Source organism: Chenopodium quinoa, unplaced genomic scaffold (assembly GCF_001683475.1).
Source record: "Chenopodium quinoa cultivar QQ74 unplaced genomic scaffold, ASM168347v1, whole genome shotgun sequence".
NCBI lineage: Eukaryota > Viridiplantae > Streptophyta > Magnoliopsida > Caryophyllales > Amaranthaceae > Chenopodium > Chenopodium quinoa.
The window spans coordinates 3,342,539-3,414,627 of NW_018744858.1; the positions used below are offsets into that span (position 1 = coordinate 3,342,539).

Genomic DNA, 72,089 nt, shown 5'->3' on the forward strand with positions numbered 1-72,089 from the left:
AACCGGTAACCACCGCTTGATACCTCTACTACTCAGTTACTTGGTCACTCCTTAAAAATTTAGTATGAAACTAAAAAGGTGTTCATACAGCACCTGTTCACACTAGATTAAATATGGCGGGGAACAGTCGGCCTAGACGGCCTAAAGTCTCTAGCCTAAAAGCATGACAAGTAGGAAACCACTTTCCTACTTGGTTAATTTTACAAATGACAGGACCGCCTGCCTAAAGGGGATCCATTCTTTAAAATGTTTCGAATACCGATTGGATAAATGGCCGACTGATCGTCTAGCCTGGAAACAGACAACCAATCGTCCAGGGGCATAGGCGGCGTGACTAACTATCCGTACCTGTCTGCAACTATCGGCCATGTAAAACAGTCGGTATAGTGTACAATTGGATATCAGAATATTCAATACTTAAACAAATTTGGAGCAAAACAAAAATATTCATTAAAAAGAAGCCGGTCATTAAAGACCGGCAAAATATTCAGAGCCCCGGCCCCCTAGCCGGGTAAATACAAACAAACGGCACGCAGGCCGGGGAAAGAAGACATAAAGCTTATGAAGGGGGCAGATCTTCAATATTAGCAGCTGCCGCCTAGTCAGCACTCTTTTTGCTGAACTCGGCTTCAGCTGCATCCTTCTTTGATGTATTACCCGGATCTCCCGGACCAGCTCTTTCTTTTCTTGCTCGGCCTTTTCCGAGAGCTCCTGAGTAAGACTCTTCTCCTGGGTCACCAGGCATACCTTTACGCTCGCCAAGGATTTCTCCAAGGTTTCGTATGAGGACATCTTTTGGCGAAGAGGTCTCAGCTCGGCCTTGAGGTTGTTGATGGTCGCCTCCACCTCGCTATTCCTCTTCTGGGCCGCCTCCAACTGAGCCCGGATAGCGGCGGTAGCCTGCGCCTGATAATAAAGAATATCAATGGTCAGAACTTCATTTTGGGCAATTTGAAACATTGCCTTATCACAGTCAGAGGCGGCCATAGCTTTTGCAGCCTTTACCTCTTTGTTCTTCCGGTCAAGCAGCTTGCGAAGGCCGTTCACTCGGAGCAGGGCCTAAGTAAAAAGGGGAACAAGCGTCAGTTTCCAAACAAAAAAGAAAACAGGCGTCCTGGAATTCAAATACTCAAAAATATGCTAAGTATACCTCAGCAAGGACCCCTGCCATCCCGTCTAGGTCAAGGGTGCCGACACCCCTGACCGCCTCCCTTTTAGCTTGAGGAACGACTTTGATCATAGACTTGGCCACTTCGACCAAGTCAGTCTCCTGAGGGCCGGCTGCATCAAGCATAAACAAACGGATTAGACCTAGTAAAGGAGGGAGCAAGTCTAAAATTTACAAGGACAATTTCATACTTCTAGGTGGCCCAGCTGGAGTTTTAGAAGAAGTGGCCGGCTGTTTCTCAGCCGCCACATGTTTCCTGGCAGAACCAGGAGAGCTCGCAACAGTTGTCCTCCGGGCCTTGGGGTCTGGCTGTTGGGAAGAAGAAGCTCTTGGAGCGCCCGTCTAAAAAAGAAGAAAAGAGTCAGTATATGCATAAACACAACTCCAAAAAGAGGGTGAAAGGTTCGAAGCCCACCAAGGGTGCCCCCTTGTTGGGGGAGTCGGTTGAAGACTGTTGCATGATGGAGGCCCGCAACATGGCCGCCGCAGTCTTGGAGGCGGTAATTTTGCTCATGGCGTCCGCTGCAAAAACAAATAGCAAAGTTAATAAAAGTCATAACAAGAAATGCATGGAACAACAGAGTATTCGACAGGCCAGCTACCTCTTGAGCACTGACTGCTGAGGCCACAGGCGGCCAAAAAGTACTCGTCGTAGAGCCATTTGAAGCTCGGGACGCAGTGCAGGGGTACTTGCTCTCGTACCCCTGAAGTAGAGTTCACCTTCGACTCTACTTTAAAGAGTCCTTTATCTAGGATCTCTTTCTTAGCCTTGGGGGGAACAGGCGGCATGCTGCGGCCGCCTGCAAGAAGGGGCGGATTCCTGTTCCACCTGTTGAAGCGCTTGTTCAGCTCTGTGTCTGAACTCTCAATGATAAGGAAGGTGCTCCGCCAGTCCTTCCATTTGTTTGCTTTACCTCTCGTCATGAGGTAGCCCCTGTGGCTCGTCAATTGATACCAGCCGGTACCGCCTGCCTTAGGGGTCTGGCTGAGGTAGTTCATGTGGGCGAAAGCCTCGAAGTTCGGCTCCACCCCGTGAAGTTCGCACCCGGCCACATAGCCGAGTACGTTGACCCAGGAGTTCGGGGCTAACTGCCATAACCCCAACTCATACCCATCCAAGATCCGCTGAACAGCCGGATGTAGTGGGAAGCGCAGCTCAGCCTTGATGGCCGCCTCGTAGCAGCCAAAGCAGGCGTCATCATAACTGGTACCAGCCGGCCAGACGACTGTGTCTTCTAAATCCGGCACGAACACTAAAAAGCCGGGGCCCATTGTGTGGTTTGCGATAAAGCTCTCCACTTTCTCTTGCATGGCCGTGATCCGGCCCCGAGGTACCGTGCAGTAGTAGGGGGTATTTTGCTCTCGGTGAGAGGCGGATGGCTCCGCCCAATCGTCCCCCTTCTCAACTGCGTGAGAAAGCCTCGCCTCTTGTAGGCGACTGTTTTTCTCTTCTGTGTCCAGAGAAGCATGGCCAGAAGAGCTAGAATCGGAATCGTCCTCTGATGAGTCCGAAGAGGACGACTTCTCCCCTCTCCTGGAGGGGCCCGCCTCCTCTCCTTTAAAAGGAGCAGGAGAGAATGTAGAATTGTCAACTGTAAAGTGGGAAGGGGTCACTTTGACTCCTCCCTCAGAACTGCCGGCTTTCAAGCCGCTTTGTTTCACTTCCACATCTGGCGCCTGGTCAGATGTTTCACTAATCGGCACCCTGTGGGAGGAGCCGTCTGAGTTTGAGATCCTGGCAGTCTTTTTTGTTCTGGCCATCATGCTCTGCATAGACACAGATACAGTCGGACATTGTATAAAGGGCAAAGATGGGTCCAGAAAAGGGCAGGCGGCACTCCTAGTCCTAGATTCAGCCGTCCCCGGTGACCGGCTGATCACTAACCTAGGTCGTGTCGTGTGCTTCCGTGGTGCCATTTCAAAAAAGAATAAAGTAAAGAGAAAATTAAGAGTAAGAGAACCGACGGTTACCTGAACGAGTGACGATTGATGAAGTTCTGAAAATCCTTTGCAGTCGGCTTGTCAGAGCAGGCAGTAGGCAGAAAGGGTCCAAAATGTCAGAGCAAGTTCAGGGGTCCGAATGTTCTCTCACAAAGTTTTCAAGTGTGAAAATGACCGAAGTCAACACTCCTTTATATAGGCGAAGTGAGAAGGCGAAGGGTCACTTCCAGAATTCAAAATTTTGGCGGGAGAATCTCTCGGCCTCTCGCCGAGTGACACCTGTAGCAGGCCGTCGCCTGTTACAGGGCGATACCTGTCACAGGTAACACGTGACCAGTCACGTGCCACCTGTGAGGGGCAAATGATTAGGGGATTTTGCTCCCACCAATCGGAATGCGCCACGTGGGCCAATCAGGTCCTGCCAAGTGTCCCCCAGTTGGACATCTCAGGGCTTGCCACGTGGCACACGCTTATTCGTCCACCCTGGACTTATTATGTCATGACACGTGGCATACTCCATGCCTAATGGAGAAGCCGGTCACCTAGGCCCAACTTCCGAGGGAAGCCCAATCAGCCCAAGGTTAACCTAAATCTAGTTTGGCACGTTTCCCGAGGTTATAAATACCTCCCTTAATCCTCATTAAGGGAGATGACGCGAACAACGCAGATTACACACATTAAACACTCTCACCTAGAGAGACCCAATCACTTTAATTTCCGCATTAATTACTCCTTAATCAAGTACTAACTTGACCGTCGGAGGCGGATCTCCAACCATCCGGAGCATCCGTTTGTTTTGCAGGTACAGGCGTTCGGTTCCAGTCTCGGAATTGTAACTCTCCCGCAGGACATCAGAAAACCCCGAAACAACATACATCTGAAAACATATACATTATTTTGAAACAACAGTAATATGTAATGAAACAAATAATATTTAATATGAAACAATGAAACATCAGGTATATTAATTGTTATGTTTTTTTTTTTTCATCTTCAAGAGCAGAGGACGACGAAGGCCCTTGATTTTCTTCACCAGAATTCGTGTTTATGGCAGTTAACCTGTCGAGGACTTTACCTTGTCCAAATCCTCTCTTCATCTCGACCTTCATTCGTTCTTGTATCATCTGCTTGTTCCAAACGGATATTAGGGGTATTGTCCTTCGTGGTTGAGCTGTGCCACGCTTCAGTCTATCAAAGTACATAACCTGTTTAAGCCGGTATGGAAAACTGTTGGTTTAAATTTTGAAACAACAGGCATATAAAATGAAACAACATACATCGTAAATATATTGTGAAACAGAACATACATTTGAAATCACATATTTTGAATATATGTTACATATTTAACAGATGGTGTTTCATTTTATAATAAATGTGTTTTCAAATGTATGTTCTGTTTCACAATAAAATGAAACACCATCTGTTAAATATGTAACAACATATATTCAAAATGAAACAACAATTAATGAGATGAAAGATTTATTACATGAATAGCAGGCGTCCAATATGAAACATCAGATTTACTATACAATAGGCATATAAAATGAAACAACGTACGTGTGAAATCATATACATTATTTGGATAATGGACTATAAATTATATATAATGTACTATATGAAACAACAGTAATATGTAATGAAACAAATGACATATAATGTGAAACAACATAAGTAAACAATGAAACATCAGGTATATGTATGTTGTTTCATTTTATATGCCAACTGTTTCATATTTTAAACCAACATTTTTCCATATTTTAAACAGGTTATGTACTTTGACAGAAGATATCAAAGTACAAATACTACCAGTTGGTTTAACATATGTAACAACAAATAAACAATATGAAACAGTTGATTTTAAATATGAATATGTAACAACAGACGTTTAATATGAAACTGCAGATTTATTATATGAAACATTATATATTTAACATGAAACAACTTATATAAAATATGAAACAGCTAATACTAAAGCAAGTACTCAAATTAACAGTGTAACAGTAACGATTATTTTAGTAACATTGTAATTATTCAGTGAAACAGTTTATTAAGATTATGAAACAATATAATTACTATCAAGAATGGCAGAGGTGCTGTGAAGTATGCAGCTCCTTCCTTCCATTCTGCTACGGAGTTTATCAGATTCTCAAAGGTTTATGTACACCAGTCGTAAGTCTTAATTTGTGAGACATTCTCACAGCAATACAAAAATTTAAAATTTAATGTTGAACGAGATGCAGATCGTACACAACAATTTATGGCAGCCACAATGAAATTCCAGATGAATTAATTGGTTACGTCTTCATCTTTTTGGGTCTCAATCAGCTGTATTAATGAGGTAATGGTTGGACTTCCATCAACAAATTGATCTCTCAATTTTTGCAGGAAAACCTGCGATTCGTCATCCTCTTCAATCCACTTATTGTCTTTATTTTCTCTCCCGCCAATTCGAAGACCAAATGCAGCATGGACGTCTTCCGGGAGGACTTCTATCTCCTCTCTATTTGGCAATTAAATAGAGGCTCTGTCGGGGTTGAAGCTTGTCACAAGCTCGTGACAAAAACTGTTTTTGTTAGAATCCAGGTCCAATAGTAGAAAGGACCCAAAGCCTACATCCCATATAGCTTGCTTGTGAGCTTCCGGAAGTCCTATAATAACGTGTTTCATGAATTTGGCTGGTTGAATACGTTGTCTAAATACCACTTGTTCCTCCTCATCGCTGTCTACTTGCACATGTCTGATTTTTTTTCCCTTCGCATACTGTACATTTGCTGAAGGTTCCTTCCTTTTTTTTTGGCATGGGTACCACTTTTTCCTTATCAGCGCCCCTAATATAAAATATGAAACAAAATAGTTTTAATGCATGAAACAATTTAATTAGTATATGAAACAATTTAATTAGTATATGAAACAATACATGTATTTTATGGAACATAATTAGTATAAAATGAAACAGAATTGTTATTATTTCGGAAAATTAATGGAAAACTGAAATAATTTATATATTATATGAAACATTTATATGAAAAACTGAAACAATTTACATATTTTATGAATCATCATTAAAGAACAATTCAACTACATTTTAACATAACGTTGACAACATAATTCCATGTAACATTAGATTTTTTAATTGAATCAGTGACAAGTCTTTTTGAAACAATAACAACAACTTATGGTACAAGTCAAAATTATTTTTATAATACAATAAAATTTGAAACATTACTTTGTAGATTGTGTTTCTATTGTTGGTGGTTGTATGTTTTCCGTCGCTTGTACGGCTGCGACGGGGACGGCGGCCTCATCCACAGGGTTTTCCACCACTTCTTCCTCCAACTCTCTTTGCACTCTTTCGCTGTTCAAAAGAAAAAAAAATTAAAATTTCCAACAAATATTATGGTTTATATGAGAACATTGAAACATCTACCAAACAAAACGGAGCCATAGTTATGACTATGTAACAATAAATATGAGAAATGAAACAGCAGTCATTGATATAAGGTATGTAAGAAATGAAATAGTATATCATTAGTATATGAAACAATGCACATATTATATGGAAAATAAATATAATAAAATGAAACATAAGGTATGTTTTTTTGAAACATAATGTATAAGATATCACTACCCCTAGTTCATAAAGAACCCAACTATATGAAACAAGCAATATAATATATGAAACATTAATATGAAAAATCGAAACATCTTACAAACAAAACGAAACCACAGTTATGACTATGAAAAAAAACATTGACACATCTAACAAACCAAACGAAACCACAGTTATGACTATGTAACAATAAATATGAGAAATGAAACAGCAGTCATTGATATAAGGTATGTAAGAAATGAAATAGTATATCATTAGTATATGAAACAATGCACATATTTTTTGGAACATAAATATAATTAAATGAAACATAAGGTATGATTTTTTGAAACATAATGTATAACATATCACTACACCTAGTTCATAGGGAACCCAACTATATGAAACAAGCAATATAATATATGAAACATTAATATGAAACAATTGAAACATCTAACAAACAAAACGAACCCATATCACTATATCTAGTTCATAAAGAACCCAACTATATGAAACAAGCAATATAATATATGAAACATTAATATGAAAAATCGAAACATCTTATAAACAAAACGAAACCATATCACTACATCTAGTTCATAAAGAACCAAACTATATGAAACAAGCAATATAATATATGAAACATTAATTTGAAAAATTAAAACACTTTATATATTTTATGAAACATCATTAAATTACAATTAAACTACATTTTAACAACACAATTCAATATGACATTAGTTTTTTTAATTTTGAAACAATAACAACAACTTATGGAACAAATCAAAATTACTCTTATAATTCAATAGATAACAACGTTCAGAAACAATGGTTCATTTTTTCGTTACAATAATTCCAAATACAGAAACAATATAACAATATTATGGAACAAAAATTATTTTCAATAATTTTAAATCCCTAGTAGCAGTAATTTCAAAAATACCAAAACACAATCTATATAATTTTTGAAACCCTAAGTATAATTCGCGTGACATTAACAATAAAATTGGCAACATTACTTTGTCAAATGAGTTTCCGTCGTTGGTGGTTGTAGGTTTTCCGTCGCTTGTACGGCTGCGACGGGAATGGCGGCCTCCTCCGTAGGGTTTTCCGCCTCCACTCCATCCAACTCTCTTCGCAATCTTTCTCTGTTGAAAACCAAACATTTTTAAAATTTCAACAAATAAGTGTTTACATTATCTTATTTTCATCATAATTTACTGAATTATAAAAAACTTACTGAAATTTCTTGAAACTCTCCTTGCTTCGGTAGTCCTTTTTCTGCGTTTGTTCTTTCATTTTTCTAACAAAATTGAAAATGGGTATTTTTGGGTAGTTTTTGGGGTTTTATAGAACAATGTAGCAGTTACTTCCGTTTTTTTTCCAATGGAAGTTATGGACGCGAACACAATTGAAGTAAGATAATTGGTTTTTGAAATGATGTAAATTTGTAAGAATTATCGTTGTGTAAGGGAAGCAAATCAACCGTCAGTTTTGATTAGACATTAGGATGGCAGTTTTAAATTTTCGAGGGAAAAGTGATCATTGTCTCAATAAATGCACAATGGGTATACCTGTGCATATGTCTAATCTCAGCAGTTAGTTTCATAATTTTTAATGGCATAAGATTGGTTCTCATTTTAACTTGGTTCTCATATAAGGCTGGTTCTCACATGATCCCTCCCCTATGTGTGTGTGTGTGTGTGTGTGTGTATATATATATATATATATATATGTATGTATGTATATATATATGTTTTATGCTATAAGTACCATATTGGTTTCGTTGATTGTGTTTCGTGTGTGTAAATTTCACTCAAAGCTCTCAAAGATAGTGCGTGTAAATTTCTTCATTTGTCACTACTTTTGCTCGATAGTTGAATATGGTTTTGATGGTACATTTGTGCATCCAATCTAGAAGATCAGAGTATATTTGTATATGTTTTCTTGTAGATAATTGGATGCTTCGAGTTTCAAGGGGTCAAGCTAGTTTGCCATGCATCTTTAATTATATCTTACTTATATATGCTTGCTTATATATAATTGCAATTATAGATGCATGTTTAGGATTTCAAATGTTGAATGATTAATTTAGGTCACTTAAATACATAGAAACGCTAAGTGATCAAAGATATTTTAGGTCGTTGAAACTAAAACGCCCTAATCAAACACAAATTTATAAACCTAAACCTAAGCACTAAACACAAGTATAGTGGTAAGTCAAGGGTCGATCCTAGGGAGAAGCTAAAACACCATGTTCACTACCAACAATTAAGCTATCTCGGGAAAAGAAACAACTTATCTAAAGATACTAAAATAAAGAACAATTTGAACTAGAATCAAGGTAATTAAAGCACTAAGGGGAATGGGTAGATGTAGGCTTCACTTGAACACACATAGACATGTATTTATTTTTAATTTTTCTAGGTTTTTTTATGTTTGATGGTCATGGATTTGAATGTTTGACCTTTATTAGAGTCCTTCATCGTCTTACTCATTCAGGTTTGTTATCATGTGTGATTTTTTTTTCCTGATTTAATTTTCTATGTTCTAAACCCTACTCCTTATGTTTTAAATATCATGTAGTGATTTTATAGGGATATATCATGTGTGATGATTTTTATGTTCTAAACTATGCAAATGTTGTATGATTTCTATGTTCTAAACTATGAAATTATCTAATTAAGGGAGTTAAATGGTGATTACTCTGTTGGTGTTGACTTTGTTACACATGTTTCACTCATTTAAGAAGAATCATTAACAAAAAGTATATATTGTTATATTCTAATTTTCTTATTGGGGAATTATGATGATGGAGGTGTAGGCATGTGGAAGCTTGAGGGAAATTATCATAATTGACATATTAATTGGAGCCTACATAGTTGACTATGGCTTTGAATCGTCAATTGCGTTTCTTAGATGGTTTGGTATACATATTGTATTTAAAATTTCTGAAATTGAAGGTTTTGGTTCATCATTTTGTTCACAGAGGCTTAAGTCTGCAAGCATTTGTATATCCATGATATAAAAAGCATGGTGAGGAGGTTTTTACCAGGTAACTAGAGTGATATGCTAACACAATTTTGAATTTCCAAATATATATATATATATATATATATATATATATATATATATATATATATATTAGTACCCCCCTATTAGAGTGGCTTCATTCCCCGATCAGCCATGACTTGGTTCAAAATTTCTTCTAATATAGTTCTGGCTAGATAGATATGCAGGAAATGTCTTATGGATGCAAGGATGTAACAGTGAAACCGCCACTATATGGAGTTACTACATGAATTTGAAGTGTGGACATTAGATGGTTATCTAGGTAATAATTTCTGAGGAAACATAAGATGATTTGCGGATTTTATCACTACTCTTTAATGCCACCACTATGGTCTATGGTCTTATAGTTGAAAGATCTGCACAGAATTGGTAAATGTTTCATAAGACCAGAGTGTACCCTTTTAGTGCTAATTTGCTAAATATCTGCAGTGATACCCTCTGTATCTTAGGTGTGATTATAGCTTCTTCCTCTTAGATGAGTGCAGCCAAATGATGCAAGTATATCAACTTTAGGTTATTAAACTTGAATCACTTGGTCAATAGGAGATCTATATTGCAATTTTGTTTATGCTCTCAGAACTTTGCAGGACTTAGCAAAATTCTTTCCTCATCCCTCTAAGAGAGTGTTTGATTGGATGTAAAATGTTTTCTAAGAAAATGAATTTTTCAATTTGCTCATATTCCTTGGTTTGGTTTTGGGTGAAAAAGGTTTTCCTAGTGGTGGGAAGTAAATAGCTCAAGGGTGGATAACATTTTCCTTTTTAAAGGTAGGGAAGCCACATTTTCATCCCTCTTATTTTCTTTTTTCTTTCCTCCCATCTATCCTCACAATTCCACTCCCATTGTCCTTTTCTTTTTGACTTTTCTTGTAAGGATTAAGGAAACAAATAAAAGAAAATATATTTACAAATGTGTTTTTTCTTGATATTTTTCTTTATTCATGAAAAATCATTGCATTGTAGATGTTCATCATTGAGAATTTTTTATCACAGTACAACTTAGGTAAGACACAAATTAATTAGTGCTTTTCAACTACTTTCTAAAGTTTGCAATAAGCTAGAGCCTGTCAAAAGTATTACTCATAGATCCTGTGGATTGCTAAGGAATTAGAGAATATAGACAGTTCTCGGATCATTTTCTATGGTCCTATTACTCCCAATCTCTTATACTATTAAGTAACCTCTATTTGATTATTTCATGCTGAACAATGCATTTTGTGCTTCTCTGAAGTCCACGCAGAGAGTGAATAATCTCTGTTCGCTGGTTCAATCTATCTTAAATTCTGTTACTTTTATTCTGCATTTTAAAATTTAGATTTGCTGTTATCTGAAAGTAGTCTGGAATTTTGGATAACTGTAAAAACATAGCCATTTGAATAGGACGAGTAGAGGTGTTGATTTACCTTGGCCATCAAGAATGTACATTAACAAATAACGACCAAAGGAGATTTTGAACTACTGTCCTATTTATTTGGATATATTTGTTGATCTAAGTCTCACTGACGATGGGCACAAGTCCATGTCTAGCTAAAGTTGTATATACATTAACCTACTAGCTCAATAGGTAGAGCATTGTGCAAATGCACAAAAGATGTGGGTTCAAATCCCACGCAGGTTTATTTGTGTAATGTGAAGACGAGCATTATATGGTGAGAGTTCACTTGTAAAAAAATTTCTATAGTTATTAATCATTTCAAGCCAATTTTCTGCTCATAAATCTAGTGCTAATTTAATTTGTTTGATTGCATTTTTTTTTAAAAAAAAAAAACATTTGAAGTTTTTTTAGTTATTTATATAGATAACCTATGTAGGAATTGAACCTACATCCTCTATGCATTTGCATAGTGCTCTTCCAATTGAGCTAATAGGTTTTATCATATGTTCTAAATAATATTTGCATATGTTCTAAAATTTATTGCTTAAGCTCTAAATTTTTCAATCTAAGCTCTAAATATATGTATATTCTAAACTATTTTCCTATGTTCTACATTTTATTGTTTATGTTCTAAATTTTTCTGTCCATGTTCTAAACATATGTCCTATGTTCAAATTTTTTGTCTATGTTTTAGATTTATTTCCTATGTTCTAAACCTATGTTCTAAATTTTTTCCGTATGCTCTAAATTTATCCTATGTTCTAAATTTTTTCTACCTATTTTCTAATTTTTTTTTCCGTACGTTCTAAATTTTTTTATCTATGTTCTAAACTTTATCCTATGTTCTAAAATTTTTTCACCTTATGTTCTAAATTTTTTCACCCTATGTTCTAAATTACTTTCTCGTGTTCTAAATTTTTAGTTTATGTTCTAAACTTATTTTCTATGCTCTTATTTTTTTTCTCAATATTCTAAATTTTTTCTATATGTTCTAAATTACTTTTCTAGTCTATATTCTAAATTTTTTTTCCTATGTTCAAAAAACACGTGTTCTAATTTTTTTTTCTTCTAATGTTCTAGATAGTTTTCCTATGTTCTAAATTTTTTCACCCTATGTTCTTAATTTTTCTATCTATGTCTAAATTTTTTTCATATGTTCCAATTTTTTTTTCCTATGATCTAATTTTTTTTCCCAATGTTCTAATTTCCTATGTTCTAAATTTTTACTATGTTGCAAATCATTTTCTTATGTTCCAAATTTTTCCTATGTTCTAAAGTTGTTCGTATATTCTACACCTGTGTTCTAAAGTTTTTTCTACCTATGTTCTAAAGTTTTTTTTTCCTATATTCTAAATTTTTTCTACCTATGTTCTAAAGTTTTTTTTTTCATATGTTCTAAATGTTCTTTTACCTATATTCTAATCTTTTGCCTATGTTCTAAATTTAGTCTACTTATGTTCTAAAGTTTTTTTTTTCCTATGTTCTAAATTTTTTTTTCCTATGTTCTAAATTTAGTCTACTTATGCTCTAAAGTTTCTTTTTCCTATGTTCTAAATTTTTTCAACCTATGTTCTAATTATTTCCTATGTTCTAAATTTTTCTACCTATGTTCTAAAGTTTATTTTTTCCTATGTTCTAAATATTCTTTTACCTATGTTCTAAATTCTTTTGCCTATGTTCTAAATTCAGTCTACTTATATTCTAAATTTTTTTTTTCCCTATATTCTAAGTTTTTACTACCTATGTTCTAACGTGTTTTTTTTTATTTTCTAAATATTCTTTTACCTATGTTCTAAACTTTTTTTCCCTATGTTCTAAATTTAGTCTACTTACGTTCTAAACTTTTTTTTTTCCTATGTTCTAAATCTTTTCAACCTATGTTCTAATTTTTTCCTATGTTCTAAATTGTTTCTACCTATGTTCTAAAGTTTTTTTTCCTATGTTCTAAATATTCTTTTACCTATGTTCTAAATTCTTTTGCCTATGTTCTAAATTCAGTCTACTTATGTTCTAAAGTTTTTTTTTCCTATGTTCTAAAGTGTTTTTTTATATAGTTAATTATAAATATAGCCTATCTAGGATTCGAACCTACATCATCTATGCATTTACATAATGCTCTACCACTTGAGCTAATAGGTTTTTTATATAGATCAACGCCCTCCCATAGAAGTAGAGGAAAACAATCACATGTAGAAACTCAAATGCGACAATTTTGCATAAAGAAGATCTATGGACACCCCATTGAACTTAAATCTCATCACCGGGACAAAAGCATCAGGCACAGGGTGTAACTCTGTAACCTCAGGCATATCAGAAAGCATCTTGTGGAGTTCTCCAAAGAAATCTTCCTATATCCAGTAAAATTTAAGAAGTAAAGGGGCACTGAAGTAGGAAAAAATAATGGGAAAAGTATAGAAGCAGACAAAAGTTATATCTTACCTCTCGCGTAGCATGTCTAGGGCCAACACATAGGTTATCTATATCAGCCCAGGACTATGCACCTAGTTACAACAACCAAAAAAGAAAAATAAAGAAAAAGAAGAAGAAGAAATCTCAGCAAAGTTGGCACTACTACAGTAAGTGCTTGGAATAAAGAAAGGTAAATTAATAAGTAATTTCCAAGAAACACAAGCTACTAAACACTAGTGTGAAAGAGATCATAAAGTATAGTTTCCTTACATTTCCAAATCACTATTTTCATCTTCAGCTAACCTGGAGCGTAGACAAAATGGAATTTGTTTGGGGTAAAAATACCCCCAACAAATGAACCTATGCTAATGCGACACGTGTCCCTAAGCTCAGCGCTCAACGAGCCAATCAGGGCATGACACGTGTCATCAACTTAGATTAAATAACCTAAGAGGCACCTGTCCCAAGAATCGATAAATACTGATAATTTACATCAATAAAAAGGGGGATGGAAGGGGAATACACATTCAAACACAAATCAGAGAGTGAAACACTCAGATATGGAGGCTGTCTCAGACAGCCAGATGATCACTCCTCTCCTAAGGGGAGCCTGATCCCATTTACTTTCCGCACTTTACTCCTAATACACGTTCTAACTTGATCGTCGGAGGCGGAACTCCCACCCTCGGGAGTCTCCGTTGTTTTGCAAGTACAGGCAGCCGGAGGTCAGTCTTGGTGTTGTAACTCTCCCGCAGGACATCCAAAAAACCCTGAAACATTTGGCGCCGTCTGTGGGGAGAGTACTACTAAGATGGCTTCACGGCAGTCTGTACCGCCTGCTAATAAGAAACGCATACGTTCGAGGTCAAAGGCCGAGTGCCTCCTCCCTATCCTAAATGTCTGAGTTGGCTTTAACGTCGACCTACCCAGATAGCTTTTAGAATACCTCAATAGGGTATTCACATTCTAACCGAGAGGGTCAGTCAGGCAGCATGTCCGTCTATACCGACTCTCAGATTATCCACTCGGCTCCGTATGTGCCTCAGCAGCCATACATGTCGTATGGACAACCATGGATGCAGCCAGCCCTTTTTAGGGGTCAGGCGGCAAAAATTTCCATTAGGACTGGTAGCCCCGTCTACTAAATCTTGAGGAACAGCCTTCCGTGCTCTTCAAGGAAATAACCTTTTGCGGACGATATTATATTATCGTCTTGTTACGAAGGAGTAAGGCGGCCAAGTACTACAGGCGTCGTGAGGCCAACTGTCAAGCACAGGAGGCGTCATGAGGCCGAATGTCAAGTGCTACAGGCGTCATATGGCCGAATGCCAAGAGTCAGACGGTCAAGCTTCGCATGCTAGCCACACGTCACTTTGACCGACTAGGTGGCAAAGCTCCATGTGAACAAGTAACCCAACCAACGCATCCGGCACTACAACCATGCATTATCCAAGCCAAGTTAAAGCCATGCATCCGGCACGAAGAGGTCCGGCTGTGAGTGCATTAGATGCTGCTACTCTATGCTATTTTCAACGGGGTCAGCCGACAATCAGTCCAGATGTGCGTATCCAAGTCAAGCCAAGCTTCAGCCATCTCTATTCAACGCAACCGGCATTATTGTCGGCTGAGTGTATATGGGTTGAGCAGCGTGCGATTAGCATTATCGGCCATGAATGTTGCGGTTTTTTAAGCTCTTATTATAAAAGGGGTCAGCCGGCATATATGTGGTCGGGTTTCCATGAATACAACACCGAGGCCGGCTATGGTGCAACCTATCAAGTCAAGTCTCGATTTTAAATCACAAGCGGCATGACTAAAGACAACTACCTAGGTGAAAGCCGCATGAGTGTTGTTCAAGCTAAGCACTATGATGCCGAGTATACATGAGGCAAATGAAGGATGATCCCAGCCTAGCAATACACGGTCAAAATATACGTTCAATCCGCATTATAGAGAACCTCCTGTTGAGTTTAAAAATTTTCCCAACCCCGCAAACGCAACCGGCATAACCACGCAAGGGAGAGGCGGCCTTTGAAGCCGGTTATGGGTACTTGAGTCCTTTGATAAGAGGCACCTTTCTTGGCTCTTAAGCTGGCGGCAGGCGATAACAATGCCAGCCGGCACTTGGTGGCAGCAGCCGGCAAAGACGCATGAACCTTCTGCTTTTCAAGCCCGAACCTTGAATGCGAGAGCTGAGAGCTTGTATACAATTGGTTCTCATGCGTAAGCAGGGGCTCGATTTGAGAATATGGAGCCGACCAAATGCCTTGACTGAATCAAAGTGTCATCCGACATCACCTTTGCCAAGCTTTTCTTGAATCAGCATACACAGGCGGCTCTAATGCCGAGTGAAATGGCAGGGTGTTCATAGGGGCTGCTTGGTACCCGTTGTCTTCAAGCAACAAGAGACGAGCGGTGTTATGCACCCAATTGGCCTCTCAAGTCAGCCGACATTTGGTTTCTACGGTTGAGAGTGCGTGAGCTACTACTGTTCTTTATGTTGTCAAGGGGACAGCCGGCATTTAGCGGCTGGATGACCGTGAGTTTACAACGGAAGTCAACTGTGTATGCAGGTCAAACGGAAATGTTAAAAATCGACTGATGGGTCTTGGTCTTGTTTAAACAAACCGAGCAGCCATTGCCAAAACTCTCCATAGCTGAGAAAAAAAGTTTGGCGTATTGTTTAGTCACACTAACGGCTTGAAATGCCGACTCCTCATCTGGCTATGGGTGTATGTGACTCCTCATCCGGCAGTGGGGGTATGTAAATGCCATGCCAGATTTAACCACTCATTCGGCATGGCTAATTCGGCTGTGTTTATACGGGTTGAGCAGGGAGCAACCGGCATTACCGTCCATGAGTGTGACGGTCTTTATGTGGTGGTTATCAAGGGGTTCATCCGGTGTTTCATGGCCAGATGTCCAGCAATCAAGAAAAATGTTCGTGATTGTAAGCAAACGGCAAATATGATGACTCAAATAAGCCGCCTGTGAATCAAGCAAAATCAAGGAAGCCGGCTGCGAGTGTCTATGTTATGCGTCTAGCATGTTACTCATCGAGCATCCAGCAACCCTTTAATCACCAAGCACCAGCTAGCTAATAACCGAGCGGTCGGCTGTGGGTGCATCCTTGCTAAGCCGGCCGTGTGTATGTTGTTACAATTGAAACCGGTTGTACGTGGTGCGACGCTATCAAGAAAAGCCTTGTGATTGTAATTACAACAAGAGATATCATACACTAGGCGGTATACCAAGTGTGTGGCTAGATAGCCTTGCCGCACGTGGAAATTAAAGATTGTTGAATGTCGGACGATTGTTCTTTGCAAGCGGCATCTAGGTATGTCGACTATATAGGACTTGACGCTTTGCCGAATGTGTATGGCTTGAGTCTTGCCGCATGTATACGGTTGAATGCAAGCTCATGAAAAGACATGGTTAATGACCGAGTGTGGGGCTGGACGCCTTTTATGTATTGGTAGAGTTTGAAGTCTGCCGCATATATATTGTAAGAAGTCTTTCCTCATGCATGTGGGTTGCTTCCATAAGTTCATCATTATTACAATTCAAAAATAAAATAAAAAAAAAAAACCAGCAGGCATCTCAACAAATGGTCGTCTGTCACCATTTGAAGAGCTTATTCTCACGAATCAAGCAGGAGGCATCTCAATGTTGTCCAGCATATTGACAAAAATCATTTATCAAAAGGTACCATTCTAAATAACTCAGTATAATCTTTGTGTGCTTCCTTATCGTTATTGATTAATTTTCAACAGTATGACGGTCTAAGAATGTCCGCATCCTACTTGATTTTTTAAAAGCATTTAATATTGGTTTAAGTCTGATAACTTGTTATTTTGTATGATTTTAGAGTGATTTTGAGACTTATAATTGTAAGAAATCAATGCCTTAGTTCACTAATTACTCTATTTTTATGCATTTTTTGTGTATCATATGCTTCACGGGTTTGCTAGTGTTTTGGTGCATATTTAGGTATAAATATGGCACTTTAAAGCTTTTGGACAAAGAAGAAAAGAAGTTTTGGATAAGAAGAGGAAATAAGGGAGCTATAGAATAATGAAAGAAGCAAGGAAAAGTGTCCAAGAGTGAAATAAGAGCATTTGGAAGGGTTTTGGAAGGATTTTTTCCTTAAGGTCAACTTCAAATGACCATAACTTTTTTTCTACTCAATTTTTTGAAGTAATTCAAATTGGAGATTAAAGTTCATCTCAAGAGCTTACCAAAGACTATTTACATGCCTTATTCCAATGAGTAATGAAGAAGTTATGACCTTTCGAAACAAAGTTGTTTCGCCAGAAAAAGCTGCACGTCCGTGCCAATTGATGCACGACCGTGCCGATTGATGCACGTCCGTGCAAGGTCAAGCAGTAGCTAATGTTCTCATTTTAACAGGTCTGCACATCCGTGCAAACTTTGGCACATCCGTGCCGACCTGTAGACGGGACGATTCTTGGTTTCTCCGTCCTTTTACTTGAGGTTTATATAATATCCCTTTAACTTCATTTGTAGGGGGGGATCTTCTTAGTTTAGTTTTAGCTTAATTTAGGGTTTTTAGAGAGAGAAACTCTCATTTTCTAGAGAGAGAAAGTGAGAAAAGCTTGTTGAAAGCTTGGAATATGAAGAATTGAAGGAAGGAGACTTGAAGATTTGGATACTCCTTGCAATATCAATGAGAATTTCTTACTCTCTCTCTCCTATTTTGTTATTCTATTTACTTTTTTTTGTACCTTTTCATCCTTAATTACTTGTTTATGTTAGATTAGTGTTTGATTTTATGTTCTTAGTTGTTAATTCCTTTAGTTTAGCAATTTATTATGATTTGTGAGTAGTTCTTTTACCTGGGATGGTTGAAACCATTGATGAATTCACAAATACTTGATTGTATGTGTTGATTTAGCTAATGTGGGATGTTAATTAGTTGAGCTTAAGTGGTTTCATTGTTAGTTCTTGTAAGTGGCCATTGCTAGAACTATTTATGTAAGCTTTCTCAACGAAGGATCGAGAGATGAACTTGAGTTAGCTCCCTTATACTTAATTGACTTAAAATGCCATGAGAATAGGAATTTCTAGTCAAGGGAATGTTTATGTCATCGTGATTATGCTTTACCACTTTTTTTTATGTTTTGTAACCACGAGAGTAGGTTATATTCATGACTAAAGTAATCCCTCTAGCTTGAGAGAGTAGTTGGGTGCCTTAGATGACTTCCCCTACTTTATCCCCAAATTGCTATGTCTTGTATGTTAAATTGTAGTTTGTGAATGACTTAATTGGTGGATACCTTCCCAAGATCCTTTTTATTATTGTTTGTAGTTTTTCTTCATAACTCATAACCCAAAAAGACTTGACTTAGCTTATCACAAATCGATATTTGTTAATGCTCCCCTTAGTCCTTTTGGGATCGACCCTTACTTGCCCTTTCTACCCATTAGAGAGACCAAGTTAGGTTTTTATCTTTGGTAGGCTCAACAACGGCCTATCAAAGTCTCCCTCAAGGGCAGCATACCGACCGGAAAAGGTCTAAAAAGTATGTTGAAATAGCTTAAGTAGAAGCACCGCTTATGCAATGTCCAGGCGGCAAAATCTAAATCAACCATCTGCTCCAAAATAAGTAGATATACGCTAAGTCTAAAAAATTAGCGGCTATGTGTTGTTCCTTTTAGAACAACCAATTGAGGCCAATGGCCGGAATGATCAAATTGAAGCTAATGGCCGAAATGATCAAATTGAGGCCAATGGCCGGAATGATCAAATTGAGGCCAATGGCCGAATGATCTTAATAAATAAACAATTCGTCTGCTCCAACATGAGAAGGCGTCCGGTGACGCCCATTTGGGTGAATTCGTCGCAGAGAGCATCTCCCATTCAGGTGGCACATTGCTTTATAAACTTAAAACAAGTGGCCCTACCGACTGTCAAAAAAGGCAAGCTCGCAGCCGTTTGAATTGATCAAATGAGACTAAGATAACAAAACTGCCGGCTGTTAAATACCAGTGGTACCTAGTTACTATCTTGGTCAGATGCCGCCTGCTGTTGCTCAAAGGCAATACCGTCGGCTAAATTTCAGGATATAAGCTAAGTCCAAAAACTTAGCGGCTAAGTGTTGTTCCTTTTAGAACAACACTATGAGGCCAATGACCGGATTATATTTAAAACCGTCTGCTCCAAACATGAGCAAACATAAGCTAAGTCCAAAAACTTAGCAGCTAAGTGTTGTTCCCATAAAGGACAACCTAAAGAGGCCAATGGACGGATAATATTGAGCGCTTACCCCCTACTCGATAGTCGATAGTCCGCCTGATCTGGGGCTATTAACATAATGGGGCTAAAAGCAATAAGGGTCGACATCTGTCTAGTTCAGCGGCAATCATTATTATGATTGATTAACTTTGAAAATATCATACCGTTCAAGGTATCAAAATTTTCCAAGTTAATCAAGTCCCTCTTTTATTGAACTAGACAAATGCCAACCAAAGAGGCTTAAAGGGTCTCATATTCGAAAGGAACAATCCCTCTTAAAAGAGAGATTACTCCTTCTGAGGGGCTAATGTTTGGGGTAAAAATACCCTCGGCAAATGTACCTATGCTAATGCAACACGTGTCCCTAAGCTCAGCGCTCAACGAGCCAATCAGGGCATGACACGTGTCATTCAACTTAGGTTAAATAACCTAAGAGGCACCTGTCCCAAGACTCGATAAATACTAATCATTTACATCGGTAAAAAGGGGGATGGAAGGGGAATACACATTCAATCCACATAAATCAGAGAGTGAAACACTCAGATATGGAGTTTGTCTCAGACAGCCAGATGATCACTCCTCTCCTAAGGGGAGCCTGATCCCATTTACTTTCCGCACTTTACTCCTCATACACGTTCTAACTTGAGGGTCGGAGGCGGAACTCCCACCCTCGGGAGTCTCCGTTGTTTAGCAGGTACAGGCAGCCGGAGGTCAGTCTTGGTGTTGTAACTCTACCGCAAGACATCCAAAAAACCACGAAACAGAATTGTAGGAATTTGGGAGGATGATATATAGAATATTACTCCTAAGAAGCAAAAATTAAAATTTTCTTTAAACATGTGTTTTCCTATTTTAAAACACAGTTTCAGTCTCTTTCCCAAGGTTATTAATCACCAAATAATCATCCACCATAAAGAATCAGCCTAGTATGTCTTCAACAATCAACATCTGTATACTCAGTACATGCTTAGAAAGAGCCCATAAATATTACTTACACATCTCAAAACAGTCACAAGCTATAATTGCAAGCTTAAAAGAAATGATTACTTTCAAAAAAAGAAAATCACCCACCAACAGCCACAATTCATGCAATAGAGCTAGGTTTACCACCCCTGCAACACGCACCAGCCCACTTCCACCAATCCACGCACCCCAAAACAACAATCAAACCACTGCCAGACCACCATTTCAGTCCACCAGAGCACCACCGTACCAATAAAAAAAACAATAAATAATTAATCGGTTATTTCATGAAATGCCACTGAGCAATTGCAAATTTCACCAAATGCCATTCGACTTTTCAAAATTCACCAAATGCCACCAAGTTTTAACAAAATTCACCAAATGCCATTTTCGTTAGTTGACCGTCAATGCCCGTTAGTTGACCCCACCACTTGCCACGTGTCACCTTCTGATTGGTCCGTTTTAAAAAAAAAATTATTTTTTAAAAAAAAATTAAAAAATAACAAAAATAAAAATTAAAAACTTTTAAAAATAGTAAAAAAAAATAAAAAAAATAAAAAAAAATAAAAAAAAAATTAAGAGGTGGCAGCCACCACCTTCTCCCTAACTGCCCACCCCAAAACCCTAGCCACCACAACCCCTGCCGCGCGGGGCTAGCATCGGAAGGTGCGCTGGCCTCCGGCGACCCTTCCCCTTCCCCTCCCCTACCCCGTCGCGACCCCCTAACCCGCAAAACCCCACCCCCCTTCCTCCACCATCCCGAAACCCCACCCCCCTTCCTCCACCACCCCGAAACCCCACCCCCTTCTTTTCCCTCTCCGATTTCCGGCACCCCAAAACCCATCCCCTTCCCTAACAACTTCGTGATTGGTGCGAGATTGGTGGAGGAGTTTGTGGCCATTGATGCGAATGGTGCGAGATTGGTGGAGGAGATCTCGGTGGCGATTTGGGGTCGAGGCTGGCTGTGTGGGTGGTTTTGGGGTCGGCGGTGGATCAGCTGAGGTGCTAAAGGGCCAGCCGGCCGATTTTTGTTGGTTACGAAGGTGGCCGGCCGTTTTCCGGCAATATAAGGGGAGGGTCAGGGTTTCGGGGTGGTGGCTGGGGTGATTCAATGGTTTCTGTTTTTTTTTTTTTAATTTTTTAATTTTTTTTGGTTTTTTTTTTTTGTTTTTTTTTTAAAACGGACCAATCAGAAAGTGACACGTGGCAAGTGGTGGGGTCCACTAACGGTCAACTAACGGCTGTCAGTCATTAATGGCACTCGGTGAATTTTGTTAAAACTCGGTGGCATTTGGTGAATTTTGAAAAGTCGGATGGCATTTGGTAAATTTCGCAATTGCTTAGTGGCATTTGGTGAAATAGCCGAATAATTAATAGTATTGCAGAAATTACCTAATATCGCTGAAATTCGAACACTAAATCTTTGAAATTCGAACACTAAAATCGAACCATAAGTCCGCTGAAAATTGCAGCCCTAAAATTGCAAAAATCAAACTCATGCGAAATTCATTAAAATCAAATCTGAAAAATCGAACTAATGCAAAATTCATGAAAATCAAAAAAAAAAATTGCAAACTTCAAATCACAAAAACGCAAAACATAAAATCGCAAAAATCATGCTAATTTTATGAAAATTTGAACAAAATCGAAAAAAAAAATACATACCTAATTTGAAAATCTTTCAAATTGCAATTTCTATGGAGATTTTTGGGGGTTTAAGGAGAGAGAAAGTGATAAACACGGAGAGAGAGAAAGTTAGAGGAGAGAGAAAATTTTGGACGATTGGTAAAGGTTTTGAGGGAGGATATGTGTTTTAATCTTAACCGTCCAAAGTAACTTAATCCTACGGCTGAGATTGGTTCCTATATAAATAAGGTTCTTATATAAGGAGGGGTTCTTACCGGATCCCTCCCCTCCTTATATAAGAACCCTAGTTATATAGGAACCAATCTCAGCCGTAGGATTAAATTATAATGAGAACTACGACCAAGTTATAATGAGAACTAGGCGAATAATAGGAACTCATCACAACCGTCAGATTAAAAGGAAACAGACGGATCAGATCATTTAATATTTAGAATTCTGAATCGTACATGCGATTAGCTTTACACTTTCTCTCTCCTCCGATCAATCTCTCTCCTCCATTGATGCTAGTGCTTTGAGTTCTCCATTAGAGCAGTTTTCGAGCATTCTCTTCTCCATTAAAGCAGCTTCCGTGCTCTTTGTACTCCATTGAAGCAGTAAGATGTTTTTTTCTTTTCTTTTTTTTTAAATCAACGAGTTTCAATAAAATTATTTGTATGTGGTTTTTCGTGAATTTTGTTGTTAGTATGGTTAATTTAGGGTTCTTAATAGTGAAATTCCGGATTACCTACTAATTGTTGTTATGTCGTCCATGGTGTTGTATGTTTTGATGATAAATTTTTGAGTGCACACTAACTGTTTGACAAAATGCTTCAATGAATTCTATTATTTAATCAATTTGAAATGTAGAAAGAAACCAAGTAAAAGTAAATTGAAAGACTAAAATTATGATTTATAATATATATGAGCAATCAGAATTAAAGGGAGTGTAGATGGTTGGGAATTCATTGAGCCAACACTTCGGGAGCTAGAATCTAAGATGAGAGAAGTTAGTTTTGCCTAATTTAATTTTTTTTTTCCTGTAATCAACATTAATTGATTGTGGTTGAATTGGCAGCTCAAATGGATGGATGTAACATTGTAGCCAATTGTCAAAATTGCTAAACAGAATATTTTCTCTTTAAACAAAACAATTTTCTTCTATTGTTTCCTCTTTTCATTTTTTTGAATGCTACTTGTATAATTTTGGCCGATTAAAATGCATTAAAAGTAAACTAAAATTGTTTAAATGCAAATTAAATGTGAAATAATTTCTTGGAAGAGAGTGGGATGTTATCTTAATGCTTTTTATGGAGGCGGATGTCAGGACTTTTCTTTACAAAACATAATTTTCTTTGGCCCTATTCCTAGTGAGCTTAGATATATAACTAAGAATAATATAAGATGGCTCTACTTATACATTACTTGTCTTGGCAAGATTCCTCATGAGCTCGATTTTCTACCTAAATAGCAGGTTCATATAATAGGGGACAACTTGCTTAGTGGGGATGTCCCCAAATGTATTGGCAACTTGACTGAACTGAAAAGTTCTTAGGCATTGATTATTGGTTGTTGAATAGAAGTGTCCCATTTGAGATAGATAAGCTAAAGAAATAGGAGTCTCTTGATTTGCAACAGAGCGCTCTTACGAATCCAATTCCAAGAGAGATTATTAGTGAATGTGAAAAGCCAACTATTTTATGCAACCTCCAACAATATGCTCTAAGGAGATGTAACTGCATCAGTTTTTTCCAGCAATATTTTTTCTGGTACTCTTCCTACAGAGTTGGGAAGTTTGCAAGAATTGAATTATTTGAATCTGCTCGAAAATAGATTAAGTGATGCCATCCCCTCATAACTTAAGTCTTCTGCAAAAGCTAAACTTATCAAGAAATAACCACGCATGATCTCTCGAGCTCTTAACTTGAAAATAAAAGAACCATGAAGATCTTGTCCTCTTGGATAATAACTTTGATGGTGATATTCAAGGGCTCTTCTACATGAATGATTCAATGTTGCAGATCTTTTCTCTTTCAAGAAATGTTTTCTCAAAATCTAAAGTGAAAAAAGACTTATAAACCTATTAGCTCAAGTGGTAGAGCACTATGCAAATGCATAGAGGTGTAGGTTCGAATCCTACATAGGTTATCTCTAAAAGTAAATATAACACACCTTAAAGTTATTCAAATTACCTCAAAAGTAAATATAAATAACTAAAAGGTAATCAAAATATGTCAATATCGGCAATATGACAGCGGTACAAATGCAGTTTTTTTGAAGACGGATATGCAACTTATGTTCTAGTGCATTGATTTGAAAAGGTTTAATTCACAACAAGATCATAATTAGAGTCCACTGAATGTAGCTCTGACAGGGGGTAGTTGATGGTTGTGTTGTTGTTGTACAAGTGTAGCCATTTGTGGTACATGGGCAGGTTATGTTCAAAGAAAAATTATATTGCTCATACTAAGCATGTAGTGTGAAGTGTGATGAAGTTAATTGATTTTATTTAAACGCGTCAATCACATAAAGATTACATTGCAACGATTGTCGTTATTCTTATTTATTCCAAATTCGTGAAAAGAACAATATATAAACAAGATTCGCCTTGACTTAAGTGATAAAACAACAATTAATTATTCAATTCTAGTCTTTAATTAACACAATAATACTATGTGAAATTAATTAATTAATTAAAGTTTATTCAAAGTGATCAATCAACAATAATTAATCAATTAAAGTTATTTAAACAAGAAAAGAATAGTGATTTATCTAAGTGCTTAGGAAACTAACTATCCTCCTTTGTTTGCTAGATATTTGTTTAGGATGTTTATGGACCTTCCTTCTTCTTCGTACCTCCAAGGCTTTAATGGAATCAATTAGGGTTGGAGAGTATTTGAGAAGAGAGGAGAAAAGTAGTATGATAGTAGGAGGGTTTGAGAGATTAGGGATTTCAAAATGCTAGGGTTTTAATTCTGATTTTTCTATTCTCCGTAGGTCTAAGCGAAGACCCCTATTTATAGGCATAGGACGGGCAACTCTCAGAGTCGCGCTGGAGCGCCGAGCACAACTCTAAGACTTGCACGCGGCAGGCGCGCGCAACTTTGAGAGTTGCGCGCGGTGTGGTTTGCCTTATACAAAAACGTGTTTTCTAAACTTCCATAACTTTTGATTGTGAAGTCGGAATTAAGGCAAATAAGATATCATTGGAAAGCTCTGAATGTCTATATTCCAATGTCGTTAGAATTAGATTAAAATATGTTATGGATCAAAAGATATGGCCATTTGAGTGTAAGAGTCTCGTTTTTAGGGCCCGGTTTAGTATTTTGATGATAACTTCTTCGTTTTAACTTGGAATTGAGCTTATAATATACTTTTGGAAATATACTTTAAATTCCTATCCAACTTTATAGGTCTTGAAAGGAAATTGGGTGGTTAAATGTTCTGGTTGGCTCGGATTTCAACAATGTAAGATCCATTAGATCCAATCATTGCATTTGACGCATTTAGGTCCGTTATTAATTAAGGTTAAACATGTATGAACACGTTTTAGGCCTAATTAGTAATTGGACTAGGATCTAAGATAATTTGGTCTTAAATACGGGTTTTAACTTACTTCATAATGCATTTCGGAGTCCATAAACATCAACTTTGATCCAGCATGAAGAACGGGTTTTTGTAACATCATCACACTTCCCGTCGGGACAGGATGCCAAAAGTTGGTGTCTAAAGTTATCCTCCACTTTGATCGAGTCTAGAATAGACGATGATCAAAGTAGTCAAGGAAATAAATCCGAGACTCATTCTGCGAAGTTCCTTAAAGATAAGGAATCTTTCAGCGGTGTTGAGAATATCGAAACTATTCTCAATTTGCTAAGTGTTCAAGACAAGTAGTTGCTATGACTAGAAAAGGTTTTTTCTAGATTTGGTGCGCTAAAGAATCTAGGTTGACCCTTTGCTAATGTAAAACACTTTTACAAGTAAAGGTTGTTCTGGGTGATGTCATGAGAAGGTACTAGATTTAAAAAGGCGAAAAGGGGATGATACCCTCTCAATATGTCATCGACAGTCTAAAGTCCCTCGATTTGTCATTGGAACTCTACTCCCATGATTTTAACAAAATAAAAGATGATAAAATGGGGGGTGCTTCGGCATTCGTAGCCTAACATTTGAATAAAAGATTTGACATACGCTACCAAAACAAATACTCGATGTCCACAAAATGGAAATACATGTCTCAGGACTGGAGGCACATATCCAAATCCAGTGAGAGAAAAGAAAATCGGCGACTCTCTCAGCAGTTTTGTGCACAAGATGAAAACACGCGTCTCAGGGGCACGTGTCTAAATGGGTGCGGCTTTAGTAGGGGCCCTCTCTATACAGGGGGTGGACGGACACCCCAACTGTCCGGTAAAGCTAGATTGCTTCCTAGCTAACCGTATTTGCTTTTAACGGGGGGCATCTGACCCCGATGGTTCGGCCCGCTCGTCGACTCGTTTTAGCCAACGCCTTAACAGAAACAGAATTTCTACCGTTTTTTACGGGAGGCAGATCACGTTGCTAGTGCAATTTTACGCAGCACATACGCCGTACAATTTTACGTTGTACGATACGTGGTATTTTCGTTAAACGCCAAAAAATACGAAAAACGTGACATTTCTAAAAGGGAAGTATAGGAAAATGCCAAACTGTCTATGGGAGCTTTTACGTAAAGCACCACTATGGGATATTTTATAGACGCTTTTCCAAAAAACATCCAAAACGTATGCTTGGGGCAGCCACAAAGCAGGGTGTGCATGCAGGATGATGCAAAAAACTATCAAAGAAGAAAATAAACTATTTGCAAAGCAATAAAAGGTTTTTTAAGGTTTTAAAAACTTCGCGAGAAAGCCTGTCGAGGCGCGAATTCGACAAGCTAAAACGTTTGGTTTGGAAGATAAAATAAAAACCGGGAAAATGGTAATTTTGGATTACCAATATCCGCACGCAACTTTAAGGGTTGCGCTGGGGTGTCACGCGCAATATTAGAAGTTGCGCGCAGTTGTCTCGTGAAACTTCGTGAGTTGCGCGAAGAACTAAACAACAAACAATTCAGAAGAAACATGATCCGCGGCTCGTGCTCTTCTTCGTCATTCGCCATTTTCGATCTCTTTTTCTAGAGCTCCCTTTTTTCTATCGTTTGAAGCTAAGGAAAGTAAATCTTGCTCCTTGTTCAGTGTACCAAACTTTGAATTTGGTCAACAAAATGGGGAAAATCGAAAGAAGAACCCTAATTTTGTAAATAGGGGGTATTCAATTCGACTTTTTTCCATGAATTTGTTTGCTCTATGTCGTTCTGACATGTTTAAGGAATATATTGTAACGAATTTCATGTGAAGTAGTCAAGTATTGAGTCATGTATGAGCATACACAAGCATATATGTTTTATTTTCATTTGATTTCCGAATTTGTGCTTGAACTTATTTCTCTCCTTTTTTTTTCTTTGCTCATATGGACTATACTTGTTAATTTTAATGTAAATTGAAGTGTTGGAACGACAATTATGCATTAAAACTAGTATTAAAACTTTGAACTTTGATAATGGCATGAAATTGTTCTTGCGGCTCATGCTTAAGTCACAAAATTGGTTTTATCAATGATAACAATAATCGATAGTTATTATTATTCACTTATAAAACTATGATTTCAAGATTAGCATAAAACTAGTTAGTTTAGGAAATTCTTGAAGACATCATCGAACTGGTGTAATTTGGTTACATTTCGGACTTTCGAGCCTCCATTTTATATTTTTGAGTGTCGTAGCCCCCAATATTAGGTGGCTTCGATGACATGTTTGTTTTTAAAAATTAGACCCTTTCATGTTGCTCGAAATGGGTCTAGAAATCCTGTGTTTCGTCTTATTATGATAACAACTAGGATCTGGGAAATGATTAAATGAGTGTGTTTAAATCGTTTTCGACTATTCATAGTTTAAACAAAGGAAATTTGCTAAGTCTAGTAATATTGGTTGTTCGTTAGAATATGTAAGAGGTTGTTCGTTAGAATATGTAAGAGGGACAATGAAATTTTGTTGAACTTCTTCCTCTATTCTCGCTACTTTCGAATTTTTTCCTTAAAGCTCAAATTTTGTTACTAATTAAAGCTCGAGAAAGTAGATATTATCCTCTTTGCAAAATTCCAATGTTTTCAATTTTTTCATTCGTGCATCAATAGAGAATTTAAAATGAAGACCCCTTAATTTTGAACTTAGGAGTCTTTTATTTACGTTTTAACCCATGAAATTGTTTGTCTTATGTTATTGAATGGTCTTGATACAATTTTCATGATGAATGATTGAGTATTAAACTTTCGTATGTATGAGCAGGCATGTTATATGCGTTTTGAATTCTATTTTGATACTAATGGTTTTTGTTTCTTTGCTCTATACTAGTCATACATACTCTCTAATCCCTAGAGTAAATTGAAGTATTGAAACAACAATTATGCACTAAGATTAGTTATTGAAGTTGAACTTGAAAATGGCTCAAATATGTGATATGTTTGTAGCTTGTTCTATGGTCAAGTTTAGTTGCAAACTTAGTTTTCAAATGAACATAATGATTATTGAATCATTGTGATGCATTTGAAAACTGTGAGGCTTGAGATCTATGTAAACTATTTATAGTTTAGGCGATTCTCGAAAGTAGTTTGAATGACATGAATTTTATATTTGTCATGGATATTGGAGCCCCCATGTGTCGAGTTATGCGCATTCTTGCTGTTTCTCAAGTCTTAGAGCCTTAAAATTGGGGTAATTCCAAAGACATGCTATTGTTTAGGCTATATATATAATCACGATGTTGAAATAGGCCTATGTAACCCATGTTTTGTGTCTTAAGAACATTTAGGATCGTAACATGACTTACGCATTTTAGCTAAAGTCCTGTTTAAGAAAGCAAGTTAGTTATTTGCTTGTTTATAAACCAAAAATAATTGTTGTTAACGTTTAGTAAACTTTACCTAATGTCCAAACGTTTTAGAGATCATTGAGGTAAGATTATTTTCAGAGTTGACTTAGAACAATGTCTCAAATATATATTTTATTTTTTCTTATCAATCTTTGATTTTGATCTTGAAGGTAGTTTGTTAACCATCCCTACGCCAATATTTGCATGATGACTAGGCGAGAACAAGTTCGAGTTAAGAAGAAGTCGAATCTTAGTTCATTCCTTTTGGAAATATTTATGTATACGCATGTATTGTCCAAAAGGTTATGGAAAATCTGAAAAAAAAAAAAAAAAATTATTTTGAACAAATGAAACAAAATTCAAAAAGGGTATTTTGAAGACTATTTTTTGAGAGAGTAGGAAACACGTTATTTGAACTAGAATTCAAAATTTGGAGAGGGTCCAATAAATTTAATGAAAGTTTATTTTGAAAATAAGATGAAGCTACTATTTCTAGTACGCAAAATACATAAACATTTTATTTTTGTAACTAGACCCAAAATGGTAAGAAAAGCCTAGCTCGTAATTGAGTGTGACTTTTTTGTCCAAAATTGATGAAAGTAAGTTGTAATTTGCAACTTATTTCAAAAATGATATGAAAATGTGAGCAAACTTTTGTATATCTAATCTTGTTATCTCTTCTATTTTTAGTGCTTGTCATTATTGTCATATTTTGTTAATTGAAAGTAAAGTTCTTCCCATTAAACAGGCACCATGGTTTGAAAATGAATACTTATCAAACTTAGGTTTGATGGAGTGTTAGAATAATTTATAAAATCATTCCACTTTCCAAAATATGGTCTTAATACAAAACGAAAGTTATAATAGACATATTTTTGTAGCCCCCAAGTGTAGACTTAGATGGCTTTTGGAATTCATGTATACATATACCCAAGAGCTCTTATCGACGGAGTCGTTTGGCACCTCGATGTCGACTCATCACATCCTGGGGTTGAAGAAGGTCCCAAGGGTTCCCTAGGAGATGTTAGTTTCTCATGTTCAAAGCCCCAGGATTTGTATTTCCAATTTATGGGATTTTGCATATGTTTATCATGAATTGTTTGATAAGTAGGAAGTAATGTTCTTCCCTTTGTCATTAAAATTTATTAAGATGGTTCGTAATAAGCTTGCAATGACATTGATTTTGTAACATAATTAGCGTGTTAAAATATGTAAATAGAGAAAAGTGGGGATGTCCCGGCATTTTTGAGCCCCCATTTCGAGGCAAAGAGCAAATTTTTTTTTTACCTTTTTTGGAGTTTTTAGTTGCCAATAGGAGGGATCATCCCGGCTTAACCCCCAAAAAAGAAATGAACAAAAAAGACGAATTTGCATAAAAAGGGAAGGGGAATCCAACTTTCCCATAAAAGAATAAAGAAAGAGAATTAGACATGTTTTCGAAAAGTAAGGACTATTGAGTTAATAGTTGAATCATCGTGATGACTTGGTAGTAAAGGTGGGCAACAGGTCGGGCCGTGCCATCGCGACCCGCCGCCATGGCGGGCACGCTAGCACGGTCCCGGCGTGCCGTGCTGTGCCGCCAGTTCCACCAGGCCAACCCATGGCACAACATGGCCCACTTGTCGGGCGTGCCGTGCCGGGCCAACCCACGTGCCTTATTATAAATTAATTAATTAAGTTTATTATTATTTTTTTATTATACTTGTTAATAATAAACATAACTGCTTAAGCATGACAGAATGTCAGATCAGCACATAGCTCAAAGGTAGTTACAAGATGTATAAAGGGGCAGTAAGGAGTATAAGGGGGCAATGGGGAGTAGGGCTGGTGGGGAGAGATCCCCTTCTCGTAATTGCTGGGTGAAGCCGGGTTTGGGCAATGTTAGAGTCAACACCAATGCTGCTATGTTTCCAGAGGTGGTGTGGGGCTTGGTGTTGTACTGATGCGTTGCACGATGCTGAGGGCTGGCTTCTCACAGTGGGTGTATAGGTTAAACTTGTTCATGCTAGTAGAGAGTATGGATTGAAGAGGCTCCTCCTTGTGTAATAGATGTTGTTATGCTAGATTCTGCTAGCATTCCTTAATAAAATCTGCTGCTGCGTTCTGTCCACCAAAAAAAAAAACAAACAAGACGAGAAATACATCCATTTTCTCTAAAAGTAAATAAAAAAGAATATAAAGTGAATAAAAAGGTCTTTAAAGTAAACCTATTAGCTTAAGTGGTAGAGCACTATGCGGATGCATAGAGGTGTAGGTTCGATTCCTACATAGGTTCTCTAGAAGTACATATAAAAACACTCTAAAGTTATTCAAAATAGCTTAATAGGAAATAAAATAAAAACTAAAAAGTAAATCACATTAGCTCTAAAGTATACGAACAATAATTAGCCTAGCAGTAAAAATTCATGCCCTGTGAATGTTAGGCGAATTCAAAAGTAAAAAGAAAAAATTCAAAAGTAAATCAAAATATCTTAAAAACAATACCAAAACAACATGCAAAACTAGTTACAATTTGGGCAAACAACTATGCTAATCACAGTTGTTCAAATTAATTGTAATGTTGATTATCACACCTAAGCTAGCAACATAGCATAACATTCATTCCATTAAGCTAGTCAGACATTTCATCGAACGCTTAGTGTGCAATAGATTAAAGCAAATAAGAAATAAATTAACCAGAGATACAATAATTCCAATCGAATTCCTAGTTACTAAAATTGAATTTTATAATCTGGACAGTAAATCATGAAAGAGCACAACAAAAATTGCAATTAAATTGCAACACATGCAACAATAAAAATTCACAAATAAATCAAACAAAAACTAGCAAAAAACCCTCAAATTTCGACTATTTAATCTGTTTATAAAATGCAAAAACACTGATTAAACAAATAAAATTAAAAATAGAAAAAACCTTAAATTCAAACTCGAATTAATCGAAACCAAATCGAGCAAACTTAAACTTAAGCGAGCAATCAACATACTAATAGCTTGAAATATGCGTACCTTAACAGAAACACGCTAGAACTTGATGAAAAAAGCGAAGAAATCGTGAGCGAACTCAAGAAAATCGCCTCAGTTCACAGAGAATTTGGAGGAAGAGAGAGAAAGCATGAAGAAGAGAGAGAAAGTAAATCAGAACAGTGGATACAATAATTTACCAACATGCCATTACTAAGTTAAAAATGCGGACGACATCTCAGCCATTGGATCAAATGAATCAAGGGCTTAGATTAGTTCTTAGTTCTCATTATTCAACTTGGTTCTCACATGCTCAGTTCTATATATATATATATATATATATATATATATATATATATATATATATATATTTATATTTATATATATGTTATATGAATTAAGCAAAAAAATTATATTTTCTTACTTATATTAAGAGGGCCGAATTTCCCTAATCAACTAGTTAGGATTTTTTGATTTCCTAAGTGTAGAAAATCTGATTTTCTTAGTTAGATTAATTAGTGATTAATTGGTATTTTTCTAATTAATTATTTTGTACAAAATATATTATTTACACAATTATTTTTATTCCTCAAAATCTAGCAAAATAATGCCTAAAAACCAATGAGGAGGTCCGAAAATATGAGCATATAAGGCTTAATATTTTCGGCCACCATGTAGTGCTTTTGAGAAAATTATTTTGGTAATTTTTTATCTTAATTATCTTCCTCAACTTCTATTATTTCCCTAATTCTTATTTTCCATCTCACAAAGATTTGATCTTATGTATTTACCTTAAACCTTTCTTGATTATTCCTCAAGCAAAGGACACTTACCATTTTATATTTCATGAATAAACACTTACCTTATTTCTTCATTACTTAATCACCATAAACTAGACTTTCCTTAATTCTTTAACTCTCTTGTCCAAGTAATTTCTTAAACTAAATTTGTCATATTTCCTCCTACATTTTCTTACCTTAATTCTTGCGTGCTCTAGCCTATAGATACCCCCTCATAGCTCTCATATTCTTCACACCAAAACTCAATAATCTTCTCCTCTCTTACTCTTATTTCCCTCAACCTTTTCCTACTTTTCTTCTCCTCTTTTTTAAAAGAAAATCAGCCCGTATACCTTTGGAGCCAATTTTCGGGCACTTCTGGTCAGTTTTGGGGTTTTTCTCTTTCACAAAAGATTGTTCCTCTCAAAAAATGCTTGAGTTTAGGCTGAATAATCACCCAATTCGGAGTTATATTGAAGGAGGTATAGCCTCTACAAGTTCTGCCTATTCTTTCCAACGCAAATCCAAATCTCTTTAATCCTATTCCTTTATTTTCTTCATGGTTAGTTTTCTAAAATATAAATACTTATTTCAAAGTTATAATTTTATATTAAAGTATTATTTTAAAAAGATTTTTATAGTCCATACGCATTAGATTTGGGTTTATGTCTAAAGACGTTGTGATAACCTTATGGTTATGTAAATTGCAAGGTGTGTTCGTGATTGAACTTTGAAAGTGCGAAGTGTTGATTGATGTTTGGAATCAAGGTACGTTTAGGTTGCTAGATACCTTTGAAAGTGATTGATTTGAATAAGCATGTTTTGTATGATTTTTATGATGATTGAATTAAATTGATTTGAAGTATGATTTATGAAATAAAGTATGTTGGGAGGAATTGATTTTAATATTTTTTTTTAATAAATGTACTTTTGAAGGATTGATTGTAATATCATGTTTTGAATGGTTTGAATTACTTATCATGTTTAAATAAAGGAATTGATTTGAAAAGCTTGTTGAATCAAATTAAAGGTTTTTCAAAGGAAGAGTTATTGATTTTTAAAAGTTATTAATATGAGATTTAATTCTCAAGTATTTATTAAAAGGTTGATTTTAAAAGCATGTTGAATTGAATAAAAAAAAAAGGACTTTTGAGTTAACCTATTATAAAGGTTGATTTTATTCAAAGAGGAATTTCATGAGAATTATTGAAATATTATTAATGCTTTACAAGCATGATTATATTAATCCCACTATATATGCGGATTTGGTTGATACGACTATGGACTTTGTATGACCTAATTTTTCATCAAGGATAGCCTTTCAATATAAAGATACTAACTTGGGGGTGTGCACACTTAGGAAAGGAATTTAGTTTTAAAAGGAGGAATTGATTTTATAAATCATTATTATTGAATTCTTTAGTTATTGGAATTATTTTAAGAAGTTTGAGAAATTGGTTTTGAGTTATGAGTTTGGAATTATTGAATTAATTATTGGAATTGGTTTTAAAAGCATGTTTGCTAATAAATTAAGTTTACATCATTTTGCAGTTATCGTACTTAGCATATTTTGCTAATCTGTATTTCCTATTTGTTTTGGTTCGCCCTATTAACCTTGACGGTAAACAGTGTTGACTATTTTCAGGTGGAGTCATGTATGATGACCATATGGGAGTCTCGGGATTTGCTTCACCTAATTTAGGAACGTTGGTTTTGTCTTTATTTTGAGCACTCATAACAATGTTTCTATTTTTATAAGTGTTAATAAAAGAAAGTTGAGTTTTCCACTGCAAGTTTTGTTTGAGTTAAGTATTTTGAGTAGCTTTGCGTAATCACGTGGCGGTAATACTCCTAAATCTTTCTCTACAATATAATTATACGTATTATACTAGTATTCCGTAGAAGGAGATTTGGGGGTGTTACACGGTCTCTGCCTTCATCTCGGTCCTTCTGACCCCTCCTACGGTCATATCTTAATTTATCTTCTTCTTTGCGCTGGCTATGATCAGAATATTGTTTGAACTGGTTCAAGTACACTCGTTAGACTGGATCTTTAATGTTTTCCTTGAGGTGTGTGCATTCATAGATCCTTGTGAAATCCACACCACTTGCTGGGATCACGGTTCTTGTTCATCATACCAGGTGGTCTCTGCCATTTGTCATCAGACTTGTTCACACTGAAAATATGAGATCTCGAATGAGTGAGCGAGGTGTATTGCTCAAACTTTCCAGCCTGCACTCCTCTTCTATGATCATGCTTTCTGAGCCCCACCGATCTGTCAATGACTCTTCGACCTTACTCTGCTTTGCTCGGCTGATCTGCTCTAGCTGGTTACTTAGCCCGCGCTGTTTCAACCCGCTTAGCTAGGTCATTTGTCACCATTCTACTCAGCATTTCCCTGTCGGTTTCATTCGTTTTGATAAACTCGTGAGACTTTCCTGACGCCTCTGCTAGCGTTTTGAGGCTCTTACGCCCCATATACGTTTGAATGGTGACCTAGGCAGGAGCCCGCTCTCCATGGCCATAAATGCTACCTCCTGGCTCAAATCAAGGATTTTTGTGGCATCCTTATTAAACCGGGTGATGAAATCTTGAAGGGGTTGACATCAACTTCATGGTCATCTTAGTACGATCCACCAGGGTGACGAAGTGCTCCATAAACATCCTTTTCAGCTTGTTGTATGAATAGACAAAGCCTTTAGGGATGGCCCTGCACCATTCTTCTGCCAACCCTTCTAGCGTGGGAGAGAAAGCCTTGCACCAGACTGAGTCTATCATGGTGTATGGTACCATGTGATTTTCAAATGCCGAGACATGGTTCTTCGGGGTAGTGGTGCCATTGTACTTGCAGGTTGGCATTTTTGTAATACCCCATATTTTAATGTATCTTATATATTATTTATTTATTTATAAAATATATATTTGGGCCAAGTTATCTTGATAATGAGACTTAAAAGTGTTTTATTTTTTTTGGGTCAATAGTTGTTTTGTCCAATTATAGCCCATGTTCAATTAATAAGCCTCACAATCTTATTTATATATTGGGTCAATTACCTTACAATTCATGCCTACCAATTTTATGAGGCCTAAAACTTTACCCTACTTACCCTACACTATAAATACTCTTTCAATCCCCAAAAATTTTGCCACCCAAAAGGTCAAATTGTCAAAGTAAGTATTTTTCCCTTTATTTTCCTTTTCCTTTCTTTATCTTTTTCTCCTTTCTGTTTCTTTTTTCTTCTTATGTGAGAAACAACTCACTAAATGTTGTTATGTGCATGGTCATTGATCCATGTTAACGCCCACTTCATGTTGTCGGCTGACCCCCAAACACCAATCGACCACCCTGTCGGTCGCCAGTAGCAACCCCTTCCGTGAGCTTCTCTCTCTCCCCCTTCCCTTGTTTTGTATCTTTAAATTGTATAGTTATATATTGGTTTGGGTTTTTGATAATGAATGGTTTTGAATATGTTCATTTAGCATCAAATCAGTTTTTAATGAATTAATAGCTTAATTTCAGATTACTATTAACTTGTTTATTTTTCAGATTTTATAAATTATAAGTTAGGGTTTTAATTTATGAAATATTTGATTTTAGGGTTCTTTTGTGAATTACTTTGGGGCTTTTATATACCCATGGATTTTAAGTATTAACCAAGTATAAAAATAAAGTTTTGATTAATTTCAAGACTAACTTTTATTATTGGCATGATTAAGAGCATAATGCACCAATAATATTATTATTTCCTTACCTTTCGTGCATAATGCACCAATAATATTTTATGAAGTGTTCGGTTAATTTCAAGTTAGTGTCATGCTAGGAATTGATTGAAAATGTTGAATTTGATTGTTGTATGAAAATGGACTGGAATTTATGATTGGTTTATGAGGCATGATTTGTTTGAAATGAATTATTGTTGGAATTTATGATGTTTGGAATATTGAATATGGACCACACTTTTATTATTGGCATGATTAAGAGCATGTTTAATAAAACTAAAAGTTTAATTTGGTTGAGAATATGAAAAGGGAATTTTTGATATGGTTCATAAAATATTATTGGTGCATTATGCACGAAAGGTAAGGAAATAATAATAATTTAATATGTATTGATGAAATCGAGGAGCTATAAATATAATGAACGGGATGGAGTGCACCCTTATGCACTAAGGTTACTACCTTGTTTATGGGATGGAGTGCACCCTTATGCACTGAGGTGTTTTCACCTTATTTAATTAGAAAGGGTTCAACATAAAATTAAACATGGTCAATAATTATTCAAGAATTAAATTGGAATGTTTGATGCTCAAATAACTCATGTTGATTGATTGTAAAGACTGATTGTTTTACTGTATGTGAGACATCACCAAGTCTAAAATGTAAACAACATAAAGTGAAAGAGATACCTCGAGTATGAAAATATGTTTAGACACCTACTTTTGGCCTCTTGTCCCGACAGGAAGTGCGATGATGTTACAAAAACCCGTTCTTCATGCTAGATCAAAGTTGAAGTGTTTATGGACTCCGAAATGAATTATGAAGTAAGTTAAAAACCGTATTTGAGACCAAGTTATCTTAGAGCCTTGTCCGATTACTAATTAGGCCTAAAACATGCTCATACATGTTTAAACTTGATTAATAACCGACCCAAATGCGTCATATGCAATGATTGGATCAAATGGATCATACATTGTTGAAAACCAAGCCATTGAGATAAACCAACCATCAAATTTCCTTGCAAGGATTATACAAATGGATAGCCCTTTCAAAGATATTTCCAACGGTATATTATAAGCCCAATTTCGAGTTAAAACAAAGAAGTTACCATCAAAATACTTAACCGGGCCCTAAAACCGACACCCTTGCACTCAAATGGCCATATCTTTTGATCCATAACTGATTTTAACCTAATTTTAACGGCCTTGGAAAGTAGACATTCCGATATTTCCAAAGATTTCATATATGCCTTAATCCGACTTCACAATCAAAAGTTATGGAAGTTTTGAAAACACGTTTTCGTATAAGGTAAACCCGCACCGCGCACAACTCTCAGAGTTGCACGCGCATGCCAAGCGCAAGTTAAAGAGTTGCGCTGGGCACTCTAGCGCAACTCTGAGAGTTGCGCGTGCCACCTGACGCCGCGGCTCTAAAACCTTAAACCTAGATTCCTACGCCTATAAATAGGGGTCTTCGTTTAACCCTAATCACAACAAAAAAATCATAATTCTAAACCCTAGCATTCTTAAATCCCTAATCTCTCAAGTTCTCTTACTATCATACTACTTTTCCCCTCTTTTCCCAACTACTCTTCAACCCTAATTTATCCATTTGAAGTCCTTGGAGGTACGAAGAAGAAAGAAGGTCCATAAACATATAAGATGGAGATCTAAGCAAGTAGAAGAACGATTAGTTTCCTGAGCACTTAGATAAATCACTTTTCTTTTCTTGTTTAAATAACTTTAATCAATTAATTAGTGTTGTTTGATCACTTTAAATAAACTTTAATTAATTAATTTCACATAGTATTCTTCCGTTCAAAAAGACTAGAATTGGAATAATTAATTTATTATTTTATCACTTAAGCCAAGGCGAATCTTGTTTATTTTTTTTCTTTTCACGAATTTGAATAACAAAGAATAACGACATTCGTTGCAATGTAATATTTATGTGATCAGTGTTTGTAAATAAAATCAACTAACTTAGAATTAGGTATCACTTTGCATATATTGTTTGGTGATGAAATTGTGAAAAAATAAGAGCTAGTAGAGGCCGCACTAGGGCTAGAATAACGATTCCTCCCTAAAAGGAACGTTATTTTAGTACCCTCGCTCTCGAACTCATTTCTGGTACACTTAGACCAATTTGGGCATGGGTAAACTTATGATTCATGCTAAATATCCCTTGAACCCTACTTGGGAGAAAGGCATGAACGAGGTTTATGAGTTTTCCTAAAACTCATTGGCGACTCCATATTAGTTTCTTACAAAAAAGTGTAATGATAGAATCAACTCTAGTTCAAGGTCTCCCAAACAGTCAGGAATTCAAATCCTAATATACCCTAAAAAAGTGTAAAGTCCTAGGCTTTTAAAGGGCCATGGGCATAGAGGAGAAGGATCCCCTACGACGGGCACACCCTCCTCACATTGGTGACTCCACTGGGGACTTAGAGGTTACAATATTAGTTATTAGTTATGGTTCAAGGTTTCCAACTTAGGTTACCTATGAATTGTAACGAGGGCTAACTTGGATAATCTCTAGTTAGAGAGTGAGACTTGAATGCATAATATCTTCCTTCTTCACAAAAGTAAAATCCAAACAAGCAACATAACATCATGCATAATCATAGCACCTTCTAACCATTGGGGATCGGCTCATTGACTAGGGGTTGCCAACACTAGGCTTCTATCCCGAAATCAATAACAATCATCCCACCCATATTGCCAACAAAATGTTCAGAGAACCATGCCATGGGTCAACACGTTGAGTGATTGATTCATACATCGTTCTTAAGATATGGTACCTTTGGACACCGAAACCTTGACCATAGAACGACATTATATGCATTGACGGTTCCTTTTATGTGCTACATGGCTATGTGCTTATATGCTTCATGTCTAATCTAATTAATTTTAACTTGTTACCTAGAGATATTAAAAAAAAAAAAATATTCAAAATGTCGAACCTGCCAGGTGGTGTGCACAACTGTCAAAGTTGCGCGCGCCCTCCAAGCGCAAGTCCAGAAGTTGAGCGCGGATCTTCTGCGCAACTTTGCTTCTTGCGCACGCCTACTGTTCAATGTTAATTTTGACTCATTACGAGCAATGTTATACGGAGAAAATGATATTACCGCTTCAAGTTTAATCGTTAAGTAGGTGCTAAGAATATCTTTTTGGCTAACAATGTTGTCTAACTTAGTTGCTGTTTTTTTCTTTTCTTTTTTTTTTTACATTTTTCTTCCTTTCTCTCTTTTTTTTATAAAAAAAAAACAAAATCAAAAACATGTTTTATAATTTTTCTTTTCTTTTCTTTTTTTTTTTAAAAAAAAAAATCCAAAAACATGTCATTTAATCTTTCTTTTCTTTTCTTTTTTTTTAAAAAAAAAAAATCCAAAACTTATCTTTTATCGTTATTTTATTTTTGCGTTTAAATCCAAAACTTATCTTTTATCGTTATTTTATTTTTGCGTTTTCGCAAAAATAAAAAAAATAAAAAATAAAAACGCATGTGGCAAGCGCTACTCTCGAAGTTGCACTCTCCACCTTAGCGCAAGACGGAAAATTGCGCGCGAAATTGTTTTCGATTATGATGATTTGTTTACGTACTTTTTAATCAAACTAATGACGTTACTTCGTAAAAGGTTCGTCATTAGAAGTTCACATCCCTTAATAGGACGTCGTCAATATTTCCATTCTTAAACGTGCCTATTTTCGTAGTCGTCATCTTTTAGTTATAATTGATCAACCTTGATTTAAGAGTATAATTTATTTACCTTTTCTATGGTTTAAAAATAAAATTCTGAGAACCTTACTTAGGATGATTGCCTCACAAAAAAAAAGAGAGAGAGAGAGAAATAGAGCGAAAAAAAATCAAGAAATCGTTCTAAAAAAAAGTATGATACAAAAAGAAAACCAAAAAAAAATTATCATTCTCAACAAAAAAAATAAGAGAGAATAATGAATGATAAATCCGAGAAAATGATTTAATTATTTCTTGGATTTTACGTTTAGAGGCAACCATTCTATTTAAACCTATAGTAGTTATCCTTTAAAGATGAGCAATATGAGAATCTTAGAAGTAAAGATCTCTATTGTAATCTAAATGATCAACAAATACTCCATTCTAATATATTGATCATTTTAAGGAGTGTATTAAGGTTGATTAATATTTCTAAAAATTTGATAAGCACTTTCAATCCAACTTTCCTTTTCTTTCTCTTCTACCTTTTTCGAAAACAGTTCACTTAAAGTAAAATCCTTAGATGATTACCTTGTTGAAGTCAACACAAATCATGACATTCCATTAATGATTGTTCGTGAATTTATTGACATTTTTTTCATTGACAAACTTGCTTAAAGTGAATTCGTATTAGAAGCATCAAAAAACAAACATTTTTTTGTTCATTATTTGAATGCTTCGCATAAAAGTTTTTAAGCGAACGCGCTCAATTTCTCGTGATACACATTATCAGATCATATTCCACATTTGCATCCTAGTCCAATCATGGGTGACAAAACAATATTGGAGAAACTTAGAGAGGAACTCCAAAACCTACAGGCCCTATGAGAAAAAGCCCAAATTATGGCTCACAAAAAAGCAGAAAAGGAAAACATTCTACAAGAAAAAGCAAGAGCCGAAAGGCTAGAGGCCTTGGAGAAACTTATCCTTCGAGCTAGCTCAGGGACTAAGTTCTTCAATTATGAGCTTGCATCACAACCTAGTGCCAAGACTCTCCCAGAAAAGTTCTTGACTACGGATTTACCAACCTTTAAGGTTATGGACAATCCTAGGACTCACTTAATGAGCTTTCCTGGAATTATGGCATTTAAAGGGGTTGAGTATAGCTTATATGCATGTACTTTTCCTCTTTCATTGGACCCAACTACTAGATCATGGTTTTATAACCTCGATGCAAAACAAACTTCCACTTGGAGTGACATGGTAAAATCGTGTTTAGCCTAATATGGAGATAACATCGAGCTCACAACTACCTTGCGCGATCTTGAATTACTCAAGCAAGGGGAAGAAGAAGGCTTCATTGACTTCTTTTCCAGGTGGCGATCAAAGGTTGCTCTTCTTTTACAAATACCTCTGGAACATGAACTTGCCCCAAAGTTCATAGACAATATGTCTCCACCATACAAGTGTCATTTACAATACGCTGATTTAGACACATTTCATAAAGTCTATACTGTGGGAACATTAATTAAAAGGGACTTGATAAATGAAACCATGAATCATATAGATGGACTAGATTTTTAGAGAGGATTTCACCTACGTTGGAAACGAACAAAGTTCGAAGACGCAATCTCAAGAAGTTGTCAACAATTCAAGATTTAGCATTTTAGGTCTTGTTTTGTTTCTTTCCTTTTTGTTTTGTCTATGATCGATAGACTAAGAGATTCATGCTGTCGAATCTACTTATTATGTACTCTCATTAATTAATGAATAAAAATTTATATTTTCAAGTACGTCTATCTATTTCTCTTTTCAATCACTTTGTTGTTATTAGCTCGAATTAAATGAAATACACATACAAACAGGCAATATCAAAAAAGGCATACGTGCTTAACACTTTAAGTGTCTTGATGAGCTTTGGTTTACAAGATTTATCGAATGAAAAGAGACCCATCTTTTGACCCACTGAGAAGGGAAATGATGATTACACCAACACAAGAGGCAACTTGAAACTCCACGAAGATGATCCCATGTTTTTCACCTTAGAACAAATCCATCTTTTTGTCAGCCCTTTTGAGCCTCGTCAATTGAGCCTTACTTATTTAACCTACATTATTCCAAACCTTGGGATGGGAATGGTGCAAAGAGATAAAAATGAAAATTTGGGGGAGAGAAATATAGGATGGGGACACAAAGTTAGTCTAAACTCAAAAAGGAAAGATCCAATGCAAAAGAAAAAAAAATGGTTCTAAAACCGAAACCAAACTTGGCAAAAAAAGAGAGAGAGAGAAAAAAAAGAAGGAAAGGCAAGAGAAAAGCACCTAATGTAGAAGTGGTCAAACAGACTAGGAAGATTTTAATTAAAGAAGCACCAAAGTAAAGGATTAAGGGAGTATACTTGAGCCTGTCCATTCTTCGTAACCCCAAGCCTAGTCACGTTACAACCTTGGAAAGGCCTCCTTGAGGTAAACTATAACCATGTACCACGAAAGTCATCATTCTACGAAAATATGGCCCACCTTAGGCCTTTGCATATATGGACCTACTATTGAGTAGTTATGCTCGTACATAAAGTGCATAAAGTGTTGAGCAACGATTATAAATCAAATAATTTGGATGATTTGATATCCATTGGCTTGATTACATCGTTTTTAGTAAAGCAATCGAATCAAATTAAATTCGATGTTTTCCATATCTTTTGCCAAGAAAATTAAGATGACTATCACTTTAAAAAATAATCATCTTATTTAAAGGGCTATTTATTACCAAGGTAATTCATGTTCTATATACATTGCCTAGAAAGAAAACGAGTGAATACAGTAAACTGATTTGATATATCGACAGCCTTGATGTCAACATTAGATGTCTTTTAATACTCTTGAACATTGACCATCTTACTTATCATAAGCAATTAATATGTCCGCCTACGTGGGATATCTTCATCCTCTTGAAGCGAGGAACGTTGAATGAACATGGTCGCTACATGAAAAAAATGATCGTTATCGCTATTACATGTATACCTTACTGCCAAGTCATCACGATGATTCAACTACTAAGTCAATAATCCTTACTTTTCGAAAACATGTCTACTTCTCTATCTTTATTCTTCTATGGGAAAGTTGGATTCCACTTCCTCTTTTATGCAAATCCTCTTTTTTGTTCATTTCTTTTTTGGGGGTAAGTCGGGATGATCCCTCCCATTGGCAACTAAAAAACTCCAAAAATAGTAAAAAAATTTCCTCTTTGCCTCAATGGGGGCTCAATAAAGCCAGGACATCCCACTTATCTCTATTTACAGATTTGAACACACTAATTATGTTATAAAATCAATGTCATGCAAATCTTATTACGAACCATCTTAATAACTTTAAATGACAAAGGGAAAAACATTTACTTCCGACTTGATCAAACAATTCATGATAAACATATCCAAAATCCACAAATTGGAAACGCAAATCCTGGGGCTTCGAATATGAGAAACATCCCCTACCATATGTATACATGAATTGTGAAAGCCACCTAAGTCTACACTTGGGGGCTACAAAAATATAGGTCTACCCTAACTTTTGAAAAGAATTAAGACCATATTTTGGAAAGTGATTCGAATGATTTTACAAATTATTCTAACACTCTATCAAACCTAAGTTTGATAAATATTCATTTTCAAACCACGGTGCCTGCTTAATGGGAAGAACTTCACTGTTAATTAGAAAAATATGACAATGATGACAAACACATAAAGAAACGATAAGATTGAATATACAAGAGTTTGCTCACATTTTCATATCTTTTCGAGATAAGTCTCATCCTTAATACATCTCAACTCTTTGCACTTCCACACCCAAACTCCTTAGCTAAACAAAACCTGCTATTTTTCTTAATTGATATTTTGTTCGTAAGTTGCTTCATATAATTCGAGTATAACATCAGTGTTTGAGCGTTCCACTTTATGGGCTTTTAGCACTCAAGTGTGCATGTTCATTGTGCAAATTAACTTTCAATTGTTTGTTTGTTTTTTTTTAAATCAAACTTTAGAAAGTATTAGCAATAATCATAATGAAAAGGTAGGAAGAAAGGAATCACCTTGTTGGAGACCTCTAAAAGGAATACTTCACCACAAACAAAAGCATTAGTGAGATTCTAGCTGAAAAATATCGACACAACCCTCTACACTTTCAAAAAGTGGACATTTGAGAGTGAGAAAAGTTAGTGGAACATAATGAGTGTGGTAAACACATTAATTTGGAAAAATTTCCAAACTAAGCTCTATTTAGAAAATATACTCCATTTTAGACGCGTGGAAAAAGTATTTACCAAACTAAGCTTGAAGGAAAAACGCCATCCATGGTAGCGTTTTACCCCCTAACTGAAATGTTGGGAAAAAAATCTGCCAAGGGTAAAACGCTACCCTGGGTGGCGTTTTTTCTTCAACATGAAACTCCAACCAGGTTGGCATTTTTACCTTCAACATAAAATGCCAACCAGGTTGGTGTTTTACCTGCAAGATACTATAGGCAACAACCTGCTCCTAAAACCTGCAGGCTTCTTGCAAGCCTACTGCCACTCCCACCACCAATTCAACTACTGCTAGCCGCCACTTCCACTGCTACCAATCACCACTTCCACCGCTACCAACCACCACTTCAACCACTCCCAACTAACACCAACCACCACAAACCACCACTTCGTTCACCTACAACCAACAATTTAACAACCTTCATCCACCAGTTCCATAAAAAGCATGAATGTGTACAGTAAAAGATGATAAATGGAAAAAAAATCAGTTAAAAAAAGCCAATTATATTAATAATATTTGTTAATATACAACGTACTAGAGAATCCGACTACAACAAACTCACAAAAGCAATTTTAAGATCCTGATTCATCTATTCGACGTAATTGCTCTCTATCAACTCGCGGTCTCCGACGACGAACGTACTGAGTTACAGTTCTGAAAGGATCTGGGGGAGGAGTTCAGAAAGGATTTGGGGGAGGAGTCTGTTGGCTAGATGACGGTCCCTCCTGTGATAAGTATGGCGCATACAGGGGTACGGTGAAATCCTCCGGGATTTCACCAAACTGCAAGGACGCTGTAAGGGACGTGTGATTCTGTCCCCTACTACTCTAGCCTACCTCACGGTGTGAATGTTGTTGGGAGCCTCCACCGTACTATTGCTGTGATTGGTCCCGCCTTTGGATAAGATGACCATGACCATGTCTTTGTAAGCTAGTCACAGTCATCGCTTGAATTTCATCTATCTGCGGTATGGTGGGATATGATATGCTCAAGACTCCCAGTGCATCATGTATAGCCAGCATATCAAACGCCTGCATAAGTCAACAATCAATTAATTTAATAATATCAGAAATTATAAATTGATAAAAAAAAAATCCATCTAAAACTCACATATCCACTGATGTCTCCAAAAGCTAGCTGATAATGAGTTGAGGGTGGGGTGTAGTTAGGGTTGATGAAGCGTTGGGTAATGCTCCTATACCATACCATGTATGGATCGTGATACTCCATCCGGCCTTGGAAAGGCGCACCATCCACGACGTGCTGCAATCGCTCATCCCACATGTCTATGAAGGTGGCATGTTGAACTTCCCAGCTTACGTCCCCCTTTCCTCGTCGGTCTGCCCTGTGCAAGTGGACACCCGTATCAGACGTGGCGGGGACGGCCTGACTAAGGCCGAATTGTCGCATGACTCTGTCGGGGAGGTGAACCTCCACTACCTCAAAACAGATAAAGACTGTCATGGCACGCCACTCCATCTAATGATCACGAAGATATGGGGGCATGGCATCGACTAAGTCAGCGACATACGAATCCCACGTCATCTGCATTAATACGCCGTCAGTAACATCATAATTAACTTATTGAAACAATGAACGGGGTGTTAAATTAGTTTTTATAGTGTAATTGATCACCTGAGACTCGCTCAGTCTGTCAAATGCGTCTCTGTAATACGGTAGACTCCTCGCTGCATGCACACGAGTAAGTCTCTGTATACTGAACGATCCCATTCCATATTCAGATGACGGAATGTTGTATGAGGGAATTTGTAACGAGCTTGTATGGTATGAGGAAGATATCTAGGTTGTTGTTCTATTAATCGAATAGTCTATTGAGTACATATAGGCACCATTTCCACATACAAATCAGTGGGAAAACACCTCATTGTAACGACACCCCTTAGAACCTCCAAACGGTCATCATTCAAAACAGGTTAGATTTGAGCCCCACTAACACTCTCAAATCTCATTTTAATGTTCAGTTCAACATTCATTGGGTTTGAACCAGTTACAATATAAACCTTGTTCAACAAATCATTGTAAGTCATACAAGGTTTCAATGCCAATGGTTCCATTTTTCCTCCTTTATACTCGACGTTCGATCCGACACACAGAATTTCACCACCCCCACCGGCATAACAAAACAATCAATTGTGAAGCCATGTTCTACATAAGAATCGGAACGCATATTAGATGACACAAATATACAACACAACTAAAACCACAATAATTCCATTAAACTCTCAAGCTAAGTGTATATACAAAGTAGTGTTCAACAATGTACTTATTTACTTAATTAATCAACAATGTAGTATATACTTAAATGTACCTAATTCAACAATGTAGTTTGTAAATATACTTAAATTACATAATTACACAATAAATATACATATTTAGCAAAAAAAAAACACTACATACTTGAACAACAATGTATGCTTCATATACTTAATTTGAATTTAAACAACATACATATAAGTATACTTAATTTCAATAATTAAACAACAATGTATTATGTAGTTATACTTATTTTGCATACTTGAACAACAATATAGTACATAAATTGTAAATTACAAACATAAATTCCCATAAAACATCAAAAACAAGTAACATAATTAAATTGAATACATACCCCAAATACGGTAAATTCACTGCATAAAAGTGTTAAAGAAAGAAGGAGGAACAATATTTAGTGAGTATGATGAAGATCTAAGCAATGGGAAGTGATGAATTTGCTGCATATATGGAGGATTGGGCGAGGTACTGTGCGCGGGTTAGGGTTTGGGAATTGGGGTTTATTGTTTTTTGAAGAACAATGAAAAAAATAGAATGGAAATACCCGATGCAAAAATGCCAACCAGGCTGGCGCTTTTTGTACAATAGTAAAACGCCAACTAGGCTGGCGTTTTTACCCTGGCCAAATTTTTTTTAAAATTTCAGTCAAGGTATAACGCCAACCAGGCTGGCGTTTTTGCCCTGACTGAAATTTAAAAAAAAAAATTGGCCAAGGGTAAAACGCTACCATGGATGACATTTTACCCTGAAAGCTTAGTTTGGTAAATAGTTTTGCCAAGCGTCTAATATGGAACATTGTTTCTCAATTAGGCTCACTTTGAAAAATTTTCCCATTAATTTTATAATATTAATCCCATTAATTCTAATACGGTAAAAAATAAAAATTGTTTTTATAATTTCGAAACAATAGGAGTATCTAATTTCGTTCTCCAATCAATTAAGTTAAAGGTAACTATCTCAATATGTAAAGACAAGGAGAAATGTTTTAAGGATCTAACGTCGCTAATCCCATAATTTTTCATGTTACACAATATAATCAACTTTTTCACATAAACATGAATTTAGACCGTGGGGCATGAGTGAATGAAGATCAAGGCACAACATAACATTTGAACATCTTTTCACTAGTCCCCATACCCCCTCTTTTCCTCTTCCTAATCATCTTTTTCCCATCGTCCTCACCTTCTCTTGGCATCTCTTTTTTCTCTCTCCTATCATCTTTTACACAAATAAACACTTTCTTTTCCTCATCTTATTACTTTAAATCTACCCTTTTCTTTCTCCTTTTCCCCACTCATTTTTAACCTTCAAATACTCCCTTAAAAAGTTGAACAATCAAGTATCTCATTGAATCTTCCTTTCTTCTTTCCCAAAGAACTCAACAATGGATTCTCTTCATCATTTTGTCATAATACCTTTCATCTTATACTTCTCCATCCTACACCCCCACCTCGCTTCAGCCGGGTTACTTTCCGAGCCGGTCGAACCCACCAAACCAAACGACTACCCAACCACCCCAAACACCGTCCCGGCATTCCCACTCCAAACCGACTCACAAACCTGCCACTTAGACCTCTCCGACGAGCTCTTCGGCGGGGTCAATGAAGCATGTGGTCACAACCTAGACCGTAGCCGCTGCTGCCCGGTTCTAGCCGCTTGGCTCTATGCTGCTCACGCTCGGTCAGCTCTCGAACTACCCCCGGCTAAACCCCCCGTTTCCCCTGACTCGGACTCTGTTTTACCCATGATGCCTGAATCTGATTCGCAAAAATGCGTCAACTCGCTTCAGTCGTCGCTCTCGAAACGAAACATCACTCTTCCTCAGCCGAATAGCACATGCGACACCGTTTTGTGTTTCTGTGGCATTCGGCTTCATCAAATTGCGTCGTTAAGTTGTCCTACTGCGTTTAATTTGACGGCGAATTATCGGAATGCGACGCCTACTGCTAGCGTCAGGAATTTGGAGAAAAACTGTCGTAATTCTACTTATGCTGGGTGTACTAAATGCCTTGGTGCTCTTGAAAAGGTATTTTTTTATTACGTTATTTTCTTCAAATTCTCCAATCATTTCCTCATTTATTGATCTTCATTTCTTCAATTTATTTTATTTATTTGTCCCCTCCTTAATAAATGATATATGCCAATTTTCATTAATTTCTCACTCGTGGATCTCATGTTCACTTTAATTTATTGTCAATTTTTATTTATGGTTTTGATTTCTTAGAGGGTTTTATTTATTTATTTATTAGAGTAATTTTTAGAACTTATAAAATTGTAGATGACTATAAATGTCGAAAATAGAAAATAATTTTGTAGATTAACATAACTTTAAATGTACACCCTTTAATCTCGAACATTTTTGTGAGACACTCACCGTTAAAATTGGAAAAATATTAGAAACGGAGGTAGTAATATTAGTGATAGTATGGATCTCGGTTCTCAATGCATTATAGAAGAAGGTTAGGATGATAATCATCGATTGAAATGAAACAATTGTCAATGCAAAAAGTAAAAAAGTGAAAATGCGTTTTCAACTAGCTCCAAAGTAATGTCAAATTTTGGTATACTTTACAAAAAGTTATCCCTTAATTAAGTTAATTAAACTAGTTACGTATAGGTTAAATGTGATTTAATATTGGCTTTATTTTGCCAAATAAAATATGAAATTAATTTATAACGTTACAACTTTTCAAAAAAGGGTATACTAGTATGTATAATAGCAGAAGAGACAAGGTAGAAAAAGTTGTTTTGGGTAGTGGATGAATCTTTTTTCCCTGTTGGATTAGGTAATGGCCTGAATTTAGGATTTTTGGACAAAAAAAAAGTTATGCTTTAATATACTCCTAATTTGCCTTTCAGTTTTCATTTCATTGTCAAATTGTGTTTCTCGAAGATAATTGGACATTGGTGGAATACACATTTGTATGTGATTAAGGTTGTGCCAGCAATCCAGCATATTGCCAACATTTTCTGGCCTACCTTATTTTATTTTTAGTTTATCGATATTTCTCATTTCTATTTTCTAATGAAAAGTGTTATTAATGAACTTTTAATTCCAGAAGTCTAAATATAATGAGGAAAGAAGAAATTTATTACGAAGTGGAGTACTACTTTTAGCTCTACTAGTCATACACTCATACCTCACACACCAGTTATCAGAATTTATCATAGAAGTAGAAAGATTAAGGTGACATTTGGGCTTTATGATTTTGTGAGATGTATCGACATTTGACTGTTTCTATTTTTAGTGTGTTAATACACGGGGGTATTTGGTTCACAGTGTTCACCCATATCAACCCCATACCTCATGTTAACTCCCTCTGTATTTTATTAGGGAGTAAATATGTAACAAAAGGCTAATTTAGTTTCATAATTTTCATTCCATATATCATAAAAAATGTTTAATGAATTTCGTTAAAAACCGGTTTGATTATTAAAAAAAAAAAAAAAAACTCACCTAGTACAAATCATAGCACTAAGCACGTCTTTTTCCTTTTTGGAAATTAAAGTTAAAAAGTCTGATACAGTAAGAACTATGCCAGATTTTATTTCATACGACCTAAACACATTTGCAACTCCAAACTGTTTATTTTGTTGAAAAAAAGTTTATAATTTCTGTCTAAATATTTTTTATTACTCCGTAAATGTATTATGGACTTCTTTTTTTTTTTTTTTTTTTTCCAGTAACCATAGTATATTTTCCTTGGTAAATTTTTACAAGTTGTTATAATTGTCCATGATTACAGCTAAAAGACGGGGGCAAAAACGGAACAAAAATTATAGGAGGCAGTAGTACTAGTAGAGCGTCAAAGATGTTTAACAGAGATTGCCAACTAATGAGTTTGACGTGGCTTTTGGCGCGGAACAAAACAATGTACATACCAACAGTCTCGGCTGTACTGCGCGCAATCATGTATAGCGCGCACCCTCACCAATCTAAGTGCAGCCCTGACCAAGAGAACATGCCTCTGGCCGTCGATTCTCTACAATTTAACAAATTCAACTCATCCGCATCATCTCCGTCGTCTATTTCTTTTTTCTTTTGCCTCGGCTTAATTTACGTATTTACCCTCCTGTTACTATTATTAGGGTAACCCTAAAAATAAGAACTTAATTACTTTCTCTTACTAGAAAATTTTCTCTCTCTTGAATTTGTCTGCTTCTTCTGCTTCACCTTCTGCTTTGTATCTTCTGATGTTTGCGTTGTCAGAGTCACGTGAAGCTAGTGGACACTTTTTGGCGTTGTTTACAGGGGGCTATTTTTGTCATTTTACCCGCTGTAAATTACTTCGATTAGAAGTTGGGATTTTTGTAGGCATTGTTTTGTCTCATTATTTTGGTAAATAAATTTGTATATGTTCCTAAGTTCTGATTCCCTATATATGCTTATTCGATGCATTTTTATAAGCTTATTACTGGCTCTCTAATGTCTAATTGTCTTAAAGATTCTAAGGTCTAAACTCTGAGCGGCGTTTGTTTCGGAAAATAGAAACGGAGTGGAAATGAAACAAATAAAAGGGAACAAAGGAATCATTTAGTTATTACCTTTTCATTTGTTTGGTTTGACCATGAAAAGGGTATTTGTTAAGAGGAGGGTAAGACCGTAAGAGTATTTGTTACTCCAAGTTTTTGAGAGATAACAAATGAGGGGTAACCATTATCCTTAGCTAATAGTAATTGTTATCATGTCTTCAAACCAAACATTTGGTAATGATATCGGTTTAATCAAATTCATTTTCGATCCAAAAAATACAGTAGTCAAACGCCCCGTAAAAGTTAATTAGCCATAATAATAATATTGAATATATAAATGATTTTAAAAAGGAGAAATTTCGTTCCAATGTCCACATTAAGGCTATCCATTACTATGGGATGACAAAGGTTAGAATATGGAGTTAACAATGTTATGGATTGTTGGAGGGGTAACCTTAATGAATCAATTCATGTTGTGTTTCGAATTTATCCCTAATTGTCTTTTTTCCCTTTCATACAATGATTCATTAATGGCTTAAGTTTTTTTTTTTTTTTTTTTTTTTTTTTTTTTACTTGTTGGCATCTCACTATTTTATTCTTATTCCTAATTGTACTATGTCATATGCACACATTTTTATGCGTTGTTAAACATATTCTTGTTATCCGCTTAAGTACGCCAACTCATATGACACCTACAATAGGTCATGTCCGTCAATAATGTTCCGTTTGGTTACCTTTTTATTGTTAAATCTAGTGGTGGTGCCAGGAATTTTAAATTGGGGGGACATATGAACGACATTACTTAGTTTGACAAAAATACTAAAATAAATATATACTTAATTAGTGGAAGTTTTACAAATTTAAAAATTCAAAATACGGAGTACTTATTCAAAAAAAAAAAACTAACATTTTATACCAATTCTTCTTCCATAAAAGTATTTGATTATGTGCTTAGAATTTTAGACCAATTTGAACATTAAATAATACAGCTAATCAAATGTAGTACTTGTCACAATTCCCTATTGTTTCGGGGTTTTTTATGTGTCCTGCGGGAGAGTTACGTCACTAAGACTGGGATCTCGCTGGTTGTACCTGCAAACAAACGGAAGCTTCGGTTGTGCAGAGTTTCGTCTCCAACGATCAAGTTAGTACGTGTTCGGAGTAAAAAGCGGAAAGTAAAAGTAGATCTTCTCGGATCCCGAGATCAGGTATTTTTTTGTTGTAAGAGAATTGATTGTAATGTAAGGAATGAATGTATCTGTATCTGTCCCCAAAAATAGGGTAAATCTCCCTATTTATGGGATCATGGGAATCAATGCTCCCTTTTCTAGGTCATTAACCTAGGTAAATGGGCTGCGCCGTTTCCACGGCCTTCTCGAGAATTGGGCCCCGAAGGTCGTCTTTTTCCCTGATGAATTGGGAGTGCCATGTGTTAACTAGTGATTGGTCCTTTTTGGACCTCTCCTAGGGTGACACGTGTCGCCTTCTGATAGGGCCACATGGCCTGGGTATTTTTACCCAAATCATTTGCCCTTCACAGGGTGACGTGGCGTGCCACGTGGCGTCTGTGACACTTGTCAGTTTGCCATTAGTGAACAGTAAAAACCTTTCACCTTCTGGGGAAATTACGGGGATGCCCTGAATTTACCCCTCTTTAAATAAGGTTTTACCCCCCTTCTCATTGTTGACATTTATAGAGGGGTAAATTCAGGGCATCCCCGTAATTTCTAGAGAGAGAGAGTCTGATAACCGCCTGAGTGCCTTCGAGACAATTGCTTGGTTTTCTTCCCGCCTGTTATAGTCGGTTAGCGCTTGATACCTCTTTCTTTCAGAAAAATACGTTTGAGGTACCATCTCTCCCCTTCTCAGCTCTTTCATTCTTTTTACCGTTTGTGTATATTGCATTGAATAAATGGATTCACCAAAAACATACATGGCACAGCCTAGGAAAGTAGTTAGCCGGTCTCCTGGTACGGCTGAGTCCAAGACTAGGGATGTCATCTCTGGGTGTTTGGACCACCCTTGTTCTTCCCCAAATACGTCCGTCTCTGTGTCTGTGCAAGACACTATGGCTCGGACAAAGCAGACGGCACCTGATCCGGATTATAGAGAGGAGGACATAGTAGAAGTACCGTCTGACAAAGTCAGACTGGTTGAGGAAGAAGTGAATTCTCCACCGGATGCCCCTAGCACTCCAAGTGATAGTATCTTAGCAGAGTTTAAGCTTGAAGACGACGAAGAGGTCGGCTCTAGGACTAGCTCTGAGAGAGAGATAGTGGGGAGTCCGCATCTGGGTCGGACCTTGAAGAGGGCAACAACAACACATTAGAGCCGGTGGTGGATGAGGAGGAGAAGCGCCACCTCTGGAGTAATAAGACGAACCCGTTTCAAATTCATGTTTCAGCCAGGGATAGGGCAAACATGCGGGCGGGCCTTGAAAACTTCAAAAAGATTCGTTCCCTTGGGGGGAACTATGCCACTTGAATTGCGCACCATAGCATGGGAAGATGACCAAGGAAACGTCAATGACTACTTTGGCTGTTATGAGGCGGCATTCTTAGCCGGCCACCGCTTCCCCTTCCATGACGTAATAAAGACCATAATTCGAGGATATGGCCTAGGCGTGTGACAGTTGACCCCAAACTCCTGGGTCAACATTCTGGGCTACATTACAACCTGTGAGATGCAGAACCTCCATCCCGGCTGGGAGGCTTTTTCCAAGGTGAATTATTTGAGCCGTAATCCAGGCGGCTGGCGGACGTGGTACACAATGACCACTTACCAGGAATACCTTATGACCTTAAACAAACCGTCTAAGTGGTCTGATTGGAGGAACAAGTTCTATTTTGTTTCTTCTCTCAAACGACGAGAAAATCATGAGTATCGTCGTTACCATAAAAAGCCAGGGCTGCTAGGCAAGAAGTGTGCTATGCCCCACATCCCAGACGACGACTAGGCTAAAATAATAGAGCCGGATTTCTTTGGGGTAACCACCATGCCCCTATCAACCGGTGATCAAATCATTGTGCCAAAAAATTGGGTACCAAAGCATGAGTGGCTGAAGGATGAGTGCTTCTTAACCGCTTGTGGTCTTAGTACCATGTTTGACAAATGTATGTCAAATAATCATCCGGCATTTTAATGTCGCCTTTATTGCTTTCACCCTTGTAGTTTCTTGTTGTTTAGTGATCTAACAGATGATTTTTATTGCATAGGACGCTAGAGCCATGGTTCCAGAACACAAGACGCCTGCGCGCTCAGCTGCCCCAATAAGGAAGGACCTTGCTGAGAAAAGACGGGCCTAACAGGCGGCTTCCCAGAAGGATCATGTTTATCCCGTCTGTCATGATCATTCTTCTTTCATACATATATGTGCCGGCTGTGTCTGACAATTTGTTTTCTTCATCCAGGATGGAGACAAGGGGCCTCAAAGATCATTTACCAAGCTGATCAAACGGAAGTTTGAGGACGAGGCCAAAAGCTCAGCCAAGTCCAAGAAGGTTTCATCCCAGACGGTTTCTGATCTTCCACTTAGGAAGGGTCGTCCGACCGTCGGGGGGAAGAGCATAAAGAACTTTGGTCTTGGGATAGACATTGGTAAGTCGAGCGCCACTGAGGCACTGAAGGGTGGCGATTCACACAAAGCTGTAAGCGATTCTGTAGTGGCTGTAGGCAAGCTAAGCCTTCAGCCATTACACCAAGGTACGAATGACCCCTTTGATACTCCCTTTGATCTTCCTTGGCCCATGCGGGTCAAGTCACGCTCTAAACAACAATTAGAGGGTTCTTCAGGCAGCCGGCAGTCTATTGGTGGCGCCTGTGTTGCTTACTCACCAACTCTACCTTATGTTGCAAATTTATTCCCCCGATGGCTGGATGTGCATTAGTTCTCCAAGACCATGCTAAGGTCCATACCCAAGGAGGAGAAGGAGGCCTTACTTGGGGTGCATACATTTACTGTTGAACGCATCATTGCCTTACTGTCTGAGGTATCTTAACTTAACTCAAACCCTTAGATATTCTACTTAGTAAAATACTGGATGGGTGTCTAACATGCCATTTGTATAATATAGGCCATGCTGAGAGTTGACGGGCTAAAGAAGTCGTATGCCCGCAAACAGGAGGAGGTAAGGGCTGCCAAAGCCCGGGCGGCTGAGTCTGCTGATGTTGCCCAATATCAATGTACAATAAATGATCTTGAGACTAAGGCTAAGTTACTAATGCAAGCGGAGTCTATCTGGCAGCTGACGTCTGCGCTCGATGAGGCGAACAAGAAAGCCTTCGTTTTTGAGGTGGCACTCAAAAATGCCTAGTCGGAACTCAAAACTTTGGAAGGTGCGTACCAGGAGAACACCAATCTCCGGGCAAACGTTGACCGTCTGAAGAATGAGCTGGCTCTGATAAGGACTAGTCATCAAGAGGCTTTGGAGGCTGAGCAGAACTGCCTCATAGAGGAGAATGAACAAGACTACGAAGATCGCATGAAAATGGCTTGGGACCTCCTTCATCCGGGAACCGAATGGGGTGTCTGTTCCTTGATGATATTAATATGCAAATCTTGTTCTTACTGCTAGGGTAGAGCGAAAGCCAGAGCCGAAGCCGTTTGATGTATGGGCGTACAAGGAGGACTCAGTGGAAAACAAGGAACCGGAGAAGGTAGAGAAAGAGCAGCAGGCGGAATATGTACAGGTGAACTCTGCTTTGCCTCCGCCCGAGGACTTGTCGATGGCCCCGCCTCAGCAAAATTAAGCTTTATTTCTTTTTTTTCGGCCTTAAGTCGTCTGCTTTTCCGGCCTGCGTGCCGAGTATCTGTTGTAATTTTCATAATCTTTAATTTTTCTGGACGTGGATCTGGTTTGACAATATCTCCTCCGGCTTTAGGGTCGGGTTTTATTAATGGAATGGACAACTGAGTCGGTTTTGCTTCAATTTGAGTTTTTCAAATTTTCAAGTTTGCAATTCTTTGAATTTTTGCCATATATGCTTTGATTTCTGCGTAACATGTTAATCACATACGACAATTAACAAACCGGCTGACCACCCCTGATGTGTGGTATGTTTCAAAAAGCAGATTAATTAACCTAGGAACTCTTGATACTTTGAAGAGTATGACGGGTTCCTTGGTCAATGAATCATTACCATGATTGCCCCAAGCCAAGCCGTCCAAGGTCGAGACAGTAAGAACGTAGATACCCAGACGATTTTTAGTATTACTTTGTCCATTGGACAAAGAATACTCTCTCCACTTTCTGGGCCATCTGTCAAGTTGGACTAGATTATCCATGCAAATAGTGTACTCAAACGTCCTTTTGTCCCATTGGGAGGATCGTTAAATTATAAAGTTTTAATCTAAGTTGAAATAACGGGCGGCTATCGCTTGATGTCCTTTGGGCATGCGGTTTACTACGCCGTTTAGGTTCCATTTTAGATTATTCAGGTCAAACGACTATGAGCTAACCATTATTGAGGTAGTCACTTGTGCCATTTGTGTTTGAGCTTATAGAGCAATGTATCACCCAAATGGGAGATGCTCTCTGCAACGAATTCACCTGGATGGGCGTCGCTGAATGTCTTACTCTTTTAAGAGCAGACGGCTGGTTTAGATTTTGCCGCTTGCACATTGCACATGCGGTGTTCCCATAGGGAGGCATATCTAATAAAGCAAAAATAAACAGATTGAAAATAAAAAGCAACTTTTCATTGATAAGCTTTTTATTTACAAAAAATTTACAAGTCTTAGAAGTAGTACTTCTTTAAGTTGTCTACATTCCAAGTTCTGGCTAGCTGCCTACCGTATGGAGTTTCCAAGCTATAAGTGCCGCCTCTTACTTCTTCATAAATCCGGTAGGGACCTTCCTAGTTGGGAGTCAACTTGCCTTGCTCATTGGCCCTACCGGTTGCCTCCATTTTCCTTAACAAAAAGTCCCCAACTTTCAAGGGCCGTTTGTTTACTCTCTTGTTGTTGGCTCTTGTCATTCTCAGACAGTAAATCTCATGGCGCAAGGTAGCATAGCCCCGGCGTTTCGGAAGTGAGTCCAATGTCAGCCGCATGGCCTCCTAGTTTGCCTCCTCATTACAACATAACTCGAAGAGTCGGCTCATAATGCTCGATAGGTATGACGACTTTAACACCGTATACCATGAGGAATGGGGTTTCATCGGTTGCCCCTTTTGCTGTTGTTCAGATGTCCCATAGGATATGAGTTAACTCTTCTGCCCATAGACCGCTAACTTTTTCAATTTTCTTCTTAATGCCGTATGAGATTAGCTTGTTGAAGGTTTCAACCTAGCCGTTTGCTTGGGGCCGACCGGCTGAGGTAAAGCAGTGTGAGATCCCTTGGTCTCCCAACCAATTCTTGAGGGTAGGCGTCTCAAATTGAGGGCCATTGTCAAATACCATAGACATAGGTACCAAAAACCGGGTGATGATGTTCTTCTAGATGAAGGACATGACATCCTCTGTCGTCTTAATACCTTTGACCGCCTCTGCCTCTACCCACTTGGTTAAGTAGTCAACAACAACTAGAATATACCGGCGTTTGCCTGGTGCGGTTGTATACAGATCTAAGATATCCATGCCCCATTTGGCGAATGGTACTGGGCTATGAATGGTCTTCAGATCAGTGACCAGACGGTGGATGAGCTTGCCAAATCTTTGACACTTATCACACTTCTTCACCATTTCCATGGCATCAGGCTCAAGAGTGGGCCAAAAGTAGCCTTGCCGCCTGACCCTTGTTGCTAGAGCCCTGTAGCCTATATGTGAGGCGCAATAGCCGAATGTAAGTCTTCCAAAATCTCATGCCCCTTCTTGGGGGTGATACAGTTCAACAGAGGCTGCAAAAAGCCCTCTTTGAAGAGTTCTCCTTTTCGGATCTCAAAATTGGCCGCATGCTTTTTCATTGCAACCATTTCTGAATAAGTATCCGATATAGTGGCGTCTAGCAGATAGGCCTGGATGCCGTCCATCCAGGTTGAACTTTGGTCAAGTACTCCAATGGGATCTTCTTCAATACTTCATTTTCCATTACTTCCCAAAAGACTGACCGAGGTGTATCACAGGAGGCGGATGACGCTAGCTTAGATAGAGCATCCGCCTGATTGTTTTCTGACCGGGGCACTTGACTTAAGTGGAATTCGTCAAGTGTCCCAACCTCTATTCTGACTGCCTGTAAGTATTCGATCATAGCTAGATGAGTGGCCTCATAGTCACCATGGTATTGGCTAACAACTAGTTGTGAATAAGAGCAGGCGTCAATCTTCCTTGCCCCTGCCGCCTTACACATGCATATACCGGCTAGTAGGGCCTCATATTCAGTCTCATTGTTTGAGGCCTAGAACTTGAACCGCAGTGCATATTCATATTTGTCTCCCTCAGGAGAGTAGCATATTATCCCTCACTACAGTCGTTCATAGTCGTTCATACAGTCGTTCATTCGGAAGTCAAGGTACTAAGAAGTTGAACCACTTGATGTTGACTACTTAACCAAGTGGGTAGAGGCAGAGGCGGTCAAAGGTGTATGCCGTTCATAGGCTGGTTCAACTTCTTGACTTCTTTGTTGATGCAAAGTCATCCCGTCTACATACACCTTCTAAACCTGATCAAGATTTTCTGATTCAACTAGCCTTGTCATTTCAACAAAGAAGTCGGCGAACGCTTGACCCTTCACTGCCTTCCTTGGTTCGAAAGAGATTTCAAGACTTTGCATTTCAATGGCCCATTTGAGCATCCTACCGGATGACTCCAAGGTTGTCATTGACCGCTTGAGAGGTTGGTCTGTGTAGATTACCACCGGATGTGCTAAGAAATATGGTTTCAACTTCTTGACTGCCGTGAATAGAGCAAGGCCAAATTTCTCAACTGTTGGGTACCTGAGTTTAGCATTTCGAAGAACGTGGCTAATGAAATTGACCGGGAGTTGGATGTCGTCTCTCTCAGCAAGGAGAACGACACTGAGGGCATGATTTGAGACGGCTAAGTACATGTAAAGCATCTCCTTGGGCAGAGGGCTAACAAGCCTTGGAAAAGAATGCAAATGTTCTTTTAATTTTTAAAAGGCCGCCTCAACATCATCACCTCATTCAAACATTGTCTTCTTCCTGATCGCTTGAAAGAAATTGAGGCACTTGTCACCAGGCCGTCTGAGGAATCTCCCCAATGTCGCCAGACAACTGGTTAACTTCTGAACTTCTTTTACAGTGCGGGGTGACTTCATATCAATGACCTCCTGTATCTTCTCTAGGTTGGCCTCTATCCCCCTTTGATCAATAAAAAATCCGAGAAACTTCATAGTCTCAACACCAAAGACACACTTCTTGGGATTGAGCATGACCTTGTGCCGCCTGAGTGTGGTGAAGGTTTCTCGGAGGTCAACAAGATGATCCGTCTGTGGTTTGGATTTGACTATCATGTCATCAATGTACGCCTTTAAATTTCTTGCGATTTGATTAATGAAGACCGTATTAATCATTCGTTGGAAAGTAGCAGGTGCATTCTTTAAGCCAAACGACATCATAGTATAACAGAATAACCCCTGATCAGTGACAAATGTCGTCTTCTCTTGATCTTTCTTCCACAAGGGTATCTAATGAAAACGTGAATAGGCATCCATGAAACCCATTAAAGCATGTCTAGGCATCTCTTTCACTTCAGAGGAAAAAATGTCCTTGAATTCCTTCAGCAGATTGTGCAAGTCTGCCCCCAACTTAGCAAAAGTAACCGTCGCAACCTTTAAAGTTCGCTCCGGATGTGTGTCATCCAGGGCGAGGTCAATGTGCTCACCAGCTGGCTGAGGACGGAGTTCATCTTACCGTTCCCCAGTCAGTGATTGCTATTTCTTCTATTTCTTGACAGTCACCAGCTGGTTGGCCATTCTCTTCTTGCCACCTGCTGGTGGAGCAGGCTTTGCTTCCTTAACATTGTCAAGGTCTATTGGCTCTACGTCCTTGTCAACAACCGTGAGCTTGACGTTTGAGAGATAGCACTCTCGAGGCGTCTTTCGGTCTCCATTTAGGGAGCTAACAGAACCATCATCTCTTTCAAATTTCAACAACATGAGGGATGGGATAATGACGACCTTAGATTTGTTTAGAGTCGAACGGCCCAAAATGAGATTACAGGCATTCAGCTCATCTACGACCAAGAACCAGACGACCATGTGACGCCCCTCTCCCTTCTCTCCCAGCCGGATGGGTAGATCAATTCGTCCGACTGGGTGCACAACTCCACCCTCAAAACTAACCAGGGGTGAGTGACTTTGTGCATGCTGCCTTGCTTATACTTCTGCTTGGACAGACATTTCCAGTTGATGATGTTAGACAAGCTACCGGTATAAATGAGAATACGACCAACCCTTTAGTTGGCAACCTTTCATTCAATGACAATGGGGTCATCATGCGGCCGGCGGACTTCGCCCCGGTCCCTCTTAGAGATGATGACCTCAGGAAAAGTGTTGGTAGAAGTTTGGCCCTCATCGACCGAGCTGACATCCAATTTCTTGACATGGTCGTTGGTGCCTCTGATAGTTGGGCCCCCGCCGGCAAAGCCGCCTGCTATGGTGCAGATCATGTCCTGATCTGTTTCAGAACTGCTAGCAGGTTTTGCTTGCTTTTTGACGGCTGCTTAAGGTCTGTCTTCAAGGTCACCTTGGACTTAAGGATGTAAGACTTCAACACCCCCTTATCAACTAATCTGTCCAACAACCGCTTGAGGCTATAGCAATCGTTGGTGTCATGGCCAATATCCTCATGGAAATGGCAGTACTTGTTTTTGTTCCAGTTTTTGGCTGGACCCTTCATAGATGCGGGCTTCTCAATAGACACTCGGTCTTTTATTTCCATGAGGATGGAGTAGCAAGTTTTTATTAAACTCGTACTTGGGGCCGTATGGTTTAAACTCTTTCATCTTCTTTTTGGATGGCTGACAAGAGTCCTCAACCGCCCAAACTTCTTTTCTTTTCTTTCTCTCTTCTGCTTTTTGAGCCGGCTAATCTTGCCAACTCCCTTTTTGTTTGTCAGACTTCTTTGAGTCCGACTGCTTCGAGTGGAGCAGAGTTCGGTCGCTTGTATATAAGCTTCCGCATCCATCAGCGCCTCTTGAAGAGTGGCGGTTCTCTTCCGGACGAGGTCAAACTTAAAAGTTGGCCCGTCTTTTAAACCCTTCAAGAAGTCTGTATTAGCAACATCGTCAGACAGTCGTTGGATATGAATTCTGATCAGATTGAACCGTCTAACATAAGAACGGAACCCCTCCCTGTCCCCCTCCCCCTGTTGCACCGCGCCCAAGTCAAGACTTGTCTTTATGGCGGGTATATTCATGGAGAAGTATGAGGCAAATAAGAACACAAGCATCCTAAAATTATTTATGCACCCAAGCGCTAGGTTGTTGGGCAATGGCCTTCAGTGTAGCTAGGAAGCATCTACACCATGTGGCATCATCCAACCCTTGTAGAAAAATAAGGTTGGTATAGGCCATCAAGTGGTCTTCAAGGTTGGTGGTGCCGTTATAGGCTCCAACCAAAACATTTTTAACCTTGGCTGGCTGTGCCGCCTCGTTTATTTCCTCGGAGAATACAGAAGGTTGTTTACTAAGTTTTAGCAAACGGAGTTGCCAGTCTAGTGGCTGGACTTGATATGCCGCCTGAACCCCGAAGAGGGAAGGTTGTTGATATGGTTGGGAAAACAACCTGTATGGTTGTTGGGGCACATACGGGACCGAGCGTATCATTTGAGGATCTGTATGGACGGAAGGGCTGCCTGACAGGTTTCTCCTATACAGATTGGGAATACCTCATAGAGGTATTCCTGAAGTTGTCTGGCATAGTCGACATTGAAGCCGAGTTAGATAGTTGCTTGTTTCTCTTTTGCTCAATGATAAGTCGAGCATCAGAGTAAGTCTTCTTGCTGCCATCCGGCTTAGTATACCGGATGGCCTTCCTCTTTCCCTGGTTTGGGAAGCGGAACTTGGTCCAATCGATAAAGGGCCTACCCTCCTCCTCTGTATTGGGATGCGAAGTGGGTTGCCTGTCTTTCACCGACTTAGCCTTTTTAGAGTGAGAGGGCCTCTTTGCCGACTGAACCTTGCTGGGTCGAGCCGTTTTTTTGGAGATCAGGTCCTTCATCTCTCCCTTGAAACTCGTCATAAATTTCATGAACTCGTCTCGGGTGATATGAGCAGTCTGTCCTGCCGCCTGGGGCTGGTCGTTCGACTTACTCGGACCCGCCTAATAAACGCCGCGTTCCCTATTATCCTTGGAACGGATGCGTCTGGTTTTAAAGGATTTATCCTTGGCCGTATATACTTCGACCTCTAGATCAGAATCTATTTCATGGTCTGAATGGACCTCTGCTTCTGGACGCTTGTCCTAAGGAGGTGGTACAGTCTCTTGAGAAACCATCTTAGAGGTACTCTCCCCACAGACGGGGCCAAATGTTTCGGGGTTTTTTATGTGTCCTACGGGAGAGTTACGTCACTAAGACTAGGTCCTCGCTGGCTATACCTGCAAACAAACGAAAGCTCTGGTTGTGCGGAGTTTCGCCTCCAGCGATCCAGTTAGTACTTGTTCGGAGTAAAAAGCGGAAAGTAAAAGTAGATCTTCTCGTATCCCGAGATTAAGTGTTTTCTCTGTTGTAAGAGAATTGATTGTGATGTAATGAATGAATTTATCTGTGTCTGTCCCAAAAATGGGGTAAATATCTCTATTAATAGGGTCATGGGAATCAGTGCTCCCTTTTCTAGGTCATTAACCCAGGTAAATGGGCTCTGCCGTTTTCACGGGCTTCTCGGGAATTGAGCCCTGAAGGCCGTCTTTTTCCCTGATGATTGGGAGTGCCACGTGTCAACTAGTGATTGGTCCTTTTTGGACCTCTCCTAGGTGACCATTTGTCCCCTTCGGATAGGGCCATGTGGTCTGGGTATTTTTATCCAAATCACCTATTACAAACGTAATTTGGGGTTTTGTTCATGCAAAACTACAATTAAAATTATTCAAATAATTTGTGGAGTAATTGTAAGGAAAAAAATATGATTTTTTTTTTTTGTTAAGAAAAAAAAAGTGAAATGATTACAATAAGAATTGAAATCTAGTCTCTTGAAACAAGCTCATTTAACTAACCATTAAGGCAACAATTGACTGTTACAAGAATATTGCGGGTTTATTTAACATTCATATCTAGTCATTTGCACTTATTCAAAAATAAGACTTTAAAATGAATGCCAGGGGTTTTGATCCCGAGTTATATGGCTCCACAAGTAATGCTTACACCGCTAAACCATTTCATTTGCAACAAATTATAATGCACAAACTAACGTATTTAAACTAATTTTTTTTTTAAAAAAGTGGGGGGATCGTTGTCCCCCCTTGTCCCACCCCGGCTCCGCCAGTAGTTAGATCCATGCAAATAAGCTTACAAATTTCTCTATAAGATTTGTTGGCTACTTATTGTTTTTCTCACTTTTTCCAAAGAAAGAGGGCTAGGCCCGCCCAGTAATTAAGCAAGCAACCTGCAAAGGTTAATTTTTCCTCAATCACATTCTCATGTAGAACAAATACTAATCCATTCCAATTTAGCAAATCAAACACCACTCACCTAATATGTGCCCAACCTAACAGATTTTAAATGGATCCTTTAATTAATTATAATTAGATCTGGCAAGCGTGTCATGTCATGTTTGTTTTCGAATTAAACGGATTAGGGAAGCTCAACACTAACCCGACTCATTTAATAAACGTGTCGTATCGTGTTGGCCCAATTAATTAATCGTGTCGAAAACCTTAACACTAACCCGCTTTTTTCGTGTTTGGTTTGTGTCGTGTTGTCGTGTTGAATTGAAAAATATTGATCTTGTTCAATATATTCATCAATAATTCCATAAATTATTGGGTTTTTATATTAAGCGATTTGGGTCGTGTTAATTTCATATTGAGAATCTCAACACTAATCCAACCTATTTAATAAAACGTGTCGTGTCGTGTCGTGTCGACCCATTTAATTAAACGTGTTGAAAACCCTTGACACTAACCTGTTTTTTTCGTGTTTGTTTCCTATCGTATTGTCGTGTCGTGTCAGTTTTTGCCAGCTCTAAATATAATCCATTGTAGGTTGGATACTTGGTTCCATGACCAATTGCGTTCCACTAGGTAGGCCATGACAAACATTCGGCCGTGATTCTCTCAGCTTACGTGTGGAATCAACATTATATATCAAGATTGAATTCATGATGTAATTAAAACCAAATCCCAATATTAAAGTATTACTCCTCTTTTAATACGGAATATTAAAAGCAAATAATTTACAGTTAATTAATCTGGATATGCGGATCACTAGATCACTATGTGTACGTATTTTGGTGTGTGTCCCGATTCACGACCAACATACTAGGCCCAACAGACGATTTACAATGCATTGATTATTCATGCATTTCAGTTTCCAAAGAGCATCACAAAGGTACTCCCTCCACTCGTAAAAAAGGATTACATATGTCATTTTAAATGTTCTCTTGTAGTGATTACATTTTTTTTTTTTTTTGAAACAGATTACATTTAAACTATTGTATATTAAAATAAATTATTTTTTTCAACATATTTTCTTCATACATGCTTACTTTTCATGCAATTAGCTCCATATATCAAAATGTTTGCATATTCCATTATAACCGTTCCTATTTACAAAAATATTTATATATTCTCAATATAAATGTTCATAATATTAAAGTTAATTTAATGATTTAATACTTGTTTTATGTGACACCTAATCTTTGCTTTCCCACAAATATGTGGTAAGTCATAACAGGGGTTATTTCGTAACTGTTATAGAGGTTACCCGATTAGTGTTCAGGGGTTACTTTGTTAGTGTTTCAAGGTTTACTCTATTAATGTTACAAGGGGTACTCCGTTAGAATTACAGGGGTTACTCGACCACTGTTTTAAGGCTTACTTTATTATTTTACAAGCGACTGAAACAGATTACATTTAAATTATTGTATATTAAATAAATTATTTTTTTCTACATATTTTCTTCATACATGCTTACTTTTCATGCAATTAGCTCCATATATAAAAATGTTTGCATACTCCATTGCAACTGTCCCTATTTACAAAAATATTTATATATTCTCAATATAAATGTTCACAGTATTAAAGTTAATTTAATGATTTAATACTTGTTATATGTGACACTTAATCTTTGCTTTTCCACAAATTTGTGGCCAGCCATGATAGGGGTTACTTCGTTACTGTTATAGAGGTTACCCGATTAGTGTTCAAGGGTTACTTTGTTAGTGTTACAGGGTTTACTCCGTCAATGTTACAAGGGCTACTCCGTTAGTATTATAGGGGTTATTCGGCCAGTGTTTTAAGGCTTACTTTATTATTTTACAAACGACCACATGATGTGGCCAGCGCACCCAAGACGCGTTGTTCCTTTCCACTATCTTATTGTCCTTATTAATCATGCAAAGCCACCAAAGGTAACTATAGGGAATTTTTCAAACTCTACTTTGAGCCCCACTGTGATCATGCTTTTAAGCATGGTGGCGTCTAAAGGGAAAGAAGCTAGATAAAAAAGAGTTGCCAACAAGTTTTAGGAACTTGTAAACCGTCACGGGTGTGAAGGTTACACCCCATTCACGATCACGGAGATAACTAACTCCATAGTGGTCCGGAATCATGACTGGATATTCGGCGATGATGGTCACGAATCCAACCTAAAAGAGATTGAACCCTCCCTAAATCGACCACTACTAAATTCTTATGAGATTCATGTGCGCTTTTCGATCAACGTACATACATCAAGTTAGCCTTAAGCATATTTAATCTATGTTGGTTGATTATTAATGCACAATTAAATCTATCATTGGTGATCATTTGAATTAAAATCATATCAACCTAAATTCAAATTAATAATTATCTTATTAGGCATGATTTTAAGTACAAATTCCCTTTAAAGCTGCAAGAAGGGGGCATGATCAAGCAATAACAATCAATCATGAATAATCAAGCAATGTATAATTGACACAACAATCATCATCATAATCAAAACATCATCTAAAAATTATTAAAACATGATACTAAAGGAATTAATAACAAATCTTAGCATGTCACTAATAATCATAATCAAAGCATTGGCCTAAACAAGATACTAGAAATCAAAATGATATTAGAAATATTAATTAACACCCTAAACATGATACTAGGAATCAAAATGAATATCCTAACAAGATACTAGGAATTAAAGAATAATTAAGTAACCGAATTACTTACTTTGATGCCTCGTATATCTTTCTATCAAAACAACACACGTTAGTAAACTTCAAAAAAGATTAAATCAAATAAATAAATCAAATAAAAACTGAATTATAGATTTGGGACCAAACCCTCAGAACTATCAACCTTTCATGTCAAGGTCGAAGACAACTTCGAGATTGGCTAGAAGTATTTAAGGCTCACGAAGGAGGTATGGTGTTTGATTAGGAAAAGTATCAGGGATCTGTATTAGGACGTGTTTAGGCTAAGGCTAAGAAAAGAATCAAGAGAGAGAGAGAAAGTATTAGAGAAGGGATTAGATGATGATTGTTGGTGTTTATGATTGAAAACAGGGTAAAATGACCTCTATTTATAAGGAAAAAAGAGGGTCGAAGGATAAAAAAAAGTCAAAAAGAGGTTCCATCGTGGCGCGACAAGACCGTCGGAAGCGTCGCGGTGCAAAGGGAGCGTTGCGGTGCATCATCGTCGCAACGCGACAAAGTCCATCGTGGTGCGATTGTTCTGCCGTTCTGCGACGATTTTGAAAAGATACAAAACCGTGCGGAGTTTGATTCCCAATCGAATTGGGTTAACCAAATATCCGTACGTATTCTATTTTGACCGAGATTAGGATTACCAAAAAAGAGATGTTTTATTCAAATCAAATTCTTAAATCTTTATCTTTTCGAAAACAAGATAAATTAGAACCTTCTAGAGGATTGTAGAAGCTGTATAATAAATCCTAATGGATCTAGGGTCCAAAAAAACCTTCTAGAAGATGCTATAAGCTTGTAATAAATCCTAATTAGTTTAGGAATGATATCAAGGTTAATGGACCCTCCACATGGTCATTGGTTCGTAGGTAAGGCTTTGTTCAGGCTCGGTTTAGTATTTTGGCCATAACTTTTTTGTTATAAGTCGGATTTGGGCTCATAATATATCGTTGGAAAGCTCTTTTCAAACCTTATCCAACTACATAATAATTGGATCAGGACTATTGACCAAAATAGACTGGTTTGGACGTTTTATAAAGAGGACACGAAATGAATGATTTTCAAAGACACGAAATGAATGATTTTTATTTAAAACATTTAAGGAAAGGTTATAAATGATTAAGGTTAAAGGGAAATTCACGCGACTTTTAAAATTTTGACCTAACTCGATAATCAAAGACATGAAAGGTACTCATCAATGGGTTTGGTTTTTGGGAAGACACAATTAGATGTCTACAGAAGCCCCCATTTTTACTGAGTTTGGAGAAATGTAAGTTTCAAAAACAAAAGTCAAAGTAGAGCGATAGGGAGGAGAATGATTCAGAATGTTCTGTGATCCTAAATCATTCTTCTTAACACCGATACCTATAGAAATCGTTAGTTCCACAAATAAAGGATTTAAGGGAAAGAAAAGCGTATCTTGCACCGTCGGGTACATGCCTCCGGGTGACATCTCGTCGGATCAAATTTGTTTTGTTTGACAACCTCCGCAATCTTAGGGAAAGCTGTCGAAGATCACCACATCTCGTGCCATCTTCTCAAATCAAGTGATAACCTCCTCAATCTTAGGGAGCGCTGTCGAAAATCGTCACATCTCGTGCCGTCTTCTCAAATTAGGTGACAACCTTCTCAATCTTAGGGAAGGCTGTCGAAGACCATCTCATCTCGAGTCATTTTAAAACTAGTTGACAACCTCCGCAATCTTAGGGAATGTTGTCAAAGACCACCTCATATCGAGTTGTCTTCAAAATTGGGCGACAACCTCCGCAATCTTAGGGAATGCCGTCGAAGACCAGCTCATCTCGAGTCGTCTTTAAAAATCAGGTGACAACCTCCGGAATCTTAGGGAATGTCGTCGAAGATTGTGGTGCTTAACCATCTTCAAATCAAAGTGACAACCTCCATATCTTAAGGAATGTTGTCGAATATTGCAGTTCTTAGCCATCTTCAAGTCAAAGAAAGATAACGTCCACATCTTAAGGAATGTTGTCGAAGATCGCAATGCTTAGCCATCTTCAAGTCAAAGAAAGACAACCTCTACATCTTAGGGAATGTTGTTGAAGATCACCATGCTTAGCCATCTTCAAGTCAAATAAAGACAACCTCCACATCTTAGGGAATGTTGTCGAAGATCAAAATGCTTAGCCATCTTCAAGTCTAAGAAAGACAACCTCCACATCTTAGGGAATGTTGTCGAAAACCACTACTCTTGAGCCGTCTTCTAATTTTCTCGCCTTCAATCTTGGAAGTGGTATCTTCTCCATCTTTGGAAAGTTTACCGTAAAAACCTCATCTCTCAAGGTCTTACCGAGCTTCAAATTGATTTCTGTATAAATCTTCCATCTTAGGAAATCTTTTTTATTATGCTCAATCACTGCTCAATCAATGTACTCCACCAATGCTTAGGCGGACTCAACCAATGCTTATGTGTACTGAAATGTGCTCAACCAATGCTTAGGTGTTACTTAAATGTGCTTAGCCAATGCTTAGGCGTTCTCAAATATGCTTAGCCAATGCTTAAGCGTTCTCAATCATGCTTAGCTAATGTTTAGGCGTACTTAATCATGCTTAGCCAATGTTCAGGCGTACTTAATCAATAAGGTGATCGTTATCGGCCGATCATCAATTAAAATTGTAATCAGGCCGATTACTAATCACTGGTGTGATTTCAAAGGTGGTCACTCAATGTGTAATCAAAATGTGATTGTCATCAGGCCGATCATCAATCGAGTTGTAATCGGGATGATTACTACTCAAATCAAATCATTTATCGCTCATCACGATTCTCAAAAGGCTCAAATGCTCATCAAGAGGCTCAAATGCATAATCCTCCGCTTTGGAAAGAATCGATTGCTCATCACGAGACTTGAGTAGATAATTGTCGTCCAACAAATTGATCTGTAGGAATTCAAGCCCAACGTGCCATGTCAGGTTTCATCACGCTGCGACAGTGCTGTCGTGCTGCGTTACTATGTATCGCGCCGCGTTGTTTCCGTCGTGTTGCTCTAGAATCAAGGTCAGACACATTCTGCCCGTTCGGCTTCGTTGCTGTTGCTTGTGCCTTTTTGCTCAATCAAATCGCCTCAAATCTCTTGTAAAGGTTACTCGCTCGTCAGGGAATTAGTGTACCTGCATCTATATTTTGGACTATAGGACTTTGCTCGTATTTATAACTTTCTTAAGGTTGACTCAAGGCTTGATGTTCTTGACTCATTGTGTGACTTAATATACTCAACTTGACTCGATGGGTTATGACTTGATGTGTGCAAACTCAACTCAATGTGATGACAATCCAATGTGCATGACTCAACTCGATGTGATGTGACTCAATGTGTATAATCAACTCGATGTGGTGATTGTGCTCGTGCAACTCAAAAATGCAGAAAAGCAAAATTTTTTGTTATTTTTGTGGAGGGTACCGACTTTCTCCTAAAAAAGAAAGACGTGAAAAGGAAAAGAGGTAGAAGGTAGTTGAAAATCAAAAGGGGTGAAGTTTTTGAACTTCCTCAAGATGAATCAAGCAATCGATGGTGCATGTTGAGTGAGCTTAATCAAGTGTATGCGTTGATGTTGTATCTCATGGTGCAAGGATTGTAGCATCCTAGACTATCCCTGTTGATGACTCGATAGTGAAAGTATTTGGGTAACTTAAGCGCGGAGGTTAAGTACTTCATACTTTGTGATTCGATGATGATTATGATAATGAGTGATCTAGATGACAAGGCATGCTTCAAGGTTGTATCAAGATTTAATGACAAAGGGTTCCTAAGGGAAGGATTATTTGGCTATGTATGTGCGATGTGTGTGAAAGTGACACTAAAGTTAGGCAGCAAAGGCTAAGGGTGTGGAAAAATAGAAGAGTTAAATGATGGTGACTCTTAGGTTGGGTAGGCTAATGAAGTAGGGATCAAGCCCCCAAGTCTAGCTCTAAATGGATAGGGATGAGCATTGGAGATTCTTGATATGATCACGCATGAATGTGAATATCAGTGAATGCATTTTTATTACAGCCGCACCCCAATTTGAGGTTGCCTACGTATCCTTTAGGAATAAGGCCGAACGTAGCTCTAGCCGAACCTCGCACAAGTGTATGTATATCTCAAGGAGGTCTTTCAAGGGTTGTAACGGGTTTAGGCTATAGGTTTGAAGAAGAAGGGATAAAGGCTTAAGACCCAAAATAGGCCCCCAAGGTGTGCAACCTTGCATTTGAATCTTGGTATTTGTATGCTTGAGGTTTCTCACTTTTAAACTTCTTTTCTTTGTTTTTGCTTTTTTGAAGCTTTTTTATTTTATAAGTGCGGGTAATCCCGATCATGCGGTCTACCACTCACTTGGCATTCATGTTTCTTAGTATGATACCGAACACTCGATAAGAGACGCAATCTGAGACGTGTTCATATCATAGACATTGGAACACTTGGCCTTTTGTACACTTTTTTTTTGTTCTAGAAATTTTGAAATTTTTTTCGGTAAAAATCACTCAAGCTTTTGTATTTGGGTTTGTAAATTGCGTAAGTTTCACACCATCCCATCCCAAGATTAGATAGATGTGGGTTGAAAAAAGAAAGGTCAATCGTTAAACGAGGCTCAAAGTGTTTTATCAAGAAAGGATCGTATATTCGAAAGGAGTAAAGGTGATATGATTTGGCTACAAAGGGTGCCTTAAATCATTGGTATACCTTGTGCTTAGCTCGGCTTGGATTTTTTAAATTTTTTTTTTTTTGAAATGAAATGCAATGATTATATGCAAAGAAATAAAATACTCATTTTATTGAAAATGGAGAAGGAAAAAAATATCAAACTTATGGAATAAATCTAAGGAAGATGAAGGGTGCCTATGTTAGACTTATTGAGGAAGGGGAAATAAAAAATAAGAAAGGAATCATGAAATCTTGTCGTTGAAGCACGCCTCGTGCTTTGTACTTATCATCACTCGGTCTTATTCCCGGCTGGAGGAACGGGGAGCTTGTTATTATCAATCAAATATTGGATGGCCTTCTTTAACTCTGGGTAGTATGACCTTTACCTTGATGGTAATTACATTGGGCATTATGATTTCGGTTAGATGATCTATTTTCAGGCGTTGGATCTTGAATAGGTCCAATGAGAGTGATGAGCCCCTTGGCAGGGAGACAATCGAAGGCGGTGTCATAGCTCATCCCAATAGGGGTGAACTCTCTCTTTTGTTGTCTTCTTGGTCCTTGATTATCTATGGCTAAGACATCGTTAAGATCGTAGGTGCTAACATTGTTACTAGAGTAGTTGTTTTCAGAAGAAGAAGGATTGTCGTTTTTCTTTCCTTTATGGCCACTGT

General features: G+C 37.7%; 1 protein-coding gene across 1 annotated transcript; it reads left to right on the plus strand.

The window, feature by feature from the left end:
• The first annotated feature begins 48,106 nt into the window (after positions 1-48,106).
• Positions 48,107-51,446, plus strand: LOC110704831 (uncharacterized GPI-anchored protein At4g28100-like). Its single transcript, XM_021882645.1, has 2 exons — positions 48,107-49,093; positions 50,814-51,446. The coding sequence occupies exons 1-2, from the start codon at positions 48,452-48,454 to the stop codon at positions 51,159-51,161; spliced, it is 990 nt and encodes a 329-aa protein (XP_021738337.1). The 5' UTR covers positions 48,107-48,451; the 3' UTR covers positions 51,162-51,446.
• Positions 51,447-72,089: the final 20,643 nt, after the last annotated feature.

Coding starts and splice junctions, on each gene's coding strand:
- LOC110704831 (XM_021882645.1), top strand. CDS start 48,452: ATGGATTCTCTTCATCATTTTGTCATAATACCTTTCATCTTATACTTC. Junction 49,094..50,813: donor GCCTTGGTGCTCTTGAAAAG/GTATTTTTTTAT, acceptor CCATGATTACAG/CTAAAAGACGGGGGCAAAAA.